The sequence below is a fragment of the Mobula birostris genome, chromosome 26 (assembly GCF_030028105.1).
Source record: "Mobula birostris isolate sMobBir1 chromosome 26, sMobBir1.hap1, whole genome shotgun sequence".
In the NCBI taxonomy this organism is placed as follows: Eukaryota; Metazoa; Chordata; class Chondrichthyes; order Myliobatiformes; family Myliobatidae; genus Mobula; species Mobula birostris.
Window position 1 is genome coordinate 25570470 of NC_092395.1, and position 72089 is coordinate 25642558.

A 72089-nucleotide genomic window follows, 5' to 3' on the forward strand; every position below is an offset into this window, starting at 1 on the left:
TCATCCAGCTCCGTCACCACTCTGGACATCTTCAAAAGGCACCCATCCTTAAAAACCTTCACCATCTGGGAAATGTCCTCTTCCTAATATCATTTGGAAGGAGGCCCAGGAACCTGAGGACTCGCACTCAACGTTTTAGGAACAGCTTCTTCTCCTCTACCATCAGATTTCTGAACAGTTCATGAACCCATGAACATTTCCTCTATTGTACTATTCTTTTATTGTAACTAATAGTAATTTGTTCTGCCTGCACCACACTGCTGCCACAAAACAACATAATTCACAACTAATGGAGTGACAATAAACCTGATTCTGATTCTGACCCATTGAGTCTCCCAGCATTATATTTTTTTGTTCTAGGTTCTAGAGGAGTTCGGTGGGTAATACCGTTCCGGCTGACCGGAAGTGCACTGAGAGCAGTAAGCCTAAGGGAGTTGGGTGCTTACTGATCTGGTTAACAAAGGATGGTGCAATCTGGGGCATATTACGATTGAGGAACGTGTTTGCAGACTGGATATTGAACTTTTTACTGTTGGACTTTGGGCACATTCCACCGTGATACAACACTTGGCGGCACAGGAGGTCGTTCCTGCCTGTGGCCATCGGACATGCAGCTCTTCCCATGGAGGGTCAGACACCCTGAGCCAATAGACTGGTCCTGGACTTATTTTCCATCTGGCGTAGTTTGCATTTTGTTGTTTGATTGTTGGGGGTTTTTGTATTGCTATATTTATGCTCTATTCTTGGTTGGTGCAGCTGTAATTAAATCAAATTTCCCTCGGGATTAATAAAGTATATCTATCTATCTATCTTTCTAGTACCTGCAGTCCCTTTGCCATCAAAGACACAGTTCCTCCATCAGATTGTTCATTGCTTCATTCTTTTGTCTATGTTTCTCACTCTTTAACTGCTCCCATTCATTCATTGGCCAGATGTCCTCATTTAATTCCATGGTCTCCTAGTCTTGGCCTACTCCCCTTCCTCATCTTCCCTGCATGTTTCTTTTGTGTCCTTCCTACTTCTGGCAAAGTCTTTGACCTGAATGTTAACTCTGTTTCTCTTCACACCGATGCAGCCTGACCTGCTGATTTCCACCATTTTCTGATTCTATTCCAGAGCTTGTCAAGTGTTTTGACTAAAAAAATGAACACGTAAAATTGTGCTACAACTTGGTCGTGATCCACACAGACTACATAGGAATCACAGATTGGCCCACGGCATAAGCTTGCCATCATACTCCCAAAAATGGTACAAAGAGTAGTGGATACAGCCTTGTCCATCACGGGTAAAGCCCTCCCCACCATTGAGAACATCTACAAGGAGCACTGTCGCAGGAAAGCAGCATTAATCATCAAGGATCCCACTATCCAGGCCATGCTCTCTTCTTGCTGCTGCCATTGGGAAGAAGATACAGGAGCCTTAACACCCACACTACCAGGTTCAGGAATAGTTATTACCCTTCAACCATCAGGCTCCTGAACCAGAGGGGATAACTTCACTCAACTTTAGCCACCTCAACACTAATCTCACAACTTACAGACTCACTTTCAAGGACTCTTCATCTCATGCTTTCAATATTTATTGCTTGTTTATTTATTTATTATTATTATCATCATTATCTTGTTTTTTGCTCAGTTTTGTCTTCTGCATATTTGTTCATCTTGTATGTGTTTTTTCAGTGATTCGATTGTTTCTTTGCATTGACTGTGAATTCCCGCAAGAAAATGGACCTCAGGGTTGTATATAGTGACATATGTAGTTTGATAATTAATTTACTTTGAACTCTGAAGTCTGTGACTTTTGACCAAACTTGTGTGTCCCCAAGCATCACAAACAAGATGCTGGAGGAACTTGGCAGGTCAGGCAGCATCTGTGGAAGTGAAGACCTTGCATTTTGCCAAGACCCCTCTCCAGGCCCGAAGCGTCGACTGTTTATTCGTTTCCATTGATACTGCCTGACCTGCTGAGTTCCTCCAGCATTTTGTGTGTGTTGCTCTGGATTTCCAGCAACCGCAGGCTTTCTCCTGTTTATGGTTTGCAGTGTCCCCAGTGCTGTTTTCTCAGCTCTCTTTCTCCTTTCCCAGAGCTGAGTTTTGGGCACCTTTTTACACCCCTCTACCTGGCCGATAACTTTCGGTCATCTTGGAATATTGCTGCTGTCAGCATACGGATAGTGAGGATCCTCCAGACTGTTTAGTCATGATTCAGCAGCATAGAATATAGTCTGGCAAGGCTACGAAATTTCCCAAAAACGGTGTGTTAAAATGTTTTACGTTCACCACAGCTGGACTCAGCCTAATCATAAGTGGGGAAGGAGATCAGTGTGCTGATTTCTTCTAGTATTTTCTGCCCAGTGACTTGCCAAGGGAAGGTTATTGTAGGAGGAAAGGTTGTCCTTGTCTGTCAGCCAAATGAGAAGATAAAATAGCCAAATTAAAGTGTGGTAAACAGAATTGGTATAGTTATTATATTGTGCAATGTCTATTCCCCAATTATGTTACTAATCATAAAAGCAAGACATAATTTTCTATGTGTTGTGGGGTGGGAAGAGGATAAAGAAAGATATAGCTTAAAGTGAAAAGACCTATGTGGTTAAATTTCACATACAACTGTACTTATTGAGACTTGTTGGATTGTTCTTTATTTCCAAAAGGGAAAGCAGCAGGATTGATAACAACCACTAATCTTAATGTTGCGACACCTGATGCGAGTTGTCTATTTCACTATGGAAACTCAGCTGCTTTTGCTCCAGATTGAATGGTGTGCTCACTCTGACTCCTGACGTGATCTTGGGCTGAGAAAGTTTCGTACCAGACTTTTTCCTTATCTTTGGCTTTTTTTTGCAAAATGGGACTGACCATCCCACTTTGTTCCGAAACTCAACAGAGAAGTAGTAAAAGAGGAAGGGGTCGATGCAATTATTGAGGGTGCTAAGCTCCAGGAAGATTATATAATATAAATAGAGGCCACTGGAGTGCATGAGATGATACTCTGAGTAATGAATGAGCAGGATTATCTTACTGGGAGTAAAACACACCAGGTATATCATCAGCGCTAACATTATGGCCCTTACAGCTTTAACATATTTGCGATCATTGCCCATCAGTGTTTTGATAACAGATACATAACAAAATACTGTAACTAGACAAGGAATAAGAAATTCAACTACAACCAAGCACACAAAGTAGTAGAAGAAATAACCAGAGTTCATGCTTTCCGGCAGGGCATCATGGCAGGCTTTGATATTTAGGTCTGGGATTGGATAGACCTGCCTCTGGAGGAGAAAGGGTAACACAGAGAAGGCAACAATGGTCCATAGAATCGAGCAGATGGCCACAGCGAATCTATTGTCCCTGAGGCGCTTGGCAAGAAGTGGATGGACCAGAGCAAAGTATCTGTCGATGCTGATGAAGGTGAGGAGCAAGATGGAGCAGTACATGTTCCCGTAGAAGAAGGCAGTTAAGGTCCGGCACAGGGCTTCACCAAAGACCCAGTTGTTGCCCTGGAAGTGATAGTGGATCTTGAACGGGAGCACCAGAATCAGGAGGAGGTCGGCTGTCGCTAAGTTCATCAGGAAGATGGTGGAAGGCACTCGTTGCACCTTGGTGGCCAGAACCAAAAGGCCCAGCCCATTGGCTGGAAGCCCAATAATCACGATGATGCTTGAAATAACTGGAATGACCACTGTGGTAATGGAACTAGTCAGATAATATCTTGCTGATTCATTCTGCATAGAGTGAATCATTTCAGAATTGTTAACTGAATCTTTGGTTGCTTTAATAACATCTTCAGATTCGGATTCTGGAGAATCTGCAATTAACAAAAGAAGTAGATTAGTAATTTTAGGATTGTCTTCTTTTCATCCAAACAACATCTGGTAACTGGATGAGTGTTCGGTTAATTGTATACAAGACTGTTGTCTACACTTTTCATCCACACAGTCTGTTTAATGTCCACATGTTGCAAGTTCGAGATGTACCATTTCTGCTTGTATGCAATCCAATAATGTCTCCATGATGTCTAATATTCTTTATATACAAAATTGCTGCCAAATTCCTTAATGCTTGAATTACTTTTGACAGTCCTTGGACTTTATTCAATAACAACCCTGTATCAAAAGATAAATACAGGAGAGGGAAACACCGAATGTGCCTTCCTACCCACAAATAACCTATGACTGCAGAGTTGAACGTCTTGATCTTCCAGCTCCATGTAAATTGCAAATGGAAAGCAATCCCTTGTTAATCCCTTGTTGGCCCTTGTGGCTACAGGGATCAGGGGGTATGGAGGGAAGGCTGGGGCGGGGTTCTGAGTTGGATGATCAGCCATGATCATAATAAATGGCGGTGCAGGCACGAAGGGCCGAATGGCCTACTCCTGCACCTATTTTCTATGTTTCTATGTTTCTAATGCCATCAGTCCAATGTGCTCCTGCCCAGTTCCATCTTTTCCTAAATTAGTTCAGTGTGTCAACAGTCACCTATCCTGCCAATCTATATTTGACAACTGGCTTTTGTTGAATAACCAACTACCGTAAGACCATAAAACATAGGAGCAGAATTAGGCCATTTGGCCCATTGAGTCTTCTCTGCCATTCAATCATGGCCAATTTATTATCCCTTGCAACCCCATTCTCCTGTCTTCTCTCCATAACCTTTGACATCCTGACTGATCAAGAACCTATGAACCTTCGCCTTAAATATACCCAATGACTTGGCCTCCACAGCCTCCTGTGCAATGAAATCCACAGATTCACTACCCTCTAGCTAAAGAAATTCCTTCTCATCTCTGTTCTAAATGAATGTCCCTCTACCCTGAGGCTGTACTCTCTGGTCCTACACTCCCCCACTATAGGAAACATCCTCTCCACATCTATTCTATCTAGGCCTTTCAATATTTAATAGGTTTCAATGAGATCCCCCTACATTCTTCTAAACTCCAGCGAGTACAGGCTCAGAGTCATCAAACTCCTCGTACATTGACTCTTTCATCCCTGGAATCACACTTGTGAACCTCCTCTGGATCCTCTCCAATGCCAGCACATCTTTTCTTAGGTAAGGGGCCCAAAACTGCTCAAAATGTTCCAAGTGCCGTCTGACCAATGCCTTATAAAGCTTCAGCATTACATCCTTGCTTTTATATTCTAGCCCTCTCCGAACACTACAAGTGTTTTTTTTTTGAAAACTAGGGAAACAACAAAATATTCGGAATATTAGAAGATATGAAGTAGGAGCAGCAGTCAGTCATATGGGCCTTCAAGCCTGTCCCACCATTCAATGTCCTGATCCTCAAATTAAATCTACTTTTTTTTTGCCTGTTCTGCCTGACGGACTCAAAGTCTGTCCAAATTCCAAAGATTCAAGTTCCTCTGAGAAAACAAATTTCTCCCCATTTTTGCCAAAAAGAGACCTTTTATTCTGAATCTCCACCACCAGATTCTCCTGCAGGAGGAAACGTCATTGCTGCATCTACCTTGTCGAGGCCTTACAAGCACGTTCATATCACTGTCTGTTATGCACATTAATCAATCAGTCTTAAGGACCAGTAATGGCAGTCACTAGTGACCATGTTGACAAACATGAGCATTCATTTACACACCAGTACTAATCACATATTTAACCACCTATGTCCATTCACCAGTCTCAATCCTGTTTCATAGTCTGGCACTGAAACCCTTTGACTATGACCCTCTCGTTTCTGTCCTGCCATACTGGTTCAGTTTATAATGTTTCCTAACCTATCTCATCATCTACTCATCCTGAAATTACATTACCGTCAATGCACTGCCCTTACAAACATAGTTAGATATAACCTTTTAGACCTCCACACTTGAGGTCCTGCAGTATGCATTCTGTCTCGACTCTTTAAGCAAAGGCTCTGGTGATCATCCGGTAATTGATACCAGACTGACTAGTTTACTGGGTGAGTTCCAGAACCCTTTTTGTAGAAGGAAATCACTTTTGCAGTTGAGTTTTCCTTTATATCACCACATATGGCCTCACAACCTGAAAATCCAACCAGATTCCACCAACGTTTCTATGTTTGATCTAAGAACTGATATATCAGAAAGAATAATTCAGACTTTTTACAAGATTCACCCTCTAAATTCAAAGATTTATTTTTATACACACTTAAACTTGAGCTTCTCCCTAAGGAGGAAGAAAAAAAAATTGCCTAGGATGGCTCTCACCTTGTAAGCAGCAGAATTCAGTGGCTGAGAACAAAAGAGCAAGGACAAAAGACAAACGAAGAACTGATACTAACTCCATTTGTTTTTGCTTGTAAGTGATCGCCACAGCTGCAACTCTCCTCTTTTTGTTTAATTGTGTGGCTGGAAACCTTCAGTGTGTAAGGATGTAAGTATCGCCCCTCACTGAATTCGTCATTCAAGAGCCAATTCGTGTAAACTACACAGAATAACATTACAATTGAAAATCCCAGGACGCGCCTTCACTCACTGCTAGTACTATTCAGCGACTAGCTGAGCTGCACAGGGCAGGAGAAGCCCATGTTCAGCCTGGGTGCCTTTTCCCTGACCATCCTGTGGCTCCTACAGAAAATCAGTGTTTGGGAAGTGAGAGACGATAGGGCTCCAGTGAGGTTTCCCCTGCCTTGGTATGTCTGATATTGGGAATGATGCATCGTCACCCCCATCGCTGGGTCACAGCAGGAACTTCCACACCATAGCACAGGGTCAACCTTAATTGCAGCCTTTGCTCACCAGGTCAATCAGTGGAAGAGTCATGGCAGGAAGAATTTCGAGGACATCAAGGTCACATACACAGAAAGGTGCTGGAAAAGGGTCAGCGGTACCTTGAAGGATCCGGCCCACACTGCCCACGGACTGTGTGTCCCACTCCCCTCAAGGAAGAGGCTGTGCAACATCCACAGCAGGACGACCAGGCTCAAAGACAGCAAATTCCCCAAAGTGTCAGGCTGATCAACATCTTCACCTCTTAATCCACCCCACCACCAGTAATTTATCATTTCCTGTCAGAGTCATCATATGTATAGATACTCCTGCCCCTAGCATCACCTTATGGATGTACAATAAGTCTATGTATATGAGCTAATCTAATCAATTAATATTTCTTGTGTTCTTTTTATCTATTGTGTTTTTGTGCTGTATCGAATTCTGAATAAAAGTCATTTCATTCTCCTTTACACTTATGTAATGAAGAGTGACGATAAACAACCGTGAATCTTGAATTCTGAATCTTGGCTGAACACCTTTGAGGAAATTCTTGCAGCCAACTAACATGGAACTGTGAGAAAGTTCAGTGTAACATAAAAGTACCTCGGACTGAAGTGAGTTTAATGTTTTAGAAGATAGTTCCAGAAAGCTGCAAGGTAGAATTATTACAGCTTGTCATAGACTAATAGCTGTAAATATGCTTTAAAGCAGCTGTTGGCATCACTAGGGAGTAATGAGAGTCACAAAGATCTACGCTGCCAATGCCCTGGCTGGCATCAATGTCAGCTTATGACATGCCTCATTCCTTTATCTTGGCTGTCACAGTGTCTTCCACCAGGTACAACTCACTCCAGCCACAAATCTGATCTCCTTATAGAGTGACAGGAGAATTTGTAATGGGGATTTACAATAGAGAACAAGGAAATGGCAATGAATTTAAAGCCTTGCAGAAGGAGGGACACAACTCCAGTCGATAGGGGAATCAAGGGTTCGGTGAGAAGGAGAAGCTGAATTAAAACAGTATATGAGAAGTTGGTGAGTTTGAAGGATTATAAATCCTAAAGGAAGTAGGGATGAGGAAAGTGGAAACCCGAGAGGCTGTCTAGAAGTCTTAATATAGTCTTCACCCTCAGTTCCAGTGTCACTAGGGACTGATCCATACCTAGCTCCTCTTCATCACTAAAGGTAGGAACACCCCCTTGGCATCGCCTCTCATGCCGAATGGTTTCAGGCATATTGCGAGGCTCTACAGCTACATAGTAACAGGAAGAGTTGTGCTGTGTGCAGGTAAAGGTGCTTACCTGTCACTCTCAGTGATGGGTTGCTGCCTCACTAGATTTTACCATCTGCTGACCAACTCACTTTCTCTCTGTGTCTGTCTAGAATAACTAATACAAATTAATTTCTGAATTTAAAGTGGACTGTGGCAATAGATTAGATTAGATTAGCTTTATTTGTCACATGAACATCAAGACGTAAGGTGAAATGCATTGTTTGCGTCGATGACCAACACATTTCAAGGATTGTACTGCAGGTAGTCAGTAGGTGTTGGCACCAGTAGAGCGTGTCCCGGGACTTATTAACCCTAACCCATTCGTCATTGGAATGTGGGAGGAAACCAAAGCACCCGGCGGAAACCCACACAGTCACGCGGAGAACGTGCAAACTCCGTACAGATAGCGGCAGAATTGAACCCTGGTCACTGCCATAACAGTGCAAAGCTGACTGCATTCACAGTGCCTTCAGCCCTCCCATCCTTCCCACAATCTCCTTGACCTCCTGCCATCAGACAGGAGGAACCACAGCAAAGGAATCGGAACCATCAGGCTGGCTAACAGCTTCTTACCCCAGGCCCTTAGACTCCTTTAGCACCCCGCTGTCCCCCAGCACTCATGTACACCCTGTTCTGAATGCTCTGCTGTCCTAGCCCCTGCTGCACTCCCCAATTCACCATCAAACTCTCCTCCTGCACTGGTCACTTTCAATCTCTTATTGCTGTTGCTTCACGTATTTACACCACCACTTCTTATACTAGTGAGGGTAACAGTACACTTCCACACATCAACACGCACTTCACACTTTACGTCAGCCTGTCAGCCTTCAGGCCATGCCACTCATAAAGCAGATTGGGATTAATTACTGGACCAGTGAAAAAATTCACCCAAAGTCATTACTTAAAAGCTGTCGTGACATCGTTCAAATGGATGATTAACAAAAAAAAATCAGCCATCTTTAGGAAGCCTTTCACAATATTTCAATGTCATCCAATTTCCTCCAGCTTATTATTAGGACAAAAAAAACATGATATTGTGTTCCTACTGAAGACTTCAGTCCTTAGCTATCATCTTCACGTTTCCCTTGTCAATAGACAGGAAAGTATCATTGTCACCCTCATTTAGTCTGGCAGGGTATGGCTCCAGATCTACCACTGTGGCTAACACTCAACTTCCACTTTAGGTCAGTGCAATTCTGCTGGCTGAACTACAGGAAGGAGTTAGATGGAAATGAAACACTGAACAGTTATTGCCACTCCACCATCAGACTTCTGAACCAGCGTCCGCTCACCTCAACACAGAATTGATTCCACTTTCAACTCATGTTTTCAATGTTATTTATTAGTTTTGTTTGTAGTTGCACTATTTGTCTCCTTCTGCACGTTGGTTGCTTGTCAGTCTCTGTGTGTAGCTTTTCATTTGTTCTATTATATTTTAGATTAGATTAGATTAGATTCAACTTTATTGTCATTGTGCCGAGTACAGATACAAAGCTAATGAAATGTAGTTAGCAACTGAACAGAAATGCAAAGAATAGTGTTATTTACAAAATAACTGTGAGTAAAAAGTAAGTGCTACAGCACACAAATATAAAAGTACTGAGACAGTACAATATGGGTGCAATACTGCTTAGTGCTGTGATGTGAGGTTCAGCAGGGTCACAGCCTCAGGGAAGAAGCTCTTCCTGTGCCTGCTGGTGCGGGAGCGGAGGCTCCTGTAGCGCCAACCAGATGAGAGGAGAGTAAAAAGTCCATGGTTAGGGTGAGATGCATCCCTGATAATGCTTTTCGCCCTGCCCAGGCAGTGTTTATGGTAGATGCTCTCAATGGTGGGCAATTGGGTGCCAATAATCCACTGGCAGTTTTCACCACATGCTGGAGTGCTTTGTGGTCCGATACGGGACAATTGCCATATCACACTGAGATGCAGTTGGTGAGTATGCTCTCAATGGTACTGCGGTAAAAGTCCGTCAGTATCCTGGGACAGAGGTGAGCTTTCTTGATGCTCCACAGGAAATAAAGGCGTTGTTGCGCCTTTTTGATCAGGATGGAGGAGTTCAGGGACCAGGTGAGATCCTCGGAAATGTGGACACCAAGGAATTTGAAGCTTGATACATGCTCCACTACAGCTCTGTTGATGTAGATGGGGACGTGAGTGTGGCTCCTAGCACGCCTGAAGTCCACAATGATCTCCTTGGTCTTCTGGGTGTTAAGGGCCAGGTTGTTGTCAGCACACCACACGGCCAGGTGCTGGACCTCGTCCCTGTAGGCCGTCTCGCCATCCCTTCTGATCAGGACAACCACTGTGGTGTCGTCTGTGAACTTGATTATGGAGTTAGAACCACGTACAGGTACGCAGTCATAGGTGAAAAGGGAGTACAGAAGAGGGCTCAGCACACCGCCTTGAGGCACGCTGGTATTCAGGGTGAGAGTGGAGGAGGAGAGGTTGTCTGACTTAACTGATTGGGGTCTGTTAGTCAGAAAGTCCAAGGTCCAACTGCAGAGGGATGAGCTGATACCAAGCTGGCGAAGTTTGGCCATCAGCTTGGAGGGGATCACAGTATTGAATGCCGAACTAAAGTCAATGAACAGCATTCTGAGGTAAGAGTTGGGACGGTCCAAGTGGGTCAGGGCAGAGTGCAGTGCCGTGGAGATAGCATCCTCTGTTGACCTGTTGGTGTGATAGGCAAATTGATGGGGGTCCAGAGTAGTGGGCAGACAGGATTTCAGATGTGATAGAACCAGTCTCTCAAAGCACTTTGCAATGATGGGGGTGAGTGCAACTGGGCGGAAGTCATTCAGGCCCGTGGCAGTGGAATGCTTCGGCACTGGAACGATGGTGGCGATCTTGAAGCTTGTGGGGACAACTGCCTGGGCCAGGGACAGATTAAAAATGTCCGCGAAGACCCCGGCCAACTGCCCTGCACAGACTCTGAGCACACGGCCAGGTATTCCATCCAGACCAGCTGCCTTCCGTACATTCACCCTGCTCAGTGTGGCACAAACACCGGAGGTAGAAAGTGAGAGAGGCAGTTCACCAGGTGGGAGATCCGCTTTGAGGTTGACCTCCCTGTTCTCTCAGTGAAAACGAGCATAGAAGTAATTGAGCTCATCAGGGAGGGAAGCAGAGCTGGAAGGGGGCACAGTACTAGGTGGGTTGTCTCCTTGTCCTGCTGCGAGCACCTGCGAGGAAATGAATCTCAGGGCAGTAAATGATGATGTGTACATACTTTGATAATAAGTTTACTTTGAACTTTGTCCAATGAAGTTGCCCTTACAGTCCTTAGGCTCAGTGCCTGTGCTAACCAAGGTACCTACCAGATCTACTTCCTTTCGCCTATGCCTATTCCACTAAACCTTTCCAATCCATGCCCCTGCCTAAGACTCTTTTACAAGTTGTAATCATACTCATTTCTACCACCTTCTCTAGCAGCTGATTCCATCCACCATCCTCTTTGTGAAAATGTGTCTCATAGTCGTAGTCATAGTCATAGTCACACTTTATTGATCCCGAGGGAAATTGGTTTTCTTTACAGTTGCACCATAAATAATTAAATTGTAATAAAACCATACATAATTAAATAGTAATATGTAAATTATGCCAGGAAATAAGTCCAGGACCAGCCTATTGGCTCAGGGTGTCTGACCCTCCAAGAGAGGGGTTGTAAAGTTTGATGGCCACAGGCCATCTTTCTTCTTTAAAAAGTCTTTAAATCTTTAAATCTTTCTTCTCCCACCTTAAACCTATGCCCTGCAGTTTCAGATTCCCGACCCTGGGGAAAAGACTGTGACCATTCACCTTATCTATGCCCCCTATGATATTATAAACCTCAAAACCCCACCTCTTACACTGCAGGGAAAATAGCCCCAGACAGTCCAGTCTCTCCTCCAGTCCCAGTAACTCCTTGTGAGTCTAAATCTGGATGTTCTGGAGAGGTTCACCAGGATGTTGCCTGGTTTGGAGTGTGTTAGCTATAGGGAGAAGCTGGACAAACTTGAAGTGATGCACTCGGTACTGAGGGTGATCAGATATGTATATAAAATTATAGGAGGGTAACTGGTAAGACCATAAGATATAGTAGCTGAATTAGGTCATTTGGCCCATCAAGTCTGCTCTGCCATTTCATTATAGCAGATTCATTTTCCCTCTCAATGCCAATCTTCTGCCTTCTCCCCATAAGCCTTCATGCCCTAGCTAATCAAAAATCTACCAACCTCTGCCTTAAATATACATAAAGACTTGGTCTCCACAGCCATCTGTGGCAACAAATTTCACAGATTCACCACTCTGGTCAAAGAACTTCTCCCTCATCTCCATTCTAAATGGACATTCCTCTATTCCAAGGCTGTGCCCTCTGGTCCTAGACTCCCCCCACCATAGGAACCATCCTCTCCACATCCACTCTATCGAAGTCTTTCGACATTAGAGTTGAATAATTCAACATTATTCAATAATCAGAGTCTTTTGTTTCCCCCAGGATGGAAATGTCAAACACTAGAGGGTTTAGCTTTAAGGACAAAGTTTAAAGGGGAGCTATGAAGTAAATTTTTAATACAGAGAGTGGTGTTGGCTGGAACTTCCTGCCCAGGGAGTTGGTGGAAGCAGTAATGTTTAAGAGGCATTTAGACAGACACATGAACAGGCAGGAGATGGAGGAGTAGAGACCACATGCAGGAGATAGGATTAGTTTAATTTGGCATCTGTACTCTTCTATTTCTATGTTCTGGGGCAATACAGGATGCAGAATGCAGGTTGGAACTACAGCATAGTGTGGATGAATTGTAAAAAGAAGTCTGTTACCAGCCCTTCTCTCACACGCTGACCACGCACACATGCTTTCAGACAGACCCCCTCACCCTTTCACTCTGACTCCTTCCCAGGGAACCCTTGCACACTGAGTACTGCATGTGGTTTGTGTTTTTACTGCCTTCCGTGAGCAAATTCTGAAGTTAACTTCCTTCTTTTCCGTTGCTGATAGACCTGTCTGTCAGGCCGTTTATCTCTTTTCCTTCAGATTTCCTGCTCTTTATCCCTGGTTTTGTTCCTGAGGTCCTACTGCAGCCTTGCATGCTCAGGATGTTTTTTTGTTTTGAGTGTGGACTGCAGATGTCCAGATCAATTCCATTTCCTCCCCAGATTCCAGATATCAGTCATTTTGTCAAACAGGTAAACACTTGCAGCTCTTTCCACCAGGTTCCTGTGACTATTACAGGAAATGTCACTAAAATCATTTCTGGTTTGGTGCAGGCAGTCAAACTCTTTGGTGGCACGGTGAACAATAATATGTAAACCACTCTGAGGTCACGTTGCTGATTAGATTATGACACTGCATCTACTTTAATATCCCACTCAGGCACGTTGGTTACTAGGGAAACTTGTCTCTGTTTTCCCTGCCTGTTGACATTTATTGGGAACTTGCTGAGGACAGAATTCCATTTGTGGTACAGAAATGTAAGTAATTTGGACGTTAACACAACTAACAGTCCACAATAGGACAGCAAAACTAGACTATAGTTTATAGTCATTAATAAATAAATACTCAAAACTGCTTTACACAGAGGGAGGTGTGGAAGTGACCAGAGGCAGTATTTGAGGGGAGTGGTGGAGATGCATGTAAGGGGAAACTGGATTAATATTAGGACTAAGACTGCATTGCTTCCTGTTTCCATTGATGGTGAGGACGTGGATGTGGTGAGAACCTCCAGGTCCCTGGGGGTGCACCTGGATGACAGACGAGTGGAGCACCAACACACAGAGGCTGCGTACAAGAAGGGCCACAGGAGAATGAGATCCTTTGGAGTATGCAGGCCTCTCTTTCACATGTTCTATCAGTCTGTTGACGCCAGTACAATCTTCTATGCCGTGGTGTGCTGGGGCAATGGCACCAACACAGGTGATTCCAATGAGCTCAATAAACTGATTAGAAAGGCTGGCTCTGTTATAGGAGTCAAACTGGACACACTGGAGGCTGTGGTAGGACAAAGGACCCTACGGAAAATCCTGGCAATTCTAGACAATGTTTCTCACCCTCTACATGCCATCTTGGCTGAACAGAGGAGCACTTTTAGTAACAGACCGAGACAACTGCGCTGCTCAAAGAATGCTATATGAGGTTATTCTTACCCTCTTCTTAGGCTCTATAATGATTCAACCTATAGCTGGGGAAGTGATGACCCCCTCCTGTTAGACTGTTTGAGGTAACTTATTTTTTATTCTTTCTACTTCTCTTCTAATATTTGTATATCTGTGCACGTGTAATGCTACTGTGGCACTGTAATTTCCTTTGGGTTCAATAAAGTATCTATCTGCAGAAATAACAAAAATACTGCTGCTCATATCTGAATTTCTACAGGGGTATCGTGGAGAGTGTTCTGGTTGTCTGTATCACCATCTGGTATGGGGGGGGGGCACCGCACAGGATCAAAGCAAGCTGCTGAGAGTTGTAAAATTAGTCAGGCCCATCATGGGCACTAGCCTCCGTAGTATCCAGAACATCCTCAAGGAGCAGTGCCGCAAAAAGGCAGCGTCCATCATTAAGGACCCCCACCACCCAGGACATGCCCTCCCCTCATTGTTACCATCAGGGAGCAAGGTCAGAAGCCTGAAGGCACAATGATTCAGGAACAGCTTCTTTCCCTCTGCCATCCGATTTCCAAATGGACATTGAAACCATGAACACTACCTCCCTACACTTTTGTTTCTCTTTTTGCAGTATTTATTTAACTATTTGATATACATATATGTTTACTGTAATTCACAGTTTACCCCATATTAATCATGCATTGCAGTTCTCTCCCTCTCCCCCATCCCACTTTCTCCCTCTCTCCCTCTGTTACCAGGTTCAGACATGGCCCAAGGGCGGAGTGAGAGACACTGAAGCAGGTCGATAGATCACAGACTTTATTGCGAACAGTGTTAAAGGGAAAGAAAACAATAAACACGATGCCAAACACAGCCGTTAACTAAAACTCTCAAATGGAAAACGAAGCCTACACTGCGGCTGAAAAGAACAACCAAGAATTAAGCGAATACCACCAGTCTTCAGATTCAGTTAACTCAACAGTCCAATTTCCTCAGGCAAGGCGGAAAGCAGGCAGTGAAGTGTTGCTGTGTCCAAGTCTCCACAAACACTGCGACGGAATGAATGGAGTTAAATACTATCACAATGAAATAATAATTAGCTGACACATGCATATTCACAAGCACAATTGCCGAATCTGATGTGCTGCCGAATCTGTGGTTGTGACGCTCTCCCTCTCTCTCTCTCCTTCCCCCACTCCCTCTCTCTCCCTCTTCCTCTCTCCCTCTTTCTCTACAATAATCTACTGTATTTCCTTTTCATTTCTGGTTTCGGGCCCACACTGACTTGCATTTCACTGCTTTAACATGTCTATTTGTTTTCTCTCTACAATTGCGTTTATGAATTTGTTAATCATTTAGTTCTGTAAACATTAGGAACATTTTATATACCCCAGCCACACACTATCAGCGATATTCCCTTTGTCCTATCCACTCCCCACCCACTCACACTGAACCTATAAGTAACTTGTTATCTCATCTTTCCAGTTCTGATGAAGGGTCTCTGATTTGAAACATTACCTCTGGTTCTCTTTTAATGAATGTGCCCAGCCAACTGAGTATTACCAACATTTTCTGTTTTTATTTCAGATTTCCGACATCTGCAAATTTTGATTTTCAATGGATATTTTGTCTTGTATTCTTTCAGATGCCTCCATATCAGAGCTCACTTGATTCTTTGGGTGGCCTATCTTCCTCCCTTTTGCTGCCACACTGCTTCTCCACAATCTCTCTCCCCATCTGCCCCTTTCTGTCGATCCATCTATCTCCATTTCTTCTCTCCATTATCTCTTTCCTCTTTCTATCTTTTTCTCTTTTTTTGCTCTTTCTCTGTCTCTCTCTCCACTGTTCATTTGATTTTTTTTGGGAGAATCAGACAGCATTTAGCTGACTTCAGTGTAATCTACATTGACAGCATATTGCCGATGTCAAATCCCATCTCTCTCTGCCTCTCTTCTTATATTTCTTCACCACTTTTATTCTCTTCCTTTTGTTCATTCTTCATTCCTGTGTTGCTTTCTCACTTTGTCCTTTCTCTCTCACCCTCAATTTTTTATCTTTACTTTCCTGATCTCTCTTTCTTCTTTTCCAACCTTCAATTGCCCAGTTGTACTTACTGTATATTAGAGACTTCCGGTGGATGGATTGTTTAACTTCATTCAATCCCAAACACAAAAAAACACCTATAGTTTGCACAATATATTGCCCATCAAGATATGAGGTGGTTGTTCTCACTTAGACAGCATTCTCTATCTGCCCTACAGGCTTGTGTGGACTCAAGTTCTCTTGCTGCCCTAGGTTTATTACAGAGATTTTTCTTCTCTGCTGTCCCTTCTCCAATGGTTTCACATCAGCAGTTCTAGAAACATAGAAACATAGAAAACCTACAGCACAATACAGACCCTTCGGCCCACAATGCTGTACTTAGAAGTTGTGTAGGGTTACCCATAGCCCTCTATTTTTTCTAAACTCCATGTACCTATCCAGGAGACTCTTAAAAGACCCTATCATATCCACCTCCACCACAGTTGCCCATTCCACACACTTACCACTCTCTACATTAAAAAAATTACCCGACATCTCCTCTGTACCTACTTCCAAGCACCTTTCATCCTCCACCGCTCCAAGGAGAAAAAGCTGAGTTCACTCAACCTATTCTCATAAGGCATGCTGCCCAACACAGGCAACATCCTTGCAAATCTCCTCTGCACCCTTTCTACAAGTTCCACATCCTTCCTGTAGTGAGGTGACTAGAACTGAGCACAGTACTCCAAGTGGGGTCTGACCAGGGTCCTATATAGCTGTAACATTGGCTCTCAGCTCTTAAACTCAATCCCATGGTTGATGAAGACCAATGCATCATATGCCTTCTTAATCACAGAGTCAACCTGCGCAGCAGCTTTGAGTGTCCTATGGATTCGCATCCCAAGATCCCTCTGATCCTCCACACTGCCAAGAGTCTTACCATTAATACCATATTCTGCCATCGTATTCAACCTACCAAAATGAACCACCTCACCTTTATCTGGGTTGAAACCCATCTGCCACTTCTCAGCCCAGTTTTGCATCCTATTAATGTCCAGCTATAACCTCTGACAGCCCTCCACACTATCCACAACATCCCCAGCCTTTGTGTCATCAGTAAATTTACTAACCATCCCTCCACTTCACCATCTTCCTGATTTATAAAAATCACAAAGAGTAGGGGTTCCAGAACAGATCCCTGAGGCACACCACTGGTCACTGACCTCCATGCAGAATATGACCCGTCTACAACCACTCTTCGCCTTCTGTGGGCAAGCCAATTCTGGATCCACAAAGCAAGGTCCCCATGGATCCCATGCCTCCTTACTTTCTCAATAAGCCTTGCATGGGGTACCTTATCAAATGCCTTGCTGAAATCCATATACACGACGTCTACTGCTCTACCTTCATCAACGTGCTTAGTCACATTCTCAAAAAATTTAATCAGGCTCATAAGGCACAACTTGCCTTTGACAAAGCCATGCTGACTATTCCTAATGATATTATGCCTCTCCAATGTTCATAAATCTTGCATCTCAAGATCTTTTCCATCAAATTACCAACCACTAAAGTAAGACTCACTGGTCTATAATTTCCTGGGCTATCGCTACTCCCTTTCTTGAATAAGGGAACAATATCTGCAACACTCCAATCCCCCGGAATCTCCCCCATCCATATTGATAATGCCAGAGTCTCAGTAATCTCCTCCCTCCCTTCCCACGATAGCCTGGGGAACATCTCGTCTGGTCCCAGAGACTTATTCAACTAGATGCTTTCCAAAATCTCCAGCACATCCTCTTTCTTAATGTCCATATGTTCAAGCTTTCCAGTCCACTGTAAGTCATCCCTACAATCACCAAGGTCCTTTTCTACAGTGAATACTGAGCAAAGTATTCATTAATTACTTCAGCTATCTCCTCTGGTTCCATACACACTTTTCCACTGTCACACTTGATTGGTCCTATTCTCTCAGGTCTTATCTTTTTGTTCTTTACATATTTGTAGAATGCCTTGGCGTTTTCCTTAATCCTGCTCACCAAGACCTTCTCATGGCCCCTTCTGGCTCTCCTAATTTCATTCTTAAGCTCCTTCCTGCTAGCCTTATAATTTCCTAGATCTCTATCATTACCTAATATTTTGAACCTTTCATAAGCTTTTCTTTCCTTCTTGACTAAATTTACAACAGCCTTTGTACACCACAGTTCCTGTACCTTACCATCCTTTCCGTCTCATTGGAACGTACCTATGCAGTACCCCATGCAAATATCTCCTGAACATTTGCCACATTTCTGCAAATTTCCCTGAGAACATCTGTTCCCAATTTATGCTTCCAAGTTCCTGCCTGATAGCTTCTTATTTCCCCTTACTCCTATTAAACGCTTTCCTAACTTGCCTGTTCCTATTCCTCTCCAATACTATGGTAAAGGAGATAGAATTGTGATCACTATCTGTAAAATGCTCTCCCACTGAGAGACCTGACACTTGACCGGGTTCATTTCCCAATACCAGATCAAGTACAGACTCTCCTCTTGTAGACTTATCTACATATTGTGTCAGGAAATCTTCCTGAACACACCTTACAAACTCCACCCCATCTAAACCTCTCACTCTAGGGAGATGCCAGTCAATATTTGGGAAATTAAAATCTCCCACCATAACAACCCTGCTATTATTACACCTTTCCAGAATATGTCTCCCTATCTGCTCCTCGATGTCCCTGTTACTATTGGGTGGTCTATAAAAAACACCCAGTAGAGTTATTGACCCCTTTCTGTTTCTAACTTCCACCCACAGAGACTCAATAGACAATTCCTCCATGACTTCCTCCTTTTCTGCAGCCATGACACTATCTCTGATCAGTGCCACACCCCCACCTCTTTTGCCTCCCTCCCTGTCCTTCCTGAAACATCTAAAGCCTGGTACTCAAAGTAACCATTCCTGCCCCTGAATCATCCAAGACTCTGTAATGGCCACAGCATCATAGCTTCAAGTACTGATCCATGCTCTATGCTCATCCACTTTGTTCATGATGCTTCTTGCATTAAAATAGACACACCTCAAACCTTTGGTCTGAGCGCATCCCTTCTCTGTCACCTGCCTATCCTCCCTCTTGCACTGTCTCCAAGCTTTCTCTATTTGTGAACCAACCGCCCCTTCCTCCGACTCTTCAATTCAGCTCCTACCCCCCAGCAATTCTAGTTTAAACTCTCCCCAATAGCCTTTGCAAACCTCCCTGCCAGGATATTGATCCCCCTCAGATTCAAGTGCAACGCGTCCTTTTTGTACAGGTCACACCTGCCCCAAAAGAGGTCCCAATGATCCAGAAATCTGAATCCCTGCCCCCTGCTCCAATCCCTCAGCCATGCATTTATCCTCCACCTCATTCTATTCCTATACTCACTGTCACGTGGCACAGGCAGTAATCACGAAGTTACTACCTTTGAGGTCCTGCTTCTCAGCTTCCTTCCTAACTCTCTGTAGTCTGTTTTCAGGACCTCCTCCCTTTTCCTACATATGTCGTTAGTACCAATATGAACCGTGACCTCTGACTATTCACCTTCCCACTTCAGGATATCGTGGACGCAATCAGAAATATCCTGGACCCTGGCAGCTGGGAGACAAATTACCATCTGTGTTTCTTTCCTGCATCCACAGAATCGCCTATCCCACTTCAACCACCTTCATCCTGTGCTTTGTTTGCCATGGTGTCACCCTCCATTTCCCACTTCACCAGGAAGAAGCCTCTTGAGAATCAAAGCATGTGTGTATCACGAGATACTACCCTGAGATTTGTTTTCTGGCAGGAATTCACAGCGGAGCAAAGGAATACCATAGAATCAATGAGAAAAATACACACAAACAACCAAAGTGCAAAAAGATGTCAAACTATACAAAGGCAAGAAGAAAAGCAAAAAAGAATAAATAAATATTACTGAGAACATGTGTTGTAGTCCTTAAAAGTGAGTCCAAAGGTTGTGGAATCAGTTCAGAATTGAGGTGAGTAAATTTACCCATGCTGGTTTGAGGAGCCTGATGGTTGTAGGATTCCTAAACCTGCTGGTGTGGGACCTAAGGCTCCTTAGGTCTTGTTGCTCTGTTCCAGCACTTCTTTAGCACGTGGAAGAGAAACAGACCTGTGATTCGATCTTTCATTTCCTCGCCCCCTCTCTTACTGAGATTAGGCTTTGGGGTCTGTGTGCATCTATCACTCCAAGCACAAGCTGAGCATCCATGTACCTGCTGGAAACTTGCCCCATGTGGCTGGGGACAGCAGATGCCTGAGACCCTGCTGAGGTGATCTTCATGCAGTGATTGGACAGAGAGGCTGGCTGCATGAGACCAGCACCAGGTGCATGGCATGAAGTTGCATGGAGTGACTCAGAGTACTTCATGGAATCTGTGATGCAGCAGCCTGGTTGTTGCTGGGTTTCTTTTCAGAAAGATGTACTGTTACATACCTCAAGGAGATCTTGTGACTTTCTTGTGAGAATGATGTAATGGTCTTTTGGAGGTCACCTGATGTAATTTTCCTGCCGATGTGAGGTCACGTGATGACACGTTCACCACCGGTATAAAAGGGAAGACCCCTGGTGACGCAGTTAGTTTTTTTCCAGCTAGAACGTTAGCCTGAGGCTCTGCTCCGTTGCGTGTTTTTTTTATGACGCAGTTTCATTATTAAAAAGGAGTTTTATGTTCTATTGTAAGGTACAACAGTGCTGGACTGGCAATTTATGCCAGATTTGTTGATGTACCTTTTCAGTATTATTGGAGAGTGAAGACTTTATCGAAGTACAGGACCTGAAGGATTAAGAGAAGTTGGTATCGTTCGGCAGTTTAACAAAGGATTGACCTTATTGAGTCTTCGTTCAAGAAGTAGCGACCTGCGTCAAGATAACTCCTGCCAAAAGAACAAGGTAGTTCATGCAGGATTTGCTTGTCAAAAGAAAGGTCAGTTACTTTTAAGCCATTTATTTCCTTCGTCGTGAATCCTTTGGACAGAACCAGCAGGAAAGTTGCATCTATGAAGAAATCCTTCTCCAGAGAAGTCTCTCCCAATTGAATGTATAAATCTGTTGGACTTTCGAATTCACCATTTTAAGAACTGTGTTTGACTTTACCGCTTTAAGAACTGTTTTCACATTTATCGCTTTAACAACCAGTACTGAGTGGCGGTTTGTAGAATGTCCACATAGTGGTTAATTTCCGGTTAAGGTTTTCGTTTGTTTTTTTATTGTTTATCAGTGTTTAATAAATGTTTGGTTGTTTTTATATAACCTGACTCAATTGATATTCATTGTTGCCGGTTACGTAACAGTACAAATCTGAGATATCATCTGGCTAATACATGAGGTTCAAGAGCTCATCTTGGTGACTTGCTATGCAGATGGGCGTCCCTTGGCTCATTATTGTAAAGTTCTGACATTGTAATTATTTTAGGAACGTTGTTTCTTTTGGTTCTACGTATGTACAGTCAGATGACAATAAACTTGAACTATTTCATAAAGTCTTGCTGACAGTGCTCTGGGCTGGGACAGCTGATCAAACAATGAATACTGAATCGGTACTTAGAAAGGTGGAACTGCCCTGCGGGTAGTGATTTGGTTGCAAAGATCAAGCGAGCCCTCAGTGCCACTTAGTGTTTGCCTTGATGGAGTGAAACTTTTAACATTTACAGTAGCTGCTTTTAGTTCCAGTAAGTACCTTGCTGAAGCACCAATTGTTGTAATATCCTGCTCCAGACTAGCCATTAACGTAATTGATTATAAATGTTTCAAAGAGGATTATTTAGACCTTAAGACCTGTAGTAAACCATGTATATAACTGGGTTACCTGTCTGGACACGCCCCTCTGCTGACTGCTCCTGTGGCTCCTCCCACAGACCCCTGAATAAAGGTGATTGTGCCATTGCTCCTCCCTCAGTCCAGGACAGACACAGCATGGATGTGGATCCATTTTACTGTTAATAAAAGCCTTTCAGTATTTACTCTACTTCCAGTCTTCTGGAGTAATTGAAAATGCATCAATTTTATTAACAGTAATTTTAAGGCATGGAACACGTCCTGGGACCTGACAAGTTAGACCTCGACCCGCAAACACCTGAAGCTGGAAACGCTTTTGAACTCTGGCTGGCCTGCTTCGAATTATACCTGGAGGAGATTGAAGTGACCAAGTCCGCCGCGAAGCGTAGAGTTCCTCTCTCCAGGGTCAGTCCACGGGTCTACTCAATGATTAGAGACCAGCCAAGCTACCACAGCGCGATGAGCGCCCTCAGGAGACAATACCTGTGGCTGGTAAACACCATCTATGTGCGACATCGCTTAGTGATGAGGCAGCAGCGGCCTGGAGATTCGAGCACTGAGCTCATCCGGGCCCTACAGACACTCGTGCAGGCCTGCGATTGCCAGGGGCTGATGGCCGAACAGCATGTGGAGATCCTAGTGAGAGACACTTTCGTCACGGGGACCAGGTCAGTGTATGTGCGCCAACGGCTGCTGGAACACGCCGATCTTACCTTAAGTTCGGCGATTGAGCTGGCTGACATGCTGGAGGCCGCTCTGCACAACTCTGACGCTCTCCAGGCACGCGATCTCCTGACGGCCTCATGGACGCTGCAGACCCTGCAACCCGCCGGTGAATCGACCACAGCTGCTGCCAGTCGCGAGTCCGCGAAGTGCTGCTTCTGCAGACTCGAGAAGCACCCCCGGAAACGCTGCCCGGCCCGAGAAGCTACCTGCTCCAGCTGCGGAAAGAAGGGCCACTTCGCCAAGGCCTGTAAGTCCAAACCGCGAGCGGGATCGAGCAGTACCACGTGCGAGGCATGGGGGTCGCCATCTTGCCTGCATGTCACCACCATGTGCGAGACATGCGGGCGGCCATCTTAATCGGTGCCACCTCACACCGCCTACGACCCATGGGTGCTCACCAGCCACCCCACCACACCGGACCAATACAGCGACTCAACTCTGGCCTCCGTGACCCTCAACCAAAGCGCTCCCCACCAGCCGGCAAGGTCAATGATGGACATCCTGGTGGAGGGGTGCAGGACAAGCTGCCTGTTTGACACGGGCAGCACAGAGAGTTTTATCCACCCGGACACGGTGCAGCGTTGTGGACTCGCGACACGGCCGGTAAGTCAGAGGGTCACCATGGCTTCCGGGTCGCATACAACAGACATCCAGGGGTGGGGGTTGGGATTGTGTAGTGACGCTAGTGGTGCAGGGCACAGAATATCGAGAATTTACATTACTGGTCATGCCTCAACTGTGTGCCCCTGTGCTATTGGGGCTCGACTTCCAGAACTACCTGAAAAGCATGACAATGGAGTATGACGAGCCCCTCCCACCAATCACTGTCCGAAATCCTCAGTTTTGTAGGAATACGTCACATACCCCGTGACTGACCACACACACACACCGACCCGCACATCCCACCCAACACCATGCCAACTGCCGCACTACGGACACCACTTGCGGTCTCCACCCTCAAGATCCCTCCCCCACCGCTGTTCGCCGACCTGACCCCCGACTGTAAACCCGTGGCAACTAAAAGCAGGAGGTACAGCGCGGGGGACAGAGCTTTCATTAAGTCGGAGGTGCAGAGGCTGCTTAGGGAGGGGGTCATTGAGGTAAGCACAAGTCCTTGGAGGGCCCAGGTGGTCGTTGTTAGGAATGGGGACAAAAATAGGATGGTCGTGGACTATAGCCAGATCATCAATAGGTTCACGCAGCTCGACGCGTACCCTCTACCCTGCATCGTGGATATGGTCAATCAGATAGCACAGTATAAGGTGTACTCGACCATAGACCTAAAATCCGCTTACCACCAGCTCCCCATCCGCCGGGAGGACCGCCCTTACACCGCCTTCGAGGCGGACGGCAGGCTTTATCACTTCCTGCGTGTCCCCTTCAGTGTCACAAATGGTGTATCTGTCTTCCAGAGGGCAATGGACCAGATAGTGGACCAGTGCCAACTGAAGGCCACGTTCCCATATCCGGATAACATCACCATCTGCAGTCACGACCGGCATGATCACGACAACAACCTCCGAAAATTTCTCCAAGCGGCCAAAGCTTTCAATCTCACCTATAACCAGGACAAGTGTGTGTTCGGGACCACCCGACTTGCTATCCTTGGGTGTGTCATGGAGAATGGAGTCATTGGCCCTGACCCCAACCATATGTGCCCCCTGTTGGAACTCCCTCTTCCCAACACCCTCACAGCCCTCAAAAGTTGCCTGGGCTTCTTTTCATATTACGCCCAATGGGTCTCTAACTATGCAGACAAGGCTCGCCCCTTGGTCAAGTCCACCACATTCCCCCTCCCAGCTGAGGCCTGCGCGGCCTTCAGCTGCATTAAAGGGGACATTGCCAAAGCAGCAATGCATGCGGTGGATGAGGCCATTCCCTTCCAAATACAGAGTGACGCCTCCAACTTTGCACCGGCTGCTACCCTCAACCAGGCAGGAAGACCAGTGGCGTTCTTCTCTCGTACCCTTCAAGGCCCTGAAATTCGGCACTCTGCGGTAGAGAAAGAGGCCCAGGTCATAGTGGAAGCTATTAGGCACTGGAGGCACTATCTTGCCGGCAAAAAGTTCACCCTGCTAACTGACCAGCGCTCAGTCGCATTCATGTTTAATAACCAACAGCGGGGCGAAATCAAAAATGATCAAATTCTGAGGTGGAGAATCGAACTCTCCACCTTCAACTATGACATCATGTACAGGCCTGGGAAGCTCAACGAGCCCTCCGATGCCCTATCCTGGGGAACGTGCGCCAGCGCGCAGATTGACCGGCTATATGCCCTACATGTAGACCTTTGCCACCCGAGGGTCACTCGGCTTTTCCACTTCGTGAAAGCCCGGAAGCTGCCTTACTCCCTTGAGGAGATCAGGACGATGACCAGGGACTGCCAAGTCTGCGCAGAGTGCAAATTGCACTTCTACCGACCCGAAAAGGCACCACTCATCACGGCCACCTGCCCCTTTGAGCGACTGAGTGTCGACTTTAAGGGCCCCCTTCCCTCCACCGACCGCAATGTGTACTTTCTTAACTTTATCGACGAGTACTCGCGGTTCCCCTTTGCCATCCCCTGCCCCAACACCACTACCACGTCAGTTATAAAAGCTCTTCACTCTGCTCGGATACCCATGCTATATCCACAGTGACAGAGGGTCCTCGTTTATGAGTGACGAGCTGTGCCAGTACCTGCTGGCTAGGAGAATTGCAACTAGTAGGACCACGAGCTATAACCCCCGGGGGAATGGACAGGTGGAGAAGGAGAATGCCGCGGTGTGGAAGGCCACACTCTTAGCCCTCAGGTCAAAGGGACTGCCGGTCTCCTGCTGGCAGGAGGTCCTTCCCGAGGCACTCCACTCCATCCGCTCCCTGTTATGCACAGCCACCAATGCTGCCCCTCATAAGCGGCTCTTTTCTTTTCCCAGGAAGTCGACCACTGGAACCATCCTACCAACTTGGCTGACGTCCCCGGGGCCAGTGCTGCTCCGGAAACATGCGAGGAGCAATAAATACTCCCCGATGGTCGAGAGGGTTCACTTACTTCATAGTGGATCACAGTGACGGACTCGACCGCCTGATAGACTTGACCTGTAAATATACTTGTTTTAAATATTGTCAGTCACTTCACCCCACGAGACTCTCTTTTTTAAAAAGGAGGGGTGAATGTGGTAAACCATATATATATATTGTGAACAACAGGAATTCTGCAGATGCTGGAAGTTCAAGCAACACACATCAAAGTTGCTGGTGAACGCAGCAGGCCAGGCAGCATCTCTAGGAAGAGGTGCAGTCGATGTTTCAGGCCGAGACCCTTCATCAGGACTAACTGAAGGAAGAACTAGTAAGGGATTTGAAAGTTGGAGGGGGAGGGGTACCTGTTATATATTATATATTACCTTATATATATTGTAACTGGGGTACCTGTCTGGACACACCCCTCTGCTGACTGCCCCTGTGGCTCCTCCCACAGACCCTGAATAAAGGCGATGGGGGGGGGGGGGAAAGAACAGTCAATGTTTCCAGCCGGGACCCTTTTAAGATTAGCTCTATTTGTCGCCTGTATTTTGAAACATACAGTGAAATGTATCGTTTGCATCAACGACCAACACAGTCTGACGATGTGCTGGGATAGTGCGCAAGTATTGTCCCGCTTCTGGCACCAACATAGCATGCCCACAACTCACTAACCCCGAACCCATGTGACTTTGGAACGTGGAAGGAAACCCCACACGATCACAGGGACAGCATCCATACTACTTGTAGACTGTAGCAGCAGGAATTGAATGCCGATCGCTGGTGCTGTAATGCTATCTGCTGAACTTTGAACATCTAAGATTAATTAAAAAGTCATTTGCACTCCTTAACTTGTAAGGCTGAGTTAACAAAGGTGCTGGTTCAGTCATCTTTTCTGTGGAGCGGGAGGTAACATTCGTGTAGCTAGGTGCATTCGCTGTGTCTCAAAAATTAGAATTCAGTAATTTTCCTCGGGTGACCAGAGTGTGGTGCCTGCGTTTTGCAGAACGCACAGATGGAATCTCCTTCAGATCTGCACCACCATCTCAACCGCTCTCACTCCCCTCCCCACAGTCTACGCTCTCCCCTCCCCGCAGTCTACACTCTCCCCTCTCAGCTTGCTCATTTTCTCTTCGTCCAGCATTGATGTTTCAGCAGTCACTAGGGCCGATGCTTCAAACAATTGCTATCAAATATTTAATAGGCTCCCAGGGTGCCCTTGTGGTAGTCTTTCAAGGTTCTTGCTGTGATAAATTCTTGCTGTTCATGTTACAGATCCTGTAGCCTTTCTGTTTCCCTTAATAGCACAGATCAATGCACAAGAGTGGTTGTCATGCCCACAAGTTGTGGTGCTGGAGTGTTCTTCAGGGATTCTGAAAATCATGACCCTGATTTCTTCACAAATCTGCCAATACAGATCAATCTTTCTGCCAAAGAAGCAACTTGAATTCAGCAATGCTGTCCAAATGCATTAGCCGTTCCTGTGAATGTCTTTTATTTCAGGGAGAAATTCAGCTTCAGTCCTTCACTTCACAGTCTACAGCACCTATATACAAACACTTGGCCACTTTATAGGTATAGGAGATGGCTAATGACGAGGCCACTGAGTGTATGTTTGTGATCTGCTGCTGCTGTAGCCCATCCGCTTCAAGGTTCCACATGTTGTGCATTCAGGGATGCTCTTCTGCCCACCACTGTTGTAACGTGTGGTTATTTCAGCTACTGTCACTTTTCTGTCAGCTTGAACCAGTGTGGCCGTTCTCCTCTACCCTCCCTCATTAGCAGGGCATTTTCAGCCACAGAACTGCCAGTCACTGGATGCTTTTGTTTTTCCACATCATTCTCAGTAAACTCTAGAGACACGTGCATGACAACCCCAGGAAATCAGCAGTTTCTGAGGTACTCAAACCACCCAGTCTGGCACCAACAAACATTCCATGGTCAAAGTCAAATTAGATCGCATTTCATCCCCATTCTGATGTTTAGCCTGAACAACAGCTGAACCTCTTGACCATGTCTGCATGCTTTTCATGCATTGATTTGCTGCCATATGATAATGCTGATTAGATATTTGCATTAATGAGCAGGTGTACACAATAAAGTGGCCTCTGAGTGTATTTTGGTATAAGAGTCATTTTCATCTCCTATTCGTCATCAGTCTCACCAGTCCAAATGCTTCATTCTCCATCTAATTTCCTGCCTGGTTGAGATCCATTGACTGAGCTGTCATTTTTGTTTTATTTCTTCCTCATCTTGCCCTTTGTTTCCCCTCCGAACCTTTTTCCTTACTATTTACCTTCTTTCTCACCCCATCCTTGTCCTTTTCTCTTCATATTGTTCATGCTGTTTATATTTAAAATTGGTAACTTTTTGCTAGTCATAATCTCAGTTGACCTGACTCACTCAGAGAAGGTAGTTAAAGGCATGGCGGTTAACAAGATCTCTTCGTGAGAGATCACCGAGCGGGTTTGATTCTAGCCGCTGTCTGTAAGGAGTTTGTAGGTTTTCCCCGTGACCATGTGGATTTCCTCAGGGTGCTCTGGTTTCCTCCCACATTCAGATTAGGATTAATAAATTGTGATTAATAAATAATTAATGGCATAAAAAAGGTTGGGAACTCCTGATCTGGAGATACTACATGGTATTCTTTCCTCTTCCTTTCCAGTCCTGATAAAGGGTCTTGGACCGAAACATTGGCTCTTCGCTCCTCTCCATAGATGCTACCTGACCTGCTGAGTCCCTCCAGCATTTTGTGTGCATGTTACTATGGTAACAGGCCCTTCTTGCCCAGTGAGCCTGCACCACCCAATTACCCCCATATGACCAATTAGCTTATGATCCTGTGCGGCTTTGGAATGCAGGGAGGAAACCGGACCAACATGTAGTCATGGGGAGAGTGTACAGCCTCCTTACGGATAGTGGGCAGAATTGGACCCCGGTCACTGGCACTAACCGCTATGCCACCGTGGTGCCCATTGAGTGTGAGTGCACCAATGAGGTTTTTGAATAGCCAGTAGTGCCCAAACTCCTTGGACATAAATAATCTCAGCTCTGTGGTGTAAAAATCAACCTGTGGTGGTGATAATTGGAAGCCATTCCTGGTGCAAGATTTTGATTTGTCACTCAATCAAGTTTCTTTTATCTCCCTTTTCTTGAAGATAACACACTGTGCAAATAAAATTAATACTGAGAACACAGGTCCTTGAAAGTAAGTCTGAGAGTTGTAGTGGGTGAAGTTTGAGTTCAGTTGTCAGATTCCAAGTGTGTCAGTCCACCATTTCTATTGCTTTCAGTTTCCCTGAGGTAATCTCAGTGGTTTTTAAAATGGATATTTACCAAATTTGAAATGGCAGACCAGGTTGAGGTTATGGTTTGTTTTTTTTTTATTGGCTACTTGCAATAATAAGGCCACTGCATTTATTTGGGCTCACTTTGAAAAGTTCTGTAATTTAGTTTGAAGGTCTGTGAGAGGAAGTTGGTGCAGTGAGTGCTACAGTCTAGTCATCCCCTGTGCTTCTCAGGGAATTTCGACCCGGTCCATTGAGAGTTAGCTGTTGAACTTTTCTGGGTTTTGATTTTCCTCCCATGTTTCCAAAGCTGCTGTGGGGGCTGGGTGCGGGAAATGGTTGTCTTTTGAAAGTGTGATCAAGTACAGATGGTGCTACAGAAGTCAAGTGCTGTGGTCCATCTGAGCAAAGTGAATTGATTTTTGACAGAGCATTTATTTCACATGAGCTGTATTTCTCAAGTAGCTACCAGAAAAGGAGTCAATCAAGTGAAATGGCTTTTATGTCAGAGAGGATTTGAACTTGATCTAGAGAATTCAGTTTCGAACTGGAGGTGCACATTCTTTATTGACCTCACACTTCAAACTCGTAGCATTCCTTAGGACTTGTTCAATGATTGATTCTTATTTATTTTAATCATCCATTTGCTTGGGAAGTATCTTCTTTGCAATTAGTGACTGCTAATTTGCTTTTTGTGAAATTTGCTTTGCTTTCCCTTGGTTTTATTCTTTATATTTGACAATACTTTCAAACTGGAAGAGCTTGTTACAATTTGTACCGTTTTTCACAATTCATTTTGAGATACTTGAGGTTAGTCACACTATGCATTTCATCCTGATTTGATTATGTGCCTCAAATTTCCCTGTATGATGCCTTTATTCATTCTGCCTTTCTCATTTTTTTTACTGATGTGTCTCACCTGAATTTTTACCTAGTATTGATCTTCACCATCAGATGAAATCTCTCTATTCTGCTGAATATCATGGATGACATCATTAATGTCTTCCATTGGTGCCAGTGGACTATAGATAACATAATAAGCCTTGTCTGTATATCTTTAGATACACTTAGTGGCTACTTTTAGGTCCCTCCTGTACTTAATAAAGTGGCCACTGAGTGTGTGTCCATGGTCTTCAGCTGTAGTCCATCCACTTCAAGGTACAACATGTTGAGCATTCAGAGATCTTCTTCTGCACACCACTGTAGTAACGCATGGTTACCTGAGTTACTCTCACCTTCCTGTCAGCTTGAACCAGTCTGGCCATTCTCCTCTGACCTCTATCACTACAGGTGACTCAGGTTCAATCCCCGACACTGCCTGTAAGGAGTTTGTATGTTCTCCCTGTGACCGCGTGGGTTTCCTCTGGGTGCTCCGGTTTCCTCCCACTGTGCATAGACATAGCAGTTAGTAGGTTAATTGGTCATTGTAAGTTGCCCTGTGATTAGGGTAAGATTAAACTGGGGGAATGCTGGGCAGCATGGCTCGAACAGCTGGAAGGGCCTATTCTGCATTGTATATAAATAAAATAAAAAAGTAATTTCGTGCACAGAACTACTGCTCACTGGATTTTTTTTATTACACCGTTCTCTGTAAACTCTAGAAACTGTTGCGTGTGAAAATCCCAGGAGATCGGCTGTTTTTGAGATGTGCAAACCACCCCATCTGTCACCAACAATCATTCCACAGTCAAAGTCACTTAGATCACATGTCATACCCATTATGATGTTTGTTCAGAACATCAGCTGAACCTCACGACATGTCTGCATGATTTTATGCATTGAGTTGCTGCCACATGATTGGCTGATTCCTGGTGAAGGGTCTTGGCCTGAAACATTGACTGTTTTCTCTTTTCCATAGATGCTGCCTGGCCTGCTGAGTTCCTCCAGCATTTTGTGTGTGTTGATTTGCCTGAATGTGCATTAACAAACATGTGCACAGGTGTACCTGAGTGAATCTTAGCTATTGGGTTGCCTAGATGACCATTTCATTGACCTGTTGGCTTTGAGTTTCTAAGTAGAGGCTGGTCAACAATGAACAAAAATATTAATGGCTAATTATTAATATAATTACCATGTTAGCCCATCTTGGTTTATCCAGGTTCCAAATAATGACTATAACAGTACATTGTAAATTTAAAATGTATTGCTTATTTTCCTGTAGCTAAATTAACTCCTAATGTCAGAGTTTGGAAGTCTTGGTAAACCACAGGTTTTGCTTCAAGGTCTGTTAATTCCTCCAAAATCCTGGGTAGAATTTTGAGTTTAGTCAGTCCCTGATATTGCTTGTGTCTGAATGCGCAGACTTCCAGTTTTGACAAGTCAGGATTTGAACATCTGTTGTAGTATGACACTCGAAGTGTTGTCATTCATCAATAGACTCTTTCATGCAGCTCTCTTCTAATATTTCTGTTCTTTTTCTGTAGTTATCAGTTAAGGACTTGAATGCTGGAATGGTTTAAATTTCCCATGAGATCTTGAGTATGTTTTTGTTTAAGCTTGAGATTGCAATGCACACGTTTTTGACCTTAAACCGTGGATTGTGTGTGTAATGTCTGTTAAGTAACTCTAACCAACCATTTTGCCTGCATGTGATTTTTTTTGGAGTTCTGAGCGTGGTGGGCCTGGGCTCCTGTGTATATCTGGAAATGGTTCACAGGCTTTTTCTATGACATAATAGTCTAAAAATATATGAATGTGTGGATCCATAATGTATTCAAGAATGAGAGAGGCTGTAAAACTTTGTGCTACTCCTTGTTCAGGTGCTTAAAAATTAGTTTCCATTTTACCAAACTATAATGACAGGTTTGTTCTGTTATTCAAGCTCAAGATCAGTTTATCCTAATTCAGTCATACACATGTATACTGCCAAACAATACCATATTTCTCTGGACCAAGGTGCCCAACACAGAACATATATTACACACACACAACACATAAAGTGATATTACCGCTGTTGTTCATTCGTCCATCGTTGATGTCGATGAGGACCTCAACACCATGATGATGGTGTCGAGACTAGCGCGTGATTTGGATTTAATTCAGGGAGAGTTGCGCAGCGTCAGCCTCACTCTCTCTTCCCAATTCCCATCTGGATCCAGTGGCAAGACAGAGTCGAGGCGGCTGGAGATGGGACTAGGCGCAGTGGATGACCAGGACGTCTTCTGTGTCTTGTCCTGCTCTACACGTTCCATGACACTTGCGGGGACCGCCTTCTTGACTGTTGGACCTTCCATTGGTCTCGTCCGCTCAATCCGACGGAGTCCGTCTTCACATGCTAGGTAGACAATTCTCCATCTCACTGAGGATTTGAGACCCGTCGGCTACCCTCACCTGGTTTAGCCGGCTTGTTGAAGCCGTTGCCCGGGGTGTGGCTGCTGTCGCGTGCAAACAGATACGGGGAGCCACAGGTGAGAGCTGAGTGCCAGGTGGGGACCAAAGGTGGACAAACTGCCTTGAAAAGGATGCGTCATGTTCCCCCACCAGAGGTGCTACCCCTCCCTGCACCCCATACACCCCATATTACCACTAGTAATTCAACAAATACTAAGGTGCATTTCTGACACAAGTTTAAGAAGTAAACAGTATAACACTATTGGTGCTTCATGTGTGTTGAAAGCTGGGTGGTGGCAGGGACGACAGCGCTCTTACTGCCTGGGGGAAGAAGCTGTTTCCCGTCGTAACAGTTCTTGTCCTAATGCTTTGGTAGCTCCTCCCTGATGGTAGGGGGTTAAAGAGATTGTTGGATGGTTGGGAGGGATCATTGAAAATGCTGAGGGCCCTGCGTACACGGTGTTCCCGATAAATATCTCTGAAGGATGGAAGAGAGACCATGATGATCCTCTCGGCAGACCTTGCAATCCTTTGTAGGGACTTGCGGTCAGATGCCTTGCAATTCCTGTACCAGATGGTGACGCAGCTGATCAGGACACTCAAAGTCGGGAGGGTTAAAAATACCAAGAATGCTGAATGTATGCTGCAGTACCTGGTACTGTGATGTCCAGTGGGATGGTAGAGTTCTAATTCCCAAAAGGCACGGCACAAAAATACTAAAAACACAAGCACTATTTACTTAACTGGTCTGCTTCATGGCTTAAAGTGTGGAAGGGGATTAGCCTTGTGGTTATTAAAATCACAGCCTAAAGCCTGCGTTATTAGTTATTTTATACGAACATAATACCAGCTGCTGAGTGGGCAGCACTGTGGGGTAGGGCGGATGGGAAATCTGAAACTAGACAATATAGATTTAAGATACGAGAGGAAAAATTTAAAGGTATTGTGAAGGATACCTTTCTGAACGTAAAGGGTAGTGGGTATGTAGAGTGAGCTGCCAGAAGTGGTAGAGATGGGTACAGTTGCGACATTTAAAAGTTGGGTATGTGGATATGGAAAGATTAGAGCTGGGGTTTCCAACCTTTTTTATGCCATGGACTAATAGCATTAAGCAAGGGGTCTGTGGATCCCAGCTTGGGAACCCCTGATTTAGAGGAATATGGGCCAGGTGCAGGCAAATATGACTTGCTTGCAATTTGGCCAACAGGGATGATTTGAACCAAAGGACCTGTGTCACTGCTCCTTCCACATTCCCGGACAGACATACAGCATGGACATGGAACCATTTTACTGTTAATAAATGCCTTTCAGTATTTACTCTACTTCCAGTCTTTTGGAGTAATTGATAGTGCATCAAGACCATAAGGCATAGCAGCAGAATTAGGATAGTCATCTCATCGGGTATTCTATGCCATTTGATCATGGCTGATTTATTTTCCCTGGCAACCCCATTTTCCTGCTTTCTCCCTTGTAACCTTTGATGCCCTTACCAAGGGCATCATAGGAAGACAAAATCCATTGTTAACCGTACCCCCACTCCCACACCCCAACCCTCAGGGCCATTCCCATCTGCCATCAGGCAGAAGGTCCAGGAGCTTGAAGACCCACACCTCCAAAGTCCAAGAACAGCTTCTCCCCCCACTGCCATCAGGTTTTTCAACCAAGCTGAGGAACTCTAATTCTACATCGCACTACATTTCTTTCTCTCCACCCTAACCTGCACTTAGGTCATTGTAACACACGCAAAATGCTGCAGAAACACAGCAGGCCAGGCGGCATCTATGGAAAAGAGTACACAGTCAATGTTTCAGGGCTGAGACCCTTCATCAGGACTGGAAAAAAAAGATGAGAAGTTAGATCAAGAAGGTAGGGGGAGGGGAGGAAGAAGTACAAGGTGGTAGGTGATAGATGAAACTGGGATAGGGGGAGGGGTGAATTAAAGGGCTGGGAAGCTGATAGGTGACTACCTCACTACAGGAAGAATGTGGAAACCATAAAAAGGATGCAGAGGAGATTTACAAGGATGTTGCCTGGATTGGGGAGCATGCCTTATGAAGACAGGTTGAGTGAACTCGGCCTTTTCTCCTTGGATCGACGGAGGGTGAGAGGTGACCTGATAGATGTGTATAAGATGATAAGAGGCATTGATCGTGTGGATAGTCAGAGGCTTTTTCCCAGGGCTGAAATGGCTGCCACAAGAGGGCACAGGTTTAAGGTGCTTGGGAGTAGGTACAGAGGAGATGTCAGGGGTAATTTTTAAGGCAGAGAGTGGTGAGTGCGTGGAATGGGCTGCTGGTGACGGTGGTGGAGGTGGATATGACAGGATCTTTTAAAAGACTTTTGTATAGGCACATGGAGCTTAGGAAAATAGAGGGCTGTGGGTAACCCTAGTAATTTCTAAGGTAGGGATACGATCGGGAGAACTTTGTGGGCCGAAGGACTTCTATTGTGCTGTAGGTTTTCTATGTTTCTGTGTAAGACCAAGGAAGAAAGGGGAGGAGGAGGAGGAGCACAAGAGGGAGGTGTTGGGTAGGTAAGGAGGTGTTGGGTAGGTAAGGTGTTGAGTAGGTAAGGAGCACCAGAGGGAGGTGTTGGGTAGGTAAGGTGTTGAGTAGGTAAGGAGGTGTTAGGTAGGTAAGGTGTTGGGTAGGTAAGGAGCACCAGAGGGAGGTGTTGGGTAGGTAAGGAGGTCTTGGGTAGGTAAGGTGTTGGGTAGGTAAGGAGCACCAGAGGGAGGTGTTGGGCAGGTAAGGAGGTGTTGGGTAGGTAAGGAGGTGTTGGGTAGGTAAGGAGCACCAGAGGGAGGTGTTGGGCAGGTAAGGAGGTGTTGGGTAGGTAAGGAGGTGTTGGGTAGGTAAGGAGCACCAGAGGGAGGTGTTGGGTAGGTAAGGAGGTGTTGGGTAGGTAAGGAGCACCAGAGGGAGGTGTTGGGCAGGTAAGGAGGTGTTGGGTAGGTAAGGAGGTGTTGGGTAGGTAAGGAGCACCAGAGGGAGGTGTTGGGCAGGTAAGGAGGTGTTGGGTAGGTAAGGAGGTGTTGGGTAGGTAAGGAGCACCAGAGGGAGGTGTTGGGTAGGTAAGGAGGTGTTGGGTAGGTAAGGAGCACCAGAGGGAGGTGTTGGGCAGGTAAGGAGGTGTTGGGTAGGTAAGGAGGTGTTGGGTAGGTAAGGAGCACCAGAGGGAGGTGTTGGGCAGGTAAGGAGGTGTTGGGCAGGTAAGGAGGTGTTGGGTAGGTAAGGAGCACCAGAGGGAGGTGTTGGGTAGGTAAGGAGATGAAGTGGGAATGGCAATGGTGAAAGGGGGGAGGGGGGCACAAATTACCAGAAGTTTAAGAAATCGATGTTCATGCCATCAGGTTGGAGGCTACCCAGACAAAATATAAGGTGTTGCTCCTCCAACCTGACCGCAGCAGTAGGGGAGGCCACGGACTGACACGTCGCAAGGGGAGTGGGAAGTAGAATTGAAGTGGGTGGCCACTGGGTGATACTGCTTTTTCTGGCAGAATGAGAGTAGGAGCTCGGCAAAGCGGTCTCCCAATCTATGCTGGGTCTCACTGATATACAGGAGGCCACACTGGGAGCACTGGACATAGTCTATGACTCCAACAGACTCACAGGTGAACAGTCTCATCACCTGGAAGAACTGTTTGGGGCTTGAATGGTGGTTAGGGAGAAGGTGTAGGGGCAGGTTCAAAGTTTCATTTTATTATCAAAGTATACAACTCTGAAACTCTTTTATTCTCTGGATAGCCATGAAACTTAGAAAAAAAAGAAAAAGAAAGGAAAGGCAGTATGATAATCAACCCCCAAATCTCGCAAAAAATAGCAAACAAAAACAGTATAGGCACATCAGCCCCCAAATCCACCCCCCTCTCCCCACCACACACACACACACATGAAAACCTGAGGAATGGCACTTGTTCAGCTTGCCAGGATAAGTACCAGGAAGAAGATCAGTGGGAGGGATGAATGGACAAGAAAGTTGCATAGGGAGCAATCCCTGCAGAAAGTGGGAGGAGAGGGAAAGGTGTGCTCGGTGGTGGGATCTCATTGGAAGCGGTGGAAGTGATGGAGAATTATGTGCTGGACACGAAGGCTACAGGTGTGGTCAGTGAGGGACTAAAGGAACCCTATCCCTGGTGGGGTGGCAGGAGGATTGGACGAGGGCAGACATGCGTGAGATGTAAGAGATGGGGGTGAGCGCAGCGTTGATGGTGGAAGACGGAAAGCCCCTTCCTTTGAAGAGGGAGGTCAGCTCATTAGTTCTGGAATGAAAAGCCTCATCCTGAGAGCAGATGTGGTGATGATGGAGGAACTGAGAGAGGGGGATGGCACTTTTACAAAGTGGCATTCCATTCTCTCAGTTCCTCCATCTTCACCACATCTGCTCTCCCTATGTAGGTTACGTTTGTCATGTTTCTAATGTACTCTTCTGCTGGGGCAAAAAGCTAATTTTGATGAGCATTTACATGGAGGTAGGGTTGCTTGCTATGAAGCTAGTCAGCTTGAGGTATCCACTTTTGGCTTGACCAGTATCCTTCGATTTCTCCTGCTTTCTGATCGTTTTTGATTTGATGAACACACAAACAAAAATCATTCACGTGCAAGGCTATTATTGTGATTTTTTTCCTCTTCTAATCAAGTCATGGTTGCAAAATCTGACTGAGATAGAGAACTAACCAAAGGATCTTTTTGTATGATATGATAGACTCTTGACCTCATTATGATCTTGTACTTTACCTGTTCTGCACCTCTTCAGTAACTTTTACACTTTACATTGTCATTGTTTTATCTTATTCTAACTCAATGCACTGTGTAATGATTTGATCTACATATTTTCTCTCCTCCCCTCCATTTTTGTATTCTGAATTCTGCCCCCTTCCTTTCCAGTCCTGATGAAGGGTCTCAGCCCAAAAAATCAACTGTTTATTCCTCTCCATAGATGCTGCCTGACCTGCTGAGTTCCTCCAGCATTTTGTGTGTGTTGCTCAGGATTTCCAGCATCTGAAGAATCTCTTGTGTTTAAGCTTTTCACTGTACATGAGACAAATAAAAAAAATATTAGCTTCAGCTGTTTGTTTAAGGTGGAATGAGATCTGCATGCACTTTAAATTACATGAATCTCTGGAATTTATTTGCATTTGGGGCTGCAAGTGGCTGCAGAGTATGGAAGGACGAAGTGATTATATCACACTGAGTGAGGATCATTCTTCAGAAGCTGAACTGCCTTAAATGAGCCAGCAGATGTGCAAATGATTTGAGAATATGTGTGCAGACAGCAGTGGTCATTACTGAATCAAGTGCTACCTCACAGCCTGTGGCAAGGACGGGTGGCCATTCCCAGTGCTGTAGCTCTGGAACTGTGTCTTCCTCCTCCTGCAGCCCCACCTGCTGGTCAGGGTACTGATCATCTGCTGCTCCTTCCTTGCTCCAAGTTGCCAAGCAATGGCTGTGCTCGTCTGATGCTCAGATTACGCAGGACCCCGCAGACCTCACCAGAGTCTGGCTGGTGAATATTGTACAGCAATGAAGACCACTATCCCTTCTGGGCATCGCTATTGTGCGAGCACAGAGATTCTGGAGAATGAGATGCTGGCATTCATAGTGTGAGGGAATTTAAGTACGGGATCTGGGATGTCTTCCTCAGTTTTGTTTTTACAGCTGCACAGACTAACCATTTGAGCAGGAAATTTTTACATGGCCTGCCTGAAAGTAGCTCAGTTACTTCTGGGAAGGGAAAAGGAAGTAGGCAGAGAGTGCAGGAAAACCCTGTGGCCATTTCCCTTGACAACAATATCGTATATTTAATATTTCAGTAATATTTGAGTAATATTGTAACCAGTGAAGATGACAAGGAACATCTCCAAAATCTCAAGATACTGTTCAAAAGATTAGAATATTATGGGGTCAGAGCATGACACAAGTATGAATTCTTTAAACTAAATATCACTTATTGTGGTCACATCATTGATGCACAAGGATCACACAAGTGTGCTGTGAAAGTTCAAGCAGTGGTGGATGTTCCAAGGCCAAGGGATGTGTCAGAATTGTGGTCCTTTTTAGGAGTTGTTAATTACTATAATAGGTTCCTGCCAAACATGGCTACTATGCTCCACCCCTTGAACTCAATACTACAGCTTGGCGACAGCTATGCAGGGACAGGGTTCGTATTCTGGAGATGGAAAGAACAACCAGAAGACAGCAGAAGGGAGCCAGGAGAAATGCAGCCACGGTTGCCACCACTACCACATATACATGTCCCACCTGCAATACAGCTTGAGGGTCCAGGATAGGACTGTATAGTCATCAAAGATCTCACTGTTTTAAAGGAGTGGACGTCGTCATCGGATTTTGATGGACAACTGAAGAAGAAGAAGAGAAAACAGATTGGGAAGAAATGTCAATGGACAAAGCGGTGTGAGGTGGCTTTCCAAAAGGCAAAGGAAATGGTAACGTCAGACTCTGTACTCACACATTATGATCCACGTCATCCAGCAAAGCTTGCCTGTGACGCCTCGCCTTAATGTATACATGCATCCATGAGTGACGAAGTGAACAGACTATAGCGTTTGTATCAAGTTCCCTTAGTGCTGCAGAGAAAAATTATGCACAGTTTGACAGAGAGGCCTTTATTCTGGTCTGGGGTGTAAAACGTTTCAACCAGTACTTGTTTACCCTCATAACTGATCACTAATCACTGGTGTCCATTTTTAATCCACAGAAGGGTGTTCCACTAACAACAGCAGCACGAATATAGAGATGGGCTCTGTTTCTTTAAGGACACAATTACAGGATTGAACTCAAGAGGATGAATAATCTTGGAAATGCCGATGGATTATCCTGTTTACCTTTGGAAAAGGAAGTACCAGAAAATTTACTGAAAAAGACATCCTTCCTGACGTATTTTCCTGAACACAAGTCGAAAGTCCCCCTATTACGGCAGAGATGATGACCCAAAGGAAAACCAGGAAAGGCCCCACACGGTCTCAGTCCTACAGGGCCACCCGAAACGGCTGGAATGTGTAACGGAAACTCCAGTTTCCCCATTTTCACCAGTGCCAGGATGATCTTGTCCTTGATGAAGGTTGCCTTTTGCGAGGATTGAGAGTTGTTGTACCACTCAAGCTGAGTGTTAGTGTTGGAGGAGCTACCTGCCGGTCATCTAGGCATAGCTAAAATGAAGGCATTGGCTTGAAACTTTGCCTGGCGCCTGGGATAGATCAGCAGATCGGGCAGCTTGCTGTGTACTCTGCAGAATGCCAACATGTCCAGACAGTGCCAAGAGCAGCGCCTCTCCATCCCTGGGAATGGCCTGCATTGCCCTGGCAGAGGATTCATGAGGATTTTGGCAAACCATTCATGGGCACAAATTTCTTGGTGGTAGTGGATGCAGCTACAAAGTGGCCAGAAGTGTTCCCAATAGTCTCCGCTACTGTGTGCACACTGTTGATGTATTGAGAAACCTCTACGCAAGGACTGGTGTTCCAGAACACTTAGTCAGTGACAATGGACCACAGTGTGAGAATAAACAGTTCCAATCATTCCTAAAAATGAATGGAATAAGACATATTATATCTCCACCGTACCACCCAGCTACAAGTGGCTTGGTGGAGAGGTTTGCCCAGTCTAAAGAACACACTGGGAGCAATGCCAGCAGAACACACTACACTAACGCTGAGCCAGAAGCTCGCCAATTTCCTGCTTACGTATGTAATGCAACACACTCCACAGTCAACAACTCACCAGCTACACTGTTACTTGGTCACCCCTTGTGTTCACGCTTGGATCTCCTCAAACCCAATCCCAGGAGGATGCAGGACAAACGGCTGAGACAAACTGAAGGTTTGTCAAACAAGGGGGTTCAATGCTTCACTCCTGGAGATCAAAAGTGGGAACTCAGAAAGACTAAGGACAGAAGTGGACCACTCACCTACAGAGTGGAGATTGCATTTGATGTCATCTGGAGATGACTGGTTAACCAGCTGAGGAGAGTAGAGTCAATTGTTAAAGGTGTCCAGATCAGTTAGAACCACTTCCTGCAGTCCCAGAGCCAACTCCTACAACCACCACCACAGAAGAAGCCCCAGAACCTGAGGTTGTTTCACAGCCACAAGTCTCACCTGTCATGCGGAGTGACCTCCCTTGTCAGGAAAGATGTTATCCCACAAGAGTAAGAAATCCTTCACATTGATTAAAATATTTCAGTAATATTTGAGTAATATTCGAGTAATATTCTAAATGTGCGGCCATGTGGCCAAGTGGTTAAGGCATTGGACTAGCTACCTGAAGGTTGTGAGTTCGAGCCCCAGCCGAGGCAGCGTGTTGTGTCCTTGAGCGAGGCACATAATCACACAGTGCTCTGCGACAACACCGGTGCCAAGCTGTATGGATCCTAATGCCCTTCCCTTGGACAATATTGGTGACGTGGAGAGGGGAGACTCGCAGCATGGGCAACTGCTGGTCTTCCATACAACCTTGCCCAGGCCTGCGCCCTGGAGAGTGAAGACTTTCCAGGCACTGATCCATGGTCTCGCAAGACTAACTGATGCCTTTACTTTATTCTAAATATATTGTTTGATTAAGTATGCTTTAATTGTTTACAGAACCCATTACAGGTTATGTAAGAAGTACCTGAATGGCATTCATCATTATGCCATCACGTCATAAGTGAGCTCCTCACTAAAGCAAGCATGTTCTCCATGCTCCAGTGTTTTACTTCTGATTAGTTGCTGGAGTTACAAAACATAGAAACCTACAGCGCATTACAGGCCCTTCGGCCCACACTGTTGTGCTGACCAATGTAACAAGTATACCATTTGGAAACTGTTGGTCAGTGGGGTGGAAGAAGGCAGAAGTGGCTGGGTCTGTGGCACTGGGACAAGCTCTGAGACTCATCAGGGAAGCGTGAAGGCTGACAGGACTCCAGCGACGGGGTTTCAGTCATTGGAGGGTTGGGTGAGGGGTGGGGAACGGACAGGAGATTCCGTGGACACAAAAGAGACACGGAATAATGTGTTGCCTCTCTGGTGCCAAGGTCCAGGATGTCACTGAGCGGATGTAGAACACTCTCCAGGGGCAGCATGAGCACCTAGGAGCCATTGTGCACACTGACACAAATAACATAGGGAGAGCTCCTCAGAGTGGGTATAGGGAGCTAGAGACATTGTTTAAAATAAGACCTTGACAGTAGTCATCTCTGGATTGCTTTCAGTGCCACGTGCTAGTGAGGGTAAAAATAGGAGGATATGGTAAAGGAATGTGTGGCCATGAAAGAGGTGCAGAGGTTAGCGATTCAGCTACTCGAACCACTGGGATCTCTTCTGGGGATGAGGGGACCTTTACAAGGGAGGCAGGTTACCCCTGAACTGGGGGGGGGGGGGTGCGTGGGGACTAATATCCTGGCAGGTACAGCTGCTAGTGCCACAGTAAACTAGATTAACAAGAGCATCAGTGAGACAAATGAAAGGTAGAGGTCAGTGACAGAAAGTCGAATAGGCTTGACAGGCTGGAGAATGGCAGGAAAGCCTATTGCATTAAATTGCATTTAATTTGAAGCGAGAGGCCTGACAGGTAAGGCAGATGAACTTAGGGCCTGGCTAGCTAATTAAGGCTGCGTCCACACTACGCCGGATAATTTTGAAAACAAAGCTTTTTCTCTTCGTTTTGACCTTCCGTCCACACTGAAACGGCATTTTTAGCCCCCGAAAACGAAGATTTTCAGAAACGGTCTCCAGAGTGAATATATCTGAAAACACCTAATATCAGTTGCAGTGTGTACGGGGTAACCGGAGCTTTTTAAAACCGCTGTCATGACGTGCCGGAACAAATGGCCGCAGCCCGGCATTTCATTGTTTTCTTCTTATTATTCTTATTCTTCTTCTTATTATTATTACTACTTTACTGTATAGAGCGTACAATCATCACAGCGATATTTGATTCTGCGCTTCGCAGAACCTAACAATTTCAGAACAGACAGCAACAAGACTGAAGCCAGAAGAGTTAGAAATGTACTCACCAAATACTTTGACCCATAGCTTACTGAATAAATAAGTATACTCACTTTGCCCTGTTTTCTGTCCTTGCTTGTATGAAGGACCTCCAGTTTAAATTCCATGTGGAATATTTTGGAGGATCAAGAAGCAAGAACCAAGGCGGTTTACTTCAAGTACTTCTCTGACAATAGATGTGTAACAGCCTAATGTAACATTGTATGGAAATGCAAGATAACACTGATGTAGTCATGTTTTATACATTTAACAAGGTGATTTATTAATACAGCAGAGTTAGTCAGTTTTTCAATGTTCGTCATCAGCCGGGTCATACTGTCTGTGAACTCCCTGTCGGTTGCCTCCATATGCTACAGTATTTGTTTTTTTTAATTTTAAGTCCTCCTGCGCGAGAGCCAAGAGCAATTCCTTTTAACTTTTTCTACTCTGTAACTGGACAAACGCGCACCAAGTACACCACTTCCTCTTGGCTTGTTTTCTGTGTGTCCTGCGCATGCCCAGTAGGAGGAGATTTGCCCAAATATCCATCTAATGTGGAAAGAGATATTTTGAAAAACGCTTAGTGTGGACGCCTGTTGTTTTTACTCGAAACCGGCATTTTCAAAATTATCCGGCATAGTGTGGACGTAGCCTGAGACTGGGATATTATGGCCAATACAGAAACATGGCTAAAGGAGGGACAGAGACAGGAAGATCTGCAGATGCTGTAATTCCGAGCAACACACACAAAATGCTGGAGGAGCTCAGCAGGCCAGGCAGCATCCAAGGAAAAAGTTAAACAAGACTGATGAAGGGTCTCCACCTGAAACAACCACTGTTTATCTTTTCCATAGATGCTGCCTGGCCTGCTGAACTCCCCCAGCATTTAGTGTGCGTTGTAAGGCAGGGACAGGACTGGCTGCTTAATAATTAGGTGGGATAGAGTAGAGAACAGAGAGAAAAAGACGCAAACACGAGGAAATCTGCAGATGCTGGAAATCCAAGCAACACACACAGAAAGTGCTGGTGAACGCAGCAGGCCAGGCAGCATCTATAGGAAGAGGTATTTCTCTCCGTAAGAGGTAAAATTCTTCCTATAGATGCTGCCTGGCCTGCTGCGTTCACCAGCATTTTTTGTGTGTGTTGCTAGAGAGAAAAAGAGTTGCATTTTTGATCAAGAGGAAAGTCACAGCAGTAGTTGGAGATGAAATTTGTCCAGGATTATCCAGTGAGGCTTTATGGATGGAGCTGAGAAATAAGAAGGGAATGATCACATCATTGGGATTGTACTATATGCCCCCTAATGGCCATTAGGAATTAGAAGAACAACTATACAGGGAGAGTTGTAAGAATAATAGGGTTGTTATAATGGGGGATTTTAACTTCCTTATCATAGGCTGGGATGACCATACTGTTAAAGGTTTAGATGGGGTGGAATTTGTTAAGTGTGTTCATGAAAGTTTTCTTGGGCAGCATATAGAAGACCCTACTTTGCTCTCTACTAGCGAGAGAGCAAAGCTCAAACTACTTTTGGGTACCAAGGTGGGCCAGAAGGTGATAGTGGGGGAGCACTTTGGGACCAGTGGCCATGTTCTTTTAGTTTTAAAATGGTTATGGGGGAGGAAAAAAAACAGAACTGGCCCACAGGTTTAAGTTCTAGTTTGGGGCAACCGAATTTTGACAGTATGAGACAGGGGCTTACAAAGGGTGATTAGAGTAGGTTGCTTACAGGCTAGTAGGAGGTTTTCAAAGGTGAGGAAGTGGGAGGTCAAAATCTGACTACTCATTCCTGTCTGAGCAAAGGCAAGGCTAGCAGGAGTATTTATTTGGGAACCCTAAATAATAAAAGATACTGAGGCACTGGCCAGGAAAAAGAGGAGGCCGGGCGAGGTCAGGCATCAGGGGTGAAGCAAATCCCTGGAGGCGTATAGGGGCTGCATGAGTGTACTCAAGGAGGAAATCAGAAGTGCCAAAAGGAGGAATAACTTAGTTTTGGAACAGAAGATTACGGAAAATCCAAAGAAATTGTACAAGTGTATTAAGGGAAAAAGAGTAACTAGAGACAAAATTATGTCCTTCAAAGACAAAAGGGACATCTTTCTGCAGAGCTGCAGGAAATGGTCAAAGATCCTTAATAAATATCACTGTGGCAGAAGACATAAGGACTTTGGAACTAAGAAATGTAAATAGGGACGTCTTGGGGTTAACTCGCATTACAATAGAGGAGGTGTCGGATGTCTGAACCCGTATGAAGGTAAACAAATATCCAGGGCCTGACCTGTTATAGCCAAAAGCAAGAGGAGCCCTGACAGTTTATTTGCATCGTTGTTTGCCACGGGTGAGGTAACAATGGAGGGTAGCAAATATTGTGTCTTTATTTAAAAAGGGTGGTTAAAAAATAATCTGGGAAATATAGTCCAGTCAGTCTAAAATCTATGGTAGGTAAGCTAATGGAGAGAATTCTGAAAGAATAAGATATATGTAAATTATAATCAAATCATTAGAAAGAGGTGACCTAGGACTGGAAGCTGTTGAATCATTATGAGCAGAGTTAAGGAACTTTAGAGGTGAAAGGAACCTGATGGGAGTTATATACAGTCTCCCAAACACTAGTAAAGGCATGGTCTACAAATTACACTGGGAGGTGGAAAATGCATGTCATAAGGGCAATGTTATGATGGTCATGGGGATTCCAATATGCAGTTTGATAGGGAGAATTCCCGGGGGGGGGGTGGATTTCTAGAATGCTGATGAGATGGCTTTTTAGAGCAGCCCATGGTTGAGCCCATTAGGGGTTATCAGTTATTCTGGATTGGGTATTGTGCAATGAACTGGAATTGATTAGAGAGCTTAAGGTAAAGGGACTCTTAGGGGCCAGTGATCATAATATCATAGGGTTCACCCTGCAACTTGAGAAGGAGAAGCAGAACTCAAATGTATCAGTAGCACAGTGTAAAGGGAATTACTCCAGTGGCATGAGAGAAGAGCTGGCCAAAATTGATTGAAAAGGAACACTAGCAGAATGATGGCAGAACAGCAATGGCTGGAGCAATTTGGAAGGCACAGGATATATACAAGAAATACTCTAAAGGCAGGATGCCACAACTGTGGCTGACAAGAGAAGTCAAAGCCAACATAAAAGCCCAAGAAAGGGTGTATAATAGAGCAAAAATTAGTGGGAAGTTAGAGGATTGGGAAGCTTTTAAAAACCAACAGAAGGCAACTAAAAAAGTCGTAAAGAAGGAAAGTATGGAATAGGAATGTAAGCTAGCCAATAATATTAAAGAGGATACCAATAGTATCATGGATTCTTGATTACCTGGCTGGCAGACCACAGTACGTGTGCTTGCAACACTGTGTGTCCGACAGAGTGATCAGCAGCACTGGGGCTCCACAGGGGACTGTTTTGTCTCCCTTTCTCTTCACCATTTACACCTCGGACTTCAACTACTGCACAGAATCTTGTCATCTTCAGAAGTTTTCTGATGACTCTGCCATAGTTGGATGCATCAGCAACGGAGATGAGGCTGAGCACAGGGCTACAGTAGGAAACTTCGTCACATGGTGTGAGCCGAATTATCTGCAGCTTAATGTGAAAAAGACTAAGGAGCTGGTGGTAGACCTGAGGAGAGCTAAGGTATTGGTGACCCCTGTTTCCATCCAGGGGGTCAGTGTGGACATGGTGGAGGATTACAAATACCTGGGGATACGAATTGACAATAAACTGGACTGGTCAAAGAACACTGAGGCTCTCTACAAGAAGGGTCAGAGCCGTCTCTATTTCCTGAGGAGACTGAGGTCCTTTAACATCCGCCGGACGATGCTGAGGATGTTCTACGAGTCTGTGATGGCCAGTGCTATCACGTTTGCTGTTGTGTGCTGGGGCAGCAGGCTGAGGGTAGCAGACACCAACAGAATCAACAAACTCATTCGTAAGGCCAGTGATGTTGTGGGGATGGAACTGGACTCTCTCACGGTGGTGTCTGAAAAGAGGATGCTGTCTAAGTTGCATGCCATCTTGGTCCATGTCTCCCATCCACTACATAATGTACTGGGTGGGCACAGGAGTACATTCAGCCAGAGACTCATTCCACCGAGATGCAACACAGAGCGTCATAGGAAGTCATTCCTGCCTGTGGCCATCAAACTTTACAACTCCTCCCTTGGAGGATCAGACACCCTGAGGCAATAAGCTGGTCCTGGACTTATTTCATAATTTACTGGCATAACTTACATATTACTATTTAACTATTTATGGTTCTATTACTATTTATTATTTATGGTGCAACTGTAATGAAAACCAATTTCCCCCGTTCAATAAAGTATGACTATGACTATGACTATATTAAATGTAAAAGAAAGGTCTCTCCAGTAGCACAAGTGTAACACAGGGCTGAGTGCTTAGCCCCCTGCTCTACTTGCTTTACACTTATGACTGTGCGGCTAAGCACAGCTCAAAAATTCAAAATACATTTATTATCAATGTGCATACGCAATATACAACCCTGAGATCCATGTACAAAATATAAAATTGTTCAAACTGCAAAAAAAGGAGTAGAAAACACAGAATATAAAATACAAAATACAAAATAGAAAGAGTCCAGGCGTATTCAGTTCAGTTCATCTTAGCACTCTAGCACAATCATTCATTATCTGCACAAAATAAGCAGTGACCAGAAATCTGAAACACATCATAATGAGAATTAGAGAGTCCCGTCCACAAACCATGTCAATTGAACCTTGCCCAAGACCCAGGACTCTGGCAGCAATGAGCGGGGGGGGGGGGAGGAGGAGGGAGGGAGGGAGGGGGAGAGGGAAAGCAGGGGGGGGGAGAGAGAGAGTGAGAGGGAGAGAGGGAGGGAGAGAGGCAGAGAGGGAGGGAGGGAGGGAGAGAGGGGGAGAGAGAGAGAGGAGGAGGGGGGAGAGGGTGTGGTAAACCATGTATATAGGTTGTAACCAGGTTACCTGTCTGGACACGCCCCTCTGCTGACTGCTCCTGTGGCTCCTCCCACAGATCCCTGAATAAAGGCGATTGTGCCATTGCTCCTCCCTCAGTCCAGGACAGATATTCAGCATGGGCGTCGGTCCATTTACTGTTAATAAAAGCCTTTCAGTATTTACTCTACTTCCAGTCTTTTGGAGTAATTGATAGTGCATCAATTTTATTAACAGCAATTTTAAAGCATGCAACACGTCCTGAGACCCGACAAGCTAGGCCTCGACCCGCAAACACCTGAAGCTGGAAACGCTTTCAAACTCTGGCTGGCCTGCTTCGAATCATACCTGGAGGAGATTGAAGTGACCAAGTCCGCCGCGAAGCGCAGAGTTCTACTCTCCAGGGTCAGTCCTGGTCTACTCGATGATCAGAGACCAGCTGAGCTATGACGGCGCGATGAGTACCCTCAAAAGACAATACCTGCGGCTGGTAAACACTGTCTACGCGCGACGTCGCTTAGCAATGCGGCAGCAGCGGCCTGGAGATTCGAGTGCTGAGTTTGTCCAGGCCCTACAGACACTCATGCAGACCTGCGATTGCCGAGAACTGACGGCCGAACAGCATGCAGAGCTCCTAGTGAGAGACGCTTTCATCACGGGGACCAGGTCAGTGTATGTGCACCAGCAGCTGCTGGAACACACCGATCTTTCCTTACGTTCGGCAATTGAGCTGGCCGACACGCTGGAGGCCGCTCTGCACAACTCTGACGCTCTCCAGGTGGATGCCACAGACCCTGCAACCTGCCGGTGAATCGACCACGGCTGCTGCCAGTCGCAAGTCCGCGAAGTGCTACTTCTGCGGACTCGAGAAGCACCCCGGAAACGCTGCCCGGCCCGAGAAGCTACCTGCTCCAGCTGCGGAAAGAAGGGCCACTTCGCCAAGGCCTGTAAGTCCAAACCGCGAGCAGGATCGAGCAGCGCTGCGTGCGAGGCATGGGGGTCGCCATCTTGCCTGCACGCCATCACCATGTGTGAGACATGGGGGCGGCCATCTTGGTCGGCGCCACCTCGAACGCCTACGACTCATGGGTACTCACCAGGCACCCCACCGCGCCGGACCAATACAGCGACTCAACTCTGGCCTCCGTGACCCTCGACCAAAGCGCTCCCCACCAGCTCAATGATGGACATCCTGGTGGAGGGACACAGGACAAGCTGCCTGTTTGACACAGGCAGCACAGAGAGTTTTATCCACCCGGACACGGTGCAGCATTGCGGACTCGCGTTATGGCCGGTAAGTCAGAGGGTCACCATGGCTTCCGGGTCGCATACACCAGACATCCGGGGGGGTTGTGTAGCGACACTAGTGGTGCAGGGCACAGAATATCGAAACTTTACATTACTGGTCATGCCTCAACTGTGTACACCTGTGCTATTGGGGCTCGACTTCCAGAGCCACCTGAAAAGCATGACAATGGAGTATGATGGGCCCCTCCCACCAATCACTGTTGTAAATCCTCAGTTTTGTAGGAATACGTCACATACCCCGCTACTGACCACCCCCGCACACACCAACCCGCACATCCCACCCAACACCAAGCCAACTGCCACACTACCGACACCACTTGCGGCCTCTCCACCCTCAGGATCCCTCCCCCACCGCTGTTCGCCAACCTGACCCCCGACTGTAAACCCGTGGCAACTAAAAGCAGGAGGTACAGCGCGGGGGACAGAGCTTTCATTAAGTCGGAGGTGCAGCGGCTGCTCAGGGAGGGGGTCATTGAGGCAAGCACAAGTCCTTGGAGGGCGCAGGTGGTCGTTGTTCGGAACTGGGAGAAGAATAGGATGGTCGTGGACTATAGCCAGACCATCAATAGGTTCACGCAGCTCGACGAGTACCCTCTACCCCGCATCGCGGATATGGTCAATCAGATAGCACAGTACAAAGTGTACTCAACCATAGACCTAAAATCCGCTTACCATCAGCTCCCCATCTGCCGGGAGGACCGCCCTTACATTGCCTTCGAGGCGGACGGCAGGCTTTATCAATTCCTGCGCGTCCCCTTTGGTGTCACGAATGGTGTATCTGTCTTCCAGAGGGAAATGGACCGGATGGTGGAACAGTGCCAACTGAAGGCCACGTTCCCATATCCGGATAACATCACCATCTGCAGTCACGACCGGCAGGATCACGACAACAACCTCCGAAAATTTCTCCAAGCGGCCAAAGCTTTCAACCTCACCTATAACAAGGACAAGTGTGTGTTCGGGACCACCCGACTTGCTATCCTTGGGTGTGTCGTGGAGAATGGAGTCATTGGCCCTGACTCCGACCATATGCATCCCCTGTTGGAACTCCCTCTTCCCAACACCCTCACAGCCCTCAAAAGGTGCCCGGGCTACTTTTCATATTACGCCCAATGGGTCTCTAACTACACAGACAAGGCTCGCCCCTGGTCAAGTCCACCACATTCCCCCCCCCAGCTGAGGCCCGCGCGGCCTTCAGCTGCATTAAAGGGGACATTGCCAAAGCAGCAATGCATGCGGTGGACGAGGCCATTCCCTTCCAAGTAGAGAGTGATGCCTCCGACTTTGCACCGGCTGCCACCCTCAACCAGGCAGGAAGACCAGTGGCGTTCTTCTCCCGTACCCTTCAAGGCCCTGAAATTCGGCACTCTGCGGTGCAGAAAGAGGCCCAGGCCATAGTGGAAGCTATTAGGCACTGGAGGCACTATCTCGCCAGCAAAAAGTTCACCCTGCTAACTGACCAGCGCTCAGTCGCATTCATGTTTAATAACCAACAGCGGGGCAAAATCAAAAATGATAAGATTCTGATGTGGAGAATTAAACTCTCCACCTACAACTATGACATCATGTACAGGCCTGGGAAGCTCAACGAGCCCTCCGATGCCTTATTCCGGGGAACGTGCGCCAGCGTGCAGATTGACCGGCTATACGCCCTACATGTAGACCTTTGCCACCCGGGAGTCACCCGGCCTTTCCACTTCGTGAAAGCCCGGAACCTGCCTTACTCCCTTGAGGAGATCAGGACGATGACCAGGGACTGCCAAGTCTGCGCAGAGTGCAAACCGCACTTCTACCGACCCGAAAAGGCACCACTCATCAAGGCCACCCGCCCCTTTGAGCGACTGAGTGTTGACTTTAAGGGCCCCCTTCCCTCCACCGACCGCAATGTGTGCTTTCTTAATGTAATCGACGAGTACTCGTGGTTCCCCTTCGCCATCCCCTGCCCCGACACCACTACCACGTCAGTTATAAAAGCCCTGCGCAAGCTCTTCACTCTGTTCGGATACCCATGCTATATCCACAGTGACAGAGGGTCCTCGTTTATGAGTGACGAGCTGCGCCAATACCTGCTGGCTAGGGGAATTGCAACCAGTAGGACCACGAGCTATAACCCCCGGGGGAATGGACAGGTGGAGAAGGAGAATGGCACGGTGTGGAAGGCCACACTCTTAGCCCTCAGGTCAAAGGGACTGCCAGTCTCTCGCTGGCAGGAGGTCCTTCCCGAGGCACTCCACTCCATCCGCTCCCTGTTACACACGGCCACCAATGCCACCCCTCATGAGCGGCTCTTTTCTTTTCCCAGAAAGTCGACCACTGGGATCACCCTACCAACTTGGCTGACGTCCCCGGGGCCACTGCTGCTTCGGAAACATGCGAGGAGCAATAAACACTCCCGGATGGTCGAGAAGGTTCACTTACTTCATGCGAACCCCCAGTATGCCTACGTGGTTTTACCTGATGGGTGGGAGGACACGGTCTCCATCTGTGACCTGGCGCCCGCAGGAGCTCCGGGCCCCTACCCTGAACAATCCGTGGTGACTATTGACCCCGTACCCACCAATGTATGTACCTATGAGACACCGTGCACTCCAAGCCCTACACAGACACCACACGACACTCCCATACTGGTCGTGACACACACGCACGAGGGATTACCAATGCCTAACGTGCTGACACCTCAAGTCAGGCCGGAGCCAGCACAACCGCCATCGCCGGTGCAATCACCACCGGTGCTACGTAGATCACAGCGACGGTCTCAACCGCCTGATAGACTTAACCTGTAAATATACTTGTTTTAAATATTGTCAGTCACTCCACCCCATGGGACTCACTTTTTTTTAAAACTTTGGGGTGAATGTGGTAAACCATATATATATGTTGTAACTGGGGTACCTGTCTGGACTCGACCCTCTGCTGACTGCCCCTGTGGCTCCTCCCACAGACTCTGAATAAAGGCGATTGTGTCACTGCTCCTCCTCTCAGTCCAGGGCAGATACTCAGCATGGTCGAGGTCACATTTTACTGTTAATAAAATCCTTTCAGTATTTACTCTACTTCCAGTCTTTTGGACTAATTGATAGTGCATCAGAGTGGGAGAGGGAGAGAGAGGGAGAGAGAGGGGGAGAGAGGGGGAGAGGGGGAGAGGGGGAGAGGGGGAGAGGGGGAGAGGGGGAGAGGGGGAGAGGGGGAGAGGGGGAGAGGGGGAGAGGGGGAGAGAGGGAGAGAGGGAGAGAGGGAGAGGGGGAGAGAGGGAGAGGGGGAGAGGGGGAGAGGGGGAGAGGGGGAGAGGGGGAGAGGGGGAGAGGGGGGAGGGGGAGAGAGGGATAGAGGGAGAGGGGGGAGGGGAAGAGAGGGGGGATAGAGGGGTAGGGGAGGGGGAGAGAGGGGGAGAGGGAGAGAGGGAGAGAGGGGGAGAGGGGGAGAGGGGGAGAGAGGGGGAGAGGGGGAGAGGGGGAGAGGGGGAGAGAGGGGGAGAGGGGGAGAGGGGGAGAGGGGGAGAGGGGGAGAGAGGGAGAGAGGGGGAGAGAGGGGGAGAGAGGGGGAGGGGGAGGGGGAGAGAGGGGGAGGGGGAGGGGGAGAGAGGGGGAGAGAGAGAGAGAGAGAGAGGGAGAGAGAGAGAGAGAGAGAGAGAGAGAGAGAGAGAGAGAGAGAGAGAGAGAGAGAGGGAGAGAGACTATTCGAACACAGGGACCAGCAAACGAGAGGGAGAGAGAGAGATTCTGTCACACACAGACATCTTCCTCCAACAGCAGCGAGCAAGAGGCTGGCAGACAGTGCTGAACAGTGCTCTTTCTTTCTGCGCTCACCTCGATGATATCTGTCTTCTTGGACGCTTTTATTAGCGAGATCAGCAAGAAATGGAGTCGTAGCCTCATGCCCTGTCTCCAGGCTTCACCGAACACCCCCCGAAGACAGCAAAGCATCAGATCATCCAATCAGCCCATAAACACTCCACCAAGATGTGGATCACAGGCTCCAACAGTAGCAGAATCACATCTGAGAGAAAAAGAAGTTGTAAAAGCAGTGAAATAAGTAGCTTAATGAACCATCTGGATGATGTTGCCCATAGCGGCCTTGTTTGCTGGCTCCATCCTCTTCCGGTTGTTCCAATGCCATATTCAAGTTTACTGACAACACTACTGTCATAGGTCAAATCAAAGGCGGTGACGAATCAGCAGATATGAGAGAAACTGAAAATCCAGCTGAGTGGTGCCACAACAACATCCTCTTACTCAATATCAGCAAGACCATGGAGTTGGTTATGGACTTCAGAAGAGGGAAACCAGAGGTCCATGAGCCAGTCTTCATTGGAGGATCAGAGGTAGAGAGGGTCAGCAACTTTAAATTCCTTGGTGTTATTATTTTGGAGAATCTATCTTGGGTCGAGCATGTAAATGCAATTACAAAGGAAGCATGGCAGTGTCTCTACTTCCTTAGGAGTTTGCGAAGATTCGGCATGACATCTAAAACTTCGACAAACTTCTATATATGCGTAGTGGAGATTATATTGACTGGCTGTATCACTGCCTGGTATGGAAACACCATTGCCCTTGAATGAAAAAGCCTACAAATAGTAGTAGATACAGCCCAGTCCATCACAGGTAAAACCCTCTCCACTACCAAGCACATCTATATGAGACGCTGTCGCAATAAAACAGCATCCATCATCAGGGAACCCAATCACCCAGGACATGCTCTCTTCTTGCTGCTAACATCAGGACCCATACCACCAGGTTCAGGAACAGTTATTATCCCTCAACCATCAGGCTCTTGAACCAAAGGGGATAATTTCACTCAACTTCACTTGCTCCATCACAGAAATGTTCCCACAACCTATGGACTCACTTTCAAGGACTCTTCATCTCATGTTCTCCATAATTATTGCTTATTTATTATTATTTCTTCTTTTTGTTTTTGTATAGTTTGTTGTCTTCTTTACTCTAGCTGAATGCCCTAGTTGGGCAATCTTTCATTGATTCTATAATAGTTATTATTCTATAGATTTATTAAGTATGCCCACAAGAAAATAAATCGCAGGGTTGTATATGATAACATACAGTACATGTACTTTGATATTAAAATTTACTTCGAACTTCGAAAGCTCTTAAACGATACCACCGTAGATCCTTACGAAAGGTTTTGAGGATCAGCTGGAAGGGTAGATGCACTAACACCAGCACAGATAGGGAAAGAAAAGAAAGAGATAGCAACAGGAAATGAGAAGAGATACGGAGACGGAGATAGGTAGAGAAAGAGTAGAGAAAGAAGAGGATGAGAGGAGTCAACAAAGATAGCAAAAGAGTAACGAGAAGAAAATATAGTCATAGTCATAGTCATACTTTATTGATCCCGGGGGAAATTGGTTTATTATTATTGGTTAAGTATGAGATTAGAAAGAGGAAGAGTAGAGATTGAGAGAGAAAGAGAGCTGTAGCAGAGTATAAAGTAGAAGAGCCAGAGGAAGTCAGTGGAGGAAAGAAAAAGAGAGAACTTGAAGAAATTGTGAACTGAACATGCTTTCAGTAGTCAGTGGCCATTGAAAAGACTCCAGGCAGGGAAGAGCCATGCAGCCTACCAAAGAGATTGGGAGACAGCAGCTTCTATCACATTCAGTATTGGAGCAGGTACTCCCAGTCCCCAGTAATGTCTTATCCTCACCTTGCTGGCCTGAGAGGAGCCCTGAGCCCTATAACTTAGCACTGAACAGCTGCCTCTGTTGCCCCAGCCCACACAAAACACTAGCCGTCGCAGGAGATTCTCCACGCTGAGCCATGGGCCTTCCTTTGACGCAGAGCCCCAGTAGAGGGCAGGGTTTCACAGCAGATTAACCAAGAGCAGCCTGAGTGAGTCCCTTTCAGAATCACAGAGATTCCTGGAAACAGGCCACTGAGCCCACACAGACATCAACCGTCCATTTATTCCAACCCTACGTTAATTCCATTTTTTGCCTCTCTCATTCCCAGCCACAAACCCTGCCTCCCAGATTTTAACATCCAACTCAACACTAGAGCAACTCGCACAAAAGCGTGAAGTGTCGCAGCCCAAAATGTCGACTGTTCGTTTCCTTCCATAGATGCTGCTTGACCTGCTGAGTTCCTATACCATTTGGTGCACATTGCTCCAGATTTCCAGCATTTACAGTTTCTCTTGTCTGTCCAGACTATGCCATAAGACCACTTGACATAGGAACAGAATTGAACTATTCAGCCCATCAAGTTACTCCCCAGAACAAGCTACAGTAGTCAATAAACCTATCAAGCCCTCATACCTTTGAAATATTGACAGATAGGTGGGGTAACAGGGGAAACCAGAAGAAAGCATGCAGAACATGGAGAACATGCAAACTCCACGCGGTTAGAGTCAAGGTTAAGATCTGCTAGCTGTGCTGCCATTAAAGTACAGGGCTGGGTGCAGACTGGAGGTCCACATTCCCTACAATGAGTCAATATTTTGCAGAGTTATGCAAAGCAGGGCCTGGGTCACTCACAGCCACTGCATCAAGATGAATCATCAGCTTTTGGCCCTGTATTCCTGTCACTGGCATCAGAAGATGGCTGGGAGCATCTGTTTCCATGGCATTTCCTTGCATTCAAAACATTAATATATTCATCTGCTCTCAAAAATCAAAACTTATTGTTGAACAGATGGGAAAATTTTAAGGCTCTGGCTTCATTACATTTTGTTATCTGAGCAAATAGTGGAGTGACTATTTAAAATGTCTTCATGGAACTATGATGCCAAATCCTATCCAGCCAAGACTATTGCTTCTCTGCTGCTATCAGCATTTGGCACATTATCTGAGCCATCTTCCATTTAACGAGGCAACAGAGCAGCAACACCATACGGAGACGTGGCACGAACTGCGATTAACTTAGTCTGGCAAGTTGTGGACGAGCACATCCACAGACTGTAGCAATGCTTCCAGAGAACTACATTCCACCTCCACTTCACATCCGTTCACCACAGCTGCTGCACTGGAGCCAGGGGGGATCTGGCAAGAATTTGCTACAAGTCAACAATCGATTTTCCTTCAGCAAAGTAACAGACTTTAGGTCAGGAACATTGGTAATGTTCACACCTCCTACATGGTGGCATGAAAATCGATTTCTCCAACTTCCGGTAAATTTTCCCCATCCCCCTTTCTTCAGTTCCCCACTCTAGCCCCTCCTTTGTCTCTTCTCTTCTCCTCCCTCATCTATCACCTCCTTCTGGTGCCTCCTCTTCCTTCTCTTTCCCCATGGCCCACACCCCTCTCTTACCATATTCCTTTTCTACCTATCACCTCCCAGCTTCTTATTTCATAGCCCCTCCCCCACCTGCCTGGCTTCACCTATCACCTTCTAGCTTGTACTCCTTCTCCTTCCCCTTCCCCCCTCCCCGCCTTCTTATTCTGGCTTCTTGCCCCTTCCTTTCCAGAGCTGATGAAGGATCTTAGCCCAAAACGGCGACTGATTATTCATTTTGTTAGATGCTGACTGACCTGCTGAGTTCCTCCTGTAGTTTGTGTGTATAACATTAGTGATGTTTTATTTTTAACTTTCACAGGGCGTAATACTTCAATACCCATGTACTCAGTGTACTTCAGTTCACCAAGTACACTTCTAAAGGTGGCTTTTTTTTCACTTTTCAACACACTTTAGACACCTGCCATAACCAGGGCATCATCCAAGTATACAGTAACACTGGAAATGCCTGCAGCAATGTCCCATGACTCATTGGTCCAGACAAATCACCAAGGGTAACTCTTCAATATGAACACAAACACTTGTTAGCCAGCCCTCTAACAAACAATCTGTTGCTGTGGACAAGTCATACCCAGTTTTGGGAACTGCGGTCTTCCAGATAAAATGCAAAATTTCTATTTTGGGAATAGGATGACATCTCAGAGACATGACTCAATTAATAGTCATCTTGTTACCTCCACAAATGCTGCTGGACCTATGCTTTAATACTGGGACAATGTTTGTGACTCAGAGAATTAGAATTGCAGAGTGAGCAATTCCTGGGTGTCAAGACCTCTGAGGATCTGATCTGGGCCCAACATATTGATGCAGCTATGAAGAAGGCACGAAAAGGGGCTATAATTCAATAGGAGTTTGAAGAGATTTGGTTTGTCAACTAAAACCCTTGAAAACTTCTACAGATGTACCGTGGAGAACATTCTGACGGGCTGCATCACTGTCTGGTATGGGGGGTGAGGGGTGGTGGCTACTGCACAGGACCGAAAGGAGCTACAGAAAGCCATAAAATTAGTCAACTCCATCTTGAATACTAGCCTTTGTAGTACCCAAGACATTTTCAAGGAGCAGTGCCTCAGAAGGGTGACATCCATTATTAAGGACCCCCATCACCCAGGACATGCCCTTTTCTCACTGTTACCATCAGGTAGGAGGTACAGAAGCCTGAAGGCACACACTCAGCGATTCAGGAACAGCTTCTTCCCCTCTGCCAGCCAATTCCTAAATAGACTTTGAACCGGTGAACACTACCTCACTTTTTAAAAAAGATATATTATTTCTGCTTTTGCGCTATTTTTAATCTATTCGATATACATACATGTACTTACTGTAATTGATTTACTTTTTTTCTTTCGATATTATCATGTATTGCATTGAACTGCGACTGCTAAGTGACACATGCCGGTGATAATAAACCTGGTTCTGATTCTGAGTACTTGGGCTTCCATTACCACGAACACAAAAGAGACTGCAGATACTGGAAATCCAGAACAGCACACACAAGTTGCTGGAGAAACTCAGCAGTTCAGGCAACATCTATAGAAAGGAATAAGCAGTCGACATTCCAGGCTGAGACCCTTTATCAGGACTAGACAGTCTGAGTACTGGCCAGTCCTGGTGAAGGGTCTTACCCCGAAACGTTAACTGTTTATTCCTCTCCATAGATGCTGCCTGACCTTCTGAGTTCCTCCAGCATTTTGTTCGTGGGCTTCCATTACTTCTCTGAAGAGAGTCAATATCTAGTTTCAGTTTTGATTTCATTACACAAGGATGACCCTGGCTTGAACAGCCAAGATAGGGCATCAGGATCAATGTAATTTTGGCTCATGTTCCCTTCACTGTTAAACACTCACATCTACTCAGACATTCCTTTCAAGTTTTCAATCTCCATAACCAAGGCAGAAAGCAGCAGGTGCATGGAACACCGGACTCCACCTCTCTTATTATACACCATCCCAATTCAGAAATGCATTTCCACTCCTACACCACCCATCGATCCAAAACATCACAGTTGAAATCTTTAAACCAACGGGAATTGCACCGTCTCGGATTGCAAGGCCCTGCAGCAGATAGTGAAGTCAGCTGAGAAGATCATCAGGGTCTCCCTTCCTGCCATTATAGACATTTACACCACACGCTGCATCCGTAAAGCCAACAGCATTGTGAAGAACTCCACGCACCCCTCTTACAAACTCTTCTCCCTCCTGCCGTCTGGCAAAAGGCACCGAAGCATTCGGGCTCTCACAACCAGACTGTGTAACAGTTTCTTCCCCCAAGTCATCAGACTCCTCAATACTCAGAGTCTAGACTGACATCTACATCATTTATTATTATATAGTAATTTGTCCTCTACTGTGCCTATTGTCTTGTTTATTAATTATTGTACTGCCCGGCACTGTTTTGTGCACTTTATGTAGTCCTGTGTAGATCTGTCATCTAGTGTGGTTTTTTGTGTTGTCTTACGTAATCTAGTGTAGCCTTATGTTTGTCTCACTTAGTCTAGTGTAGTTCTGTGTTGTTTCATGTAGCACCAGGGCCCTGGAGGAACGTTGTTTCGCTTTTACTGTGTATTGTACCAGCAGCTTATGGTCGAAATGACAATAAAAAGTGACTTGACTTGTCTTGACTTGATCTGCAGTAATTAGTTCAAGGAGTGGAGCACAGTAGCCAGGATTGGCAGGAACCTGTTACAGTAATTGACAAATGCTAAAAAGGACTGTGACACACCCTTTGGCCTTAGGACATCCAGCATAGCTTGTATTTTTTCAGCACACTTGTGTGACCCTTTGTTTATGGTGAGAAACACTCTGGGCTCTTCTTCCATCTCCATCTGTAGGTAGGGCTCAACTAAGTCCACTTTGCTGAAGTGTTTCTCTCCAGAAAGGTTTGCAAAGATTTGAAAGTTCTTCCGCATTCAGGACAGGTAGTTCCAGATGGCAGATTGGGCTTTGGTTGTTGCTGCCTCTCTTTCCATTTTCTTCTCTTTTCTTCTAATTCTGCACACCTGTTGGCTTCGAAAGTTGCTGTTCCTTCTCGGATGATGGCTTGCCAGGGTTTCCTGTCCTTGGCATTGGTTTTCCAAGTGTTGATGTCAATGTTACATTTCTTCATGTTGGCTATTAAGACGTCTTTGAATCTCTTCTGTTGTCCGCCTCTTTTATGTTTGCCTTCTTTAAGCTGGGAGTAGAAGATTTGTATCCGCAGGTGTTCGTCTTTCATCCGAACAACATGACTGCTCCATCTTAGTTGGTTCTTGATGACATAGGCTTCAATGCCTGTTGTTTTTGCTTCATTTAGCACACTGACGTTGGTTCTTCTATCTTCCCAGCTGATATTTAAGATGTTTCGAAGACAGCATTGATGGAACTTTTCAAGTGCCTTCAGATGTCGTTGGTATGTTGTCCAGGTTTCTGATGCATACAGGAGCATTGGGATTACCACTGCTTTGTACACTAACATTTTAGTGTCTGTTCAGATGTCACGATCATGAAAGACTCTTGTTCGGAGACATCCAAAAGCTGTTCCAGCACATTTAAGATGATGTTGGATCTCGTCATTAAGGTCGACATTGGAGGAGAGGTGACTTCCAAGATACGGAAAGTGGTCCACGTTTTCCAGGGTTATTTCGCCAAGTTGAATTGATGGTTCTATCGGATTTGTCTCAGTTGGTGACGGTTGGTAGATGATCTGAGTCTTCTTGGAATTGATGGTAAGTCCAAGTTTTGTGTATGCACGGTTGAAGGCAGTCGGAATCTGTTTAAGTGGTTTTCTGAGAGAGCTGCAACACTGTTGTCATCTGCGTATTGGAACTCGATGAGGGAACTCGTGGATGTCTTATTTTTGGACGAGACGGGCAAGATTGAAAAGTCTGCCATCTGTTCTGTAGACAATTTCGATTCCTGGGGGAAGGTCGTCCTTGATGATGTGGATGATTGTCGCAACGAAGATGGTGAACAAAGTTGGGGCAATCACGCATCCCTGTTTTATTCCTGATCTAACTTGAAAAGGCTCACAGTTACTGTTGCTGACCATGATTGTGGCAAGCATGCCATCGTGGAGGAGTCTCAGGATTCGAATATACTTTTCAGGGCATCCATAGGTGAATAGGACATCCCATAGGAGTTCCCTTGATACCGAGTCAAAGGCTTTAGTGAGGTCGATGAATACCATGTACAAAGGTTGAAGTTGTTCACGACATTTTTCTTGTAGTTGTTGCATTGTGAAGATCATGTCGATTGCTCCACGTGATGGTCTAAAACCTGCTTGTGTCTCTGGAAGGATCTTGGCTAAAGGCTTGAGCTAATTGTTCATGATGCGGGTGAGGATCTTTCCTGCTGTTGCTAACAGGGAAATTCCACGATAGTTTCTGCATTTGGATCAATCGCCTTTTCTTTTGTAGATGCTAATGATTGCTGAGGCTCTAAAGTCTGCTGGTACGTCTTCATTTATCCAGACCTTGATGAGAAGTTGATGCAGTTGATAATGAAGCGGGTTACCTCCAATTTTGTAGACCTCGGCTGGTATTCCATTGAGCCAAGTGTCTTTGTTGTTTTTCAAGGTTTTGATGGCTTCCTTGACTTCTTCAAGTGTTGGTATTTTGCTCAGGGAGTCGTCAATGGGCTGTTTTGGAATGTTGTTAATCACATTCCTGTCAAATGAGACGTTTGATTTAGAAGATCTCCAAAGTGCTCCTTCCATCTAGAATTGATGTCAGCATTGCTCTTCAGGATTGTTGAACCATCTTTGCTTTTGAGAGGGGCTTGACCGTGAGTGGATGGGCCAAAAATAGCTTTAGTTGCGTTGAAAAAGCCTCGAGTGTCGTTGGCATTTGCTAATTGTTGGATTTCCTAAGCTTTCTTCCTCCACTATTGGTTTTTCAGGTTTTGGGTGCTCTTCTGGACTGCAGCCTTACATTCTTGATAGCATTTCCTTTTGGTAGCTGATTGTTGGTCATTTTGTAAGGTGATGAAAGCTTTTCTCTTTTCGTCGATGAGTTGTTGGAGTAGTTTGTCGTTATCATTTAACCAATCCTGATGTTTTTTCGTCTTGAACCCAATTGTTTCTTTGCAGGAGGTGATGATAGCATTCTTCAATTGATTCCAGTGTTCTTCTACAGATGGTAAGATTTGTTGAGGCAGTTTTTCTTGAAGATTTTGTTGGAACTTCTGTACATGGTTGATGTCTTGAAGGATGTCAACATTGAATTTCTTAATAGTGTTCTGATTTTGGTGTTTCCTTTTGGGCCGAATCTTCATTCTCATGGTGGATGAGATGAGTCGATGGTCTGTCCAGCACTCGTCAGCACCAGTAACAGCTCTTGTTATAAGTACATCTTGTTGGTCCCGAGATCGTACAATGATGTAGTCGATGAGGTGTCAGTGTTTGGAGCGTGGATGCTGCCAGGAGACTTTGTGCCTGTTTTTCTGGTGAAATAGGGTGTTTGTAATCACCAGATTGTGTTCAGCACATTTGGTGAGGAGGAGTGTTCCATTGGCGTTGACCTTGCCAACTCCTTCCTTGCTTATTATTCCAGTCCAGAACCTATGATCTTTCCCGACTCTGGTATTGACGTCTCCCAAGAGAATGATCTTGTTGTTGTTGGGAACAGAGGAAAGAACATGGTCAAGTTGGACATAGAAGTTCATCCTTACTTCATCTTCAGTGTCCAGAGTTGGAGCATAGGCACTGATGATGGTGGCGTGTTGGTTATTGATGAGTTGGATTCACTGAAGTCACGAGACATTCGTTGATTCCCAGTGGTTGCTCTGTCAGCTTCTGAAGTAGGCTGTTTCAGATGGGAAAACCTACTCCATGGATCCTCGGTTGTTCAGGATCAAGTCCTTTCCAGAAAAAGGTGTATTGACCTTGCTCTTCCTTTAGTTGCCCTTCTCCAGCTCTGCGGGTCTCACTCAGAGCAACAAGGTTGAATTGTTGGAGTTCCTGGGCAACAAAGGCAGTTCTCCTCTCTGTTCGGTCTGAGTTTGGGTTATCCATCAGAGTTCATATATTCCAGGTTCCAAATTTCAGTTTCACTTCTCGATGTTTTTCGACTGCGTGATGCTGATCCCTCTGGACGCGGCTTTCCAGACAGGATGGAGTGAAGCAGACTATTTTTAGGGCACCTTTTCTAGCCCCCTCCCAGTTCAGGGTGAGCAGAGTGGATCCTAAATAGGGCTGCTCAGACGTGAATACTGCTAATGAACAACTTAACTGCTTCAGTCCAAAAGTCGAGCGACTGAATCAAGCATTCACCGCTTTCGTGCCGGTTCTTGACTAGGAACTTCCAGTCATCACATTGCCTGCTCCCGTCGCCCTCCCCCGATCGCTGAAAGACTTGAAGAAGTGGCCCACAGAGCAAAGACGCCTGTGCGTGTGTTTGTTTAATGCGTTCTTGATGTTGCACTCCAAGAAGCACACGATACTTCACAAACCAACTGATTCCAATGGCATGGAAACCACGATGATCGGAACTGATGGATTTGTTGCAGCCTTCATCCGCCTTCACATCCGTTGAGTTCAAAGTAACTTCTCCGTAGATTGTCACCTTGTCGCGGTGAAGAAACTTGTGTGGTCCTGAGATCCCGAGAGCGATGCCGTCTGGAGCTATGCTCCTGGTAGGGTCACCCATGGCGGTAAGGTCGAGGGTGAGGTCCCTGACAAAGAACAACCCAACCAAGACCTGAACGGTGGAACAGGCGGACGGCTGCAATAGTTCAGTATACAAGCCAATTACCTGTTGTGTAATCAAACATATCAATTTTTCTGAATTAGCTAGCCATGTCTGATTTTTAATTATTATTATCACTCTTTATTAACCTTGAATTCTTCCATTTTATGATTTTTTTAAAAAAAATTTCGATCTTGTATTCCCTTCCGAAGAACACGCGTTGCTCTGGTTTGCTGATCCTCGCTGCACTTTTTTTTAGTTCTAATGTCTAGCTGCGTTTGAGTGGGTCGGTAGCCGTCTCGGGTTCATTATAAGAATACCTCGTTGTCAATATTATGTTGTGTAACTTCAAATTATTAAACTACAGTACCCTTTGATGCCCTGGCTAATCAAGAACTTAACTACCTCTGCCTTAAATGCACCCAATGACCTGGCCTCCACAGCTGTTCGCGGCAACAAATTCCACACATTTACTACCCTCTGACTAAAGTAATTTCTTCGCATCTCTGGATGTCCTTCAATTCTGAAGTCGTGACCTCTCGTCCTAGACTCCCCTAACATTGGAAATAACTTTTCCCTATCTAATCTGTTCAGGCCTTTTAACATTCAGAATGTTTCTTTGAGATCCCCCCTCATTCACAGAACTCCAGAGAATACAGCCCACGAGCTGCCAAATGTTCCTCATACTGTAACCCTTTCATTCCTGGACTCATTCTCGTGAATCTTCTCTGAACCCTCTCCATTGTCAGTAGGGCCTTTCTAAAATAAGGAGCCCAAAACTGTACACAATACTCCAAGTGTGGTCTCACGAGTGCCTAATAGAGCCTCAACATCACATCCCTGCTCTTATATTCTATACCTCTAGAAATGAATGGCAACATCACATTCACCTTCTTTACCACTGACTCAACCTGGAGGTTAACCTTTAGGGTATCCTGCACAAGGACTCCCAAATCCCTTTGCTTCTCTGCATTTTGAATTCTCTCCCCATCTAAATAATAGCCTGCCTGTTTATTTCCTTCACCAAAGTGCATGACCATACACTTTCCAACATTGTATTTCATTTGTCACTTCATTGCCAACTCCCCTAAACTATCTTAGTCTCTCTGCAGGCTCTCTGTTTCCTCAACACTACCCACTCATCCACCTATCTTTGTATCATCGGCCAATTTAGCCACAAATTCATTAATCCCATAGTCCAAATCATTGACATACACCGTAAAACGCAACGGTCCCAACGCTGACCCCAGTGGAACTCCCCTGGTCTGGGTCACCTGGTTCTATCACATAAGCATGTGGTGCTTGGTTTCTATCTAAAGAGGGGCCAGTTTGTTGTCTGCAGGCGTGAATTTCTGTTCCATTGTTGGGACCGGGTACAAATTGTCATGGTCTGAGTCCAGCAGGTTATACAGCGGGGTTTGGTCTGTCTAATCTGCATCCTACTCTGTGTTGTATCCTGTCATCATTCCAGTCTCTGACTTGAAGAATAAGATATTCATCCTGTTCAATGTGAGGGGCACTCGGCGTACTATCCCATATTTCCACTATACTGTATTAAAAACACATTCATAATATCGCCCAAGAGTTGCCTATGCAACTACCAGAAACCAGAATGTCAACAATTTTATAGTTCTAGGTGGGGTACTGTAGCACTTGTTGAGAACTCTCCTAGTTGGACTACAGCCAAGTAATAATTATTTCTGAAAATAATACTTTTGTTATAGCGTGATCACATTAGGCACCCCAACTGTGATGGGTTATAGAATCTGCTGACTGTGAAGCTCTAAACTCAAACAAAGACCTTGAGCTCTATCAGTATAAATAGCCACAAATATTCTTAGTAAAGGGAGATTATACTGTAACTGCCCTATCTTCAAAGAGTGTTTATTCTCCATGGCAAGTTTAGATGCCAATAGCCACTATTCGAGTGGGGGTTCTCCACTCCCTACCAAGGAGAAGATACTTCCAGCCAACGAAGTAGTTTAAAACACAGTTCTTTTATTTTTAGTGATACACATTTGAATCTGAACAATGCTCTTAAAACATATTTAAAACAGACAAACACTCTCCTAAACACAAAGGATTTCCAAAATACAGGAACAATCCTTACAACTTAAAACATACCATGACACAGACGAACAAGTCATCTGTCACAGAGACAAGACAAACAGATTCTAGTTCACCTGTGATTCTTCCATAGCTTTTTGATGTTCCTCACCCACTCCTAGTAAGCCTGACCTGCTCTCTACACTCATACAGTTTCTTTACCATTGGGATGAAGTCGCACATATGATACTTCAGAAATCCTTTTAACACAAATCATTTAAAATATGTTTTGGATTCATAGAAACACACGTAAAAGTTGCTGGTGAGTGCAGCAGGCCAGGCAGCATCTCTAGGAAGGGGTACGGTCAACGTTTCAGGCTAAGACCCTTCATCAGGACCCTTGGAAGGGTCTCGGCCCAAAGTGTTGAATGTACCTCTTCCTAGAGATGCTGCCTGGCCTGCTGCGTTCACCAGCAACTTTTATGTGTGTTGCTTGAAATTCCAGCATCTGCAGATTTCCTTGTTTGGATTCATAGACCTCACATAAGGCTGTAAATGCTGTGAAGCTAACTTCCTTGAGTAAATAAACCTTCCACCTATAAACATACCCATTATTGATATGCTAAATGATATTTTCCATCTGTTCTGCAAGCTTGTTGAACTAAGCAAATTAATAGTCAGCTAGCCTGTTTGAAACAACCCAAATTAAACCCCAGCAGTAATAAAGCAGGTGCAGTGACTATCACCTGCTTTCTCACAGTCAGAGCGTCTGCATTATAAACAGAGCTCTTACAACCAGGAACTAAACACACTGCTAGTCGGAAGTTTTTGTTTTTCATCTTACAAGTGGCGGACACTGTGCTTAGAGAACAGAGATTAGCAAATATGAGAAAGAGGCCCACTGGTCTAGGACAGTGAATATTCATCACTCTTTATTTCGTGGGTGCCTGCAAGAAGATAAATCTCAAGGTTGTACATAGTTTGATAATAAATTTACTTTGAATTGACCAAACCACATCAATGTCCAAGCCTTCAACTTTCAACCACAAATCAAGGCAAAAATAAACGGAACATGGTCAAAGTTCAGAGTAGATTTATTATCAAAGTACCTATATGTCACCATATACAATCCTGAGATTCATTTTCTTGCAGGAATACTCAATAAATCCATAGGATAATAATCATAATGAAAGACTGCACCAACGTGGGTGTTCAACCAGTGTGGAGAAGACAGCAAACTGCAACTAGAAGAAGGAAGAAAGAACATTAATGCTAAATAAATAAACAGTAAATATTGAGAACATGAGATGAAGAGTCCTGAAAGTGAGTCCATAGGTTGTGGGATCATTTCAATGATGGGGCAGGTGAAGTTGAGCAAAATTATCTCCTTTGGTTCAAGAGCCTGGTGGTTGAGCGGTAATAACTGTTCCTAATCCTGGGGCTGCTGTACCTCCTGCCTGCTAGGATATTGGTCCCCCTCGGGTTCAGGTGTAACCCATCCCTTTTGTACAAGTTGTGCCATCCCCAGAAGAGATCCCAATGAGCCAGGAATCTGAACACCTGCCCACTGCATCGGTTCCTCAGCCATGCATTTATCTGCTAAATGCTCCTGCTCTTACGCTTAGTGGCACATGGCCAGATATCACTACCCTGGTGCTGCTACTACTCAGTGTTTTACCTAGCTCCCTAAAATCTCTCTTCAGGATCTCCTCGCCTTTCCTACCCATGTCATTAGTGTCCATATGTACAAACACTTCTGGCTGCTCATCCTCCCCCTTTAGAATTCCGTACAGCCGATCTGAGACGTCCATGACCCTGGCACCTGGGAGGCAACATACCACCCAGGTGTGTCCATCACACCCACAGAATCTTTTCTCTGTTCCTCTAACTATGGAATCTCTTATCACAACTGTAGTCCCTTTCACCTCTCTTCTCTTCTGAACAGCAGTGCCAGACTCAGTGCTGAGACTTGGTTGCTGTGGCTCTCCCCGGTATGTTGTGTCCCTCAGCAATATCATAACTGCTATACTTAATACTGAGGAGAACAGCCACAGGGGGTACTCTGTACTGGCCACCCATTTCCCTTCCTTTTCCTGACAGTCACCCAGTATCCTGCCCCCTGCAACTTCGGGGTGACGCTCCATCTACCGCCTCCTCAGTCTCCCGCATGAGCCGAAGGTCATCGAGCTGCAGCTCCGGTTCTGCAACACGTTCTCTGAGGAGCCGCAGCTCGGTGCTCCTGGTGCAGATGTGGTTATCCGGGAGGCTGCAGGTCTCCCAGGATTCCCACATCCCACACACAGAACACAACACAGCCCCTGGAGCCATTCTCGCGGCATTAACGTGCCCTAACAGACGAGGAATGAACAAAAGAGAAGAACTTTACCGGACACTTACCTCGCCCAAGCTTGATCTCAGCGAAGCCTGATGAGCCAAAGCCTCTTTATCACTGGCCCACTCACACAATGGCCACTCCACTTTCCCCTGCCTTAGTTTTACTTGCCCTTTCTAATGAATCTCGTTCACTGATGTCATCAGCAAACTTGAACATGGTCTCAGACCTGTGCTTAGCCACACAGCCATAAGTGTGAAGTGAGTAGAGCAGGGGGGCTAAGCACAGAGCCTTGTGGTGCCCCTGTACTGATGGAGATCGTGGAGGAGATTTTGTTACCATCTGAAGTGACTGGGTCTGCAAGTGAGGAAATGGAGGATCCAATTCCACAAGGAGGTATTGAGACCAAGGTCTTGGAGCTTATTGATTAGTTTTGAGGGGATGATTGTCTTGAATGCAGAGCTGTAGTCAATAAGGGTTGAGTGAAGAGCCAATAGGATGGCACCTGCTGTGGGCCTGTTGCTCTGGCAGGCAAATTGGAGGCAAGGAACCGATACATTTCATCAACAACCTCTCAAAACATTTCATCACTATGGATGTAAGTGTGACTGGACAGTAGCCATTGAGGTAGTCAAAGGGTTTCAGGAGAAACTTTATTTAGTGCAACAAAGTACAAGGTTAAGAACTTAAATATTTCCTTGAGCCTTTTGTACTTTTGGAAGCTATAAATCAGTGTATACACATGCTGTTCCGGCTCAGTGGTTGTCATGGCTAGATCAGGAGTAGGTCTGAAACAAAATCAATATTGGGTTTGGGGGCACGGGGAAGTGAAAGAAGTGCAGTCACTGATGTGAAGTGCTGCACCCGCTTAACTATAACATTAAAGTCTGAATACAACCCCAGCCAAAAGGTTAAAATGTCTCCACATTTAGTCTGAAGTGGAAACACCCTGCTACACTGCTCTCAGAGTACAACAGCTACATCATTAGTTCAAATGTTTTAGCTCTCAAACAATATGCAAACTTTCAAGTTTGCTCTTCTGTTCAATAAAGTGTTCTTGCCTCAACTGGTACCAACCAATTTCCATGGCATGAAATTAGTCCCAATATTGATTAGACTCCAGGGCTGTGCAGCCACTGTACTCCAGGGTGATAAATGGCATCTTCCTTCCACCCCACCTCCCCTGAAAGCCCCAACCATCCCCTCTCATCTGGCGTCACCAACTTTCTTCCCGTGCCCCCCCCGCCCCCCGCAAGATCCCAGCTCAAATTCTTGCCATGTCTTCTTTCATCGCTTCCATCTTCTGGCAAGAACTTCCACACCTCTCATTAATGACCCCTTTTCCCGCCTCCAACCCTCCTCCTCGTTTTGGACACCCCACTCTGGTTCTCTTGCCTGCTTTGGACCTTTTCATCTCGAATTGGCAATAAGACATCAACCACCTCGACTTCAGCACTCCTCCCTCCTCTTTGAAACTTACCCCCTCTGAACGCACCACCCTCCACTCTCTCCACACCAATCCCCACCTTACCATCAGACCTGCAGGCAAAGGGGGTGCTGTTGTAGTGTGGCAGAGTGACCTCTACCTTGCTGTGGTCAGGTGGCAACTCTCCGACACCTCATACCTACCCCGTGAAGAGGACCCCACTCCAGACCATCAAGACCGTCTCTGCCACTGTCACTGACCTCATCAACTCTGGAGAACTCCTATCCACTGCCACCAAGCTCATAGTTCCTTTACCCCACACTAATCACTTTTACCTCCTACTCAAGATAACAAGCCTGACTGTCCAGGTAGGCCTATTGTCTCTGCCTGCTCCTGCTCCACTGAACTCATGCCCTCATACCTCGACTCCATTCTATTGTACACCTGCGACACATCTCGTGCTCTCCATCTCCTTCCCTGGCCCTGACCACCTCATTTTCAGCATGGATGTCCAGCTCCTCTGCACTTCTACCTCTCATCAAGAAGGCCTTAAAGCTCTCTGCTTCTTTCTCAATAAAAGAACCTGCCAGGTCCCCTCCACCACCATGCTCCTCCGTCTGGCAGACTTGGTCCTCACTTTCAACAACTTATCCTCCCACTTTCTCCAGACTCGAGGAGTAGCCATAGGCCTCCACATGGCCCCAGCTATGCCTGCCTTTTCATTAGCTACATAGAACAGTCCATGATCCCAGCCTCCCCCAGCAATGCTCCCCAACTCTTCTGCTACATTGGTGCTGCTTCATGCACCCATGCTGAACTCATCAATTTCATCAGCTTTTGCTTTTGGCTGCCCTTAAATTCACTTGGTCCATTTCTGACACCTCCCCTCCCCTTTTCTCAATCTCTCCGTCTCCACCTCTGGAGACAAACTGTCAACCGACATTATTTACAAACCTACCTATTCCCACACAGTCTCCTGTAAAAATGCTCTTCCCCTTTCTCAGTTCCTCTGTCTCCACTGCATCTGCTCCCAGGATGTGTTTTTCCTTTCCAAAACATCAGAAACATTCTCCTTCAAAGAACGGGGTTTCCCTTCCTCCACCATTGATGCTGCTCTCACCCGCAGCTCCTCCATTTCCTGAATATCCATGCTCACCCCATCTTCCCGTCACCTTAATAGTGATAGAGTTCCTCTTGTCCTTACTTACCACCCCATCATTCTCCACAGCTTCCACCAACTCCAAAGGGATCCTACCACCAAACATATTATTACCTCACCCCCCTCCCCCAGCTTTCCATAGGGATCGCTCCCTCCTTGATTCCTTTGTCCATTCGTCCCTCCCCACTAATCCCCCTCCCAGCACATCCCTGCAAACAACCAAAGTGCTACACTTGCCCGTTCACCTCTTCCCTCACCTCTATTTAGGGCCCCATACATTCCTTGCAGGTGAGGCAACACTTCAGCTGCAAATCTGTTGGGGTAATCTGTCATGTCTGGTGCTCATGATGCAGCCTCCTCTACACTCGTGAAACCTGTCGCAAATCGGGGGACCGCTTTGGCGAGCACCTCTGATCCACCTGCCAAAAGTGGGAAGTCTCAGTGGGCGAACATTTTAATTCTGATTCCCCTTCCCATTCTGACATGTAGGTCCACGGGCTCCTCTTGTGCCGCGATGAGGCCAACCTCAGGGTGGACGACCAACATCTTATTTTCCCTACGGGTTTCCTGCAACCTGATGGCATGAATATCGATTTCTCCTTCCAGTTAAAAAAAAATCCCTCCCCTTTCCCCTCTTTTTCTATTCCCCACTCTAGCTGTCCCGAAGGAAAATTGGCAAGGCAAAGAAGCCTGGGGACAGGCGCAAGCACACCACCAACTCCATTTCTCACCAATCAAAGCATCGAGCGGCATTGAAATCAACGAGGATGGGAGTGGAAGGTGAGCATGTGTTCAGCGTTATCTGCCTGCATTTGACCAGCCTCTCTCCATCTTTTTACTTGCCACTGCCAGAGGAAGGAGCCTTGTTTGACTGGTCTCGCTGCCTCTCATTTGATGGTGCCGGAGACTCGGGTCCTGGGCAAGGTTTAATCGATGTGGTTTGTGGATTGGATTTTGCAGTTCACGTTATATGTGTCTCTGGTTACCTTTCTGTGGTATTTTGTGCAATTTAGACCGGGGCAGCCTGGCTCTGTCCTAGACTGTTTCAATGACTCTGTGGTCTGATCTTTTATATTATGTTCTCTGCTCGCTTTTTTGTCATTTGCACGATTTGTTCTTTTATTTTGTGCGTTGGATGTTTGATGTTTTTTTAAAACAGGTTCCATGGTGTTTCTTTGTTTTGTGGCTGTCTGTGGAAAGACGAATCTCAGGGTTGTATACTGCATACATATTTGATAGTAAATATACTTTGAATTTTTATCGCTTCTCAACTGCCTATCACCTATGGTCCACACTCCTCTCCTATCAGATTCCTTCCTCTCCAGCCCTTTACTGTTCCTACCCACCTGACTTCACCTATCACCTTCTAGCAATCCTCCTTCCGGTCCTCCCACCTTTTTATTCTGATGCCCTCCCACTTACTTTGCCGTCCTGAAGAAGGGTCTCAGCCAGAAACGTCAACTTTATTCATTTCCATAGATGCTGCCTGGTCTGCTGAGTCCCTCCAGCGTTTTGTGTGTGTTGCTTTGGATCTCCAGCACCTACAGAATTTCTCTTGTCAATGGTTTCATGTCGCTTGCTAGACCATTCCACATCTCAAAGGTTTCAAAGGTACATTTAATGTCAGAAAAATGTATACAATATACATCCTGAAATACTTTTTCTTCGCAAACATCCATGAAGAAGAGGAGTGCCCCCAAAGAATGAATGATGGTTAAATGTTAGAACCCCAAAGTCCTCCCCAGATCCCCACCCTTCAAGCACAAGCAGCAGCAAAGCAATGATCCCCCTCTCCCCCACCAGCAAAAAAGAAGCATTGGCACCCACCACTGAGCACTCAAGCATGCAGCAAAGCAACAGCAAAGACACAAACTTGCAGTACCCCAAAAGACTACTTGTTTACCCGGTATTTGACATACCACAGGCTCTCTCTCTCTCTCCTAATAAGGGAGAAAGAGATGTCTCCATTTCACAGCGAGAGGAGAGACATAACAAACAACTCCCTGGTTTACATCTGTACCATTGTTACATGCTCAAGGAGATCTGTTTTTTTTTATGAGAATGATGTAATGGTCTTTTGGAGGTCACCTGATGTGATTTTCCCACCGATGTGAGGTCACGTGATGACATGTGCCCCATGACTATATGAGGGTCGACTCAGGTGATGCAGTGGGTTTTTGAGTTTGTAGATTTCCCGGTAGAACGTGTTGTGCCTCTGTTTCTGTTGCCTGTTTGTTTTTGTGACGCAGTTTCATTTTTAAAACGTAAGGTGTGTTCCCTTACAAGATATTGTATTATTGAACTGGAAATTTGTGGCTGGAAGTGCCAATTTATTCAATTCTGACAGTTTTGAAGGGAGAGTGAAGAATTCATCGAAGTGAAGGAGCGAGAGAAGTTGGCATCGTTTGGCAGTTTAATAAAGAATCGACCTTATTGAGTCTTCGTTGGAGAGAACCTGCATCAAGATAACTCTTGCAAAAGGGCAATGAGTTCGTGAAAAAAAGGTACTCTCTTTCTCTAAAGGAATTTAAGGTCAGTCAATTTAAACAGTTTATTTTTGGCATCGGGAATCCTGTGGGCAGAACCAGCAGTAAAGGTGCGTCTGTGAAGAAATCTTTCTCCAGCGAAGTCTCTCCCAATTGAATGTGTAAAACTGTTGGACTTCTGAAGTTATCGCTTTGAGAATTATATCTGATTGTATCGCTTTAAGAACTGTTTTCGCATTTAACACTTTAAGAACCAGAGCCGAGTGGCGAGTTGGTGAACAGCTGCGTGCCTGTT

At 45.8% G+C, this 72089-nt stretch overlaps 1 protein-coding gene across 2 annotated transcripts; it reads right to left on the reverse strand.

Moving 5' to 3' along the window:
- Positions 1-2078: 2078 nt before the first annotated feature.
- LOC140188118 (proteinase-activated receptor 3-like) lies at positions 2079-42333 on the reverse strand. Of its 2 annotated transcripts, none has more exons than XM_072244082.1 (2): positions 42272-42333; positions 2079-3810 (listed from the first exon to the last, which is right to left on the reverse strand). In XM_072244082.1, exon 2 carries the CDS (start codon positions 3743-3745, stop codon positions 2687-2689), a length of 1059 nt encoding a protein of 352 aa, XP_072100183.1. In that variant the 5' UTR covers positions 3746-3810; positions 42272-42333; the 3' UTR covers positions 2079-2686. The 2 variants fall into 2 exon arrangements, with proteins under 2 accessions (XP_072100183.1, XP_072100181.1); XM_072244080.1 differs by lacking the exon at positions 42272-42333 and adding an exon at positions 6191-6333.
- Between the last annotated feature and the right edge of the window lie 29756 nt (positions 42334-72089).

Excerpts from the sequence above, each read along its gene's own strand:
- LOC140188118 (XM_072244080.1), bottom strand. The coding sequence starts at position 6,269 with ATGGAGTTAGTATCAGTTCTTCGTTTGTCTTTTGTCCTTGCTCTTTTG. Across the intron at positions 3,811-6,190 it reads TGAATTCTGCTGCTTACAAG|ATTCTCCAGAATCCGAATCT; the intron begins GTGAGAGCCATC and ends TGTTAATTGCAG.